Below are 72,089 nucleotides of genomic sequence, written 5' to 3' on the forward strand. Positions count from 1 at the left end.
CCAGTGGTTGGAGCCCGAGGTGTATCCCCGGGTATTTCCAGTGGTTCCACAAGACCCTGGGACCCCTGCGACTGGCTAGGAAGATGGAGAATCTTTCCGGAACGGAGCAGCAGGATGCTAGAGCTCTGTGTAGCTCTGGGCCTAGGAAACACAGCTGGTTTTTCACTCTGGGATAACAACAGGGGCACCCAGGACCTTGCCACTTCTCAGGGGCCTTTGTGCCAGGCTGGAAGATGAGGAAAGGCAATGGGCTCTGTAATCCACACTTTTGGGCCACAGACCATAGACCCGAGCCGGTGCATTTTAGTGGTTGAGGACAGAGGAAAGAGAACTGGTGTTAACTGACAACTTTAAAATTTGTCATGACTTTTGTTATTTGCCTCCAGTCTTTCAAATACAAATATCCTTCCCCCCACCCAAATACAAATACCCTGACTGTACCACTTTATATACATCTGGAATCTGGAATCTACAGACCTACCACACCCAACCCAGACCATTCTTTGTTTTGTAAATGAAATTTATCTCCTGTGCATTCCAGTTTAGTCTGGAAACTTCTTTGCTGGAGATGACCAGTTTAGCGCCGCCCCCCCCCCCCCCGCCCCCGCGGAGGCTTAAAAAACGGGTATCTCTGGCATACTCAGCCTCTCTTATGTTTCATGCTACATATATGTGAACCCAAGTCAAGGCTGATGTGAATTTCTGGATTTCGGGATAGATATTACAGAGGAACTGACTGACCGACTGACAGGCCCTGTAGAAGTGGAATGAGAACAGAACCAGGCTTTGCAGCACGCTTACCATGTGGATGAACTCTTCTTTCAGAACATACCTCTGGAAGGGAGGCCTCAGACTCTGCACCCCACTCCAGGCACAGAAAAGGGAGTGTACAACCCCCCCCTTTTGCAGGCACCTCCCAAAATAACTCTCAACAGGATATGGCTTGTTATAGTAGTTCTGTAATTTTATTTTCCAAATGATGCTTGTCTTTGAAGCTTGGCTGAGGGAGCTATAGTGAAGATTAAGTGGGGTTCAATGGTTTGTGACAATACTTCCTTAGATTAACACAGGACATTTAAGAAACACTGTTAAATTTTTTTTAAAGTCAATTAATTAGGGGCACCTGGGTGACTCAGTCAGTTAAGCATCTGCCTTTGGCTCAGGTCATGATCTCAGGGTCCTGGGATTGGCATCCTGAATTGGGCTCCCTGCCCAGTGGGGAGCCTTCTTCTCCCCCTGCCAAAATAAATAAAATCTTAAAAGAAAATTTAAAAAAGTAAAATCAATTAATTAGCATATAATGTATTATTAATTTCAGAGGTAGAGTTTAGTGATTCATCAGTTTTACGTAACTCCCAGTGCTCATTACATTATGTGTCCTCCTTAATGTCCATTCCCCCCAATCCCCTGTCCTCCAGCAACCCTCAGTTTGGTTCCTATGATTAAGAGTCTCTTATGGTTTGCCTCCCTCTCTGATTTTGTCTTGTTTTATTTTTCCCTCCCTTCCCCTATGTGTATCTGTTCTGTTTCTTAAATTTTGCATATGAGTGAAATCATATGATAATTGTCTTTCTCTGACTGACTTATTTTGCTTAGCGTAATACCCTCTAGTTCCATCCACGTTGTTACAAATGGCAAGATTTCATTCTTTTTGATGGCCAAGTAATATATAGAATATACACCACACCTCCTTAATCTATTCACCTATCGATGGACATTTGGACTCCTTCCACAGTTTGGCTATTGTGGACATTGCTGCTATAAATATGGGGGTACAGGTGCCCTTTCAAATCACTATGTTTGTATCCTTCGGGTAAATACCTAATAGTGCGATTGCTGGGTCATATGGTAGTTCTATTTTTAACTTTCTGAGGAACCTCCATACTGCTTTCCAGCGTGGCTGCATCAGTTTGCATTCCCACCAACAATGTAAGAGGGCTCCCCTTTCTCTGAATCCTCACCAACATCTGTTAAAACATGTATATTTTTTTGATCTCTTAAAGCCTGTGACACAAAATATTGGACATGTCCCATCCTGTCATTTGTTTTCTGCATTAATATAAGTATTGAGTACCTCTTATTTGTCAGGCCTTTCACTAGAGCTGGGAAAGACACAACAGTAAACAGAAACCAATGGCCCTGGGGCGCCTGGGTGGCTCAGTAGGTTAAGCCTCTGCCTTCTGCTTAGGTCATGATCCCAGGGTCCTAGGATTGAGCCCCGCATCAGGCTCTCTGCTCAGCAGGAAGCCTGCTTCCCCTTCTCTCTCTGCCTGCTTGTGATCTTTCTCTCTCTGTCAAATATATAAATAAAATCTTTAAAAAAAAAAAATTAAAAAAAAACAAAAAACAAAAACCAATGGCCCTGTGATCTCAAGGAGCTCAGAGAGTCATGGGGTGGGGGGAGGCAGACATTAATCCAAGGATTTTGCAAATGAATGTACCATGCAGCTGTGACATGTGCGAAGGAGGCCAGGCTTTGGTGCCAGGAGACTATACATTGGAGCAATTTGGTAAGGTCCAGGAGGTCAGAGGAGGAATGCTGAAGCTAAGAGGGGGAACAGCATGTGCAAATGCCCTGGACTATAGCCAGTGAAGCTGAGTAGAACCAAGAATGAGAGGGCACAGGCAGATGAGACTGTAGAAGCAACCAGACCATACTAAACCAGACCAACCAGACCAGACTAAAATTTAGTTCCCAGGCCCCACTCACAAAAATTCTGATTCAGTTGGAGGAGGAGGGACCAGATACAGATTTAAGTTCTCCAGGTAAAGCAGCCAGGGTTGAGAATCATTAGCCTCAGGTTATTTGATCCTTAATCTAAGGGCTATGGGGAGGACTAAATTGTTGGTAAGCAGGAGATGACGTGATTCAGATAGACACCTTGTGTTCCTAGGATGTCTGCACAAACATATACCCCAAGAAAAAAAAGAGAAGACTTAAAAAAAATGATTTTTAGATATCTTTCAACTTTAGAAAGAGGACTCTTTTTTTAAGATGAAAAAATAGAGGTGACAAGAGATGTGTATTTTTTTCCTTATGCTTAGGTATTCATTAGAATCTCTGGTATTAGAAATTTTAATTCACAAGGAGTGGCACCAGTTTAAACCCCTGGTCTTCAAAGAATTTTCCATTTGTCCTTGGGAATTTCTAAATTATGAAAGTTCTGTCCTCTAAAATGAAAAACCTATACTCACCTCGGCTCTTCATTTCTGAAATGTTTCCATAAAAGAATTACAGGTCATGGAAATTGTTCTAATTTGAGCACTTTAGTTGCACCAGGAAATCTGTGGTGTTAGAATTGCATGGTCTCATTACATATAAATTGTCTTCCAGATAAATCAGTTTGCTGATATTGAAAGTGTTTCCATAGTAATATCACAGTTGATTCTTACGATGATTGTGTGAGGAAAATGAGGAACAAAGACACCAATGAGTCCTTCAGGGTCAAAGAGAAGTTAGTAGAAAACCAGAGCTAAGCCTCTGTCCTCTGGGCCTCTAGCTTCATGGCCTACCCTCTGCATGCAAAAACGGGGAATGTGAGATCATAATCGGGACTTTTCAGAAGATTCTTGTGATGTGATTATGATCATTATAACATATGGCTTTCTTTTGTAAAGTCTTTGGACATTAACGCAAATGAGTCTCATATGCCACTTCAGGGTAAGAATTATTTCCATTTCATCTTTGTTCACACAGGTTCAGGTCTTCCAATTAGCCAGCCAGCTCCACAAGGGCACAGTCCATGCCTGTCTTATTCACTGATGCACCCCCACCCCCGGTGCTTAGCACAGGCAGGCAGTCAATGAAAATGTGTTGAATCAACAAATGAATACATGACTGAAGGACTAACTCAAACAGGAAATTCTTTGAGGACAAGAACTGCAACTGTGCTATTTAATTTGTTTTAATGTGTCTAATGTGCCCTTATGTAGCCTCTGGGACTTAGGAAATTCTTAACTAACTAGGTAGCCTGATGAATTAGTCCAAATTTAAAAAGATTAGGGATGTCACTATCTCTTCTATTGTTAGAATGATAACTATCCTGGTTTGCTCAGGAATATGCCAATTTAACACAGAAAAGTCCTGCATCCAAGGAAACCCTTCAATTCCAAGAAGACCAGGACAGCTGTTCACCCTAACTAGACACAGAACATAAGATTTTCGCCTGCAAGAATGTACCTTTCAGCCCAGTGTTTCTCTAAATGTGATCCCTGCACCAGCAGCAACACATCCTGTGAATCTATAGGAAACAGGCTGACTTTCAGGCGTCTCCCTTATCCTACTGAACCCAAAATTATGAGGGTGGGTCTAGCAATGCAGATTTTAACAAGATCTCCAGGTGACTCTAATGTATGACAAAATCAGAATCACTGTCACCCTGAGCACTGTTTGTTCAAACAGGAAGTAAACAAAGCCAAAAGGCAGACACTAAGATGATTCCAGTTCTGTTCCTCTCTAGCTTTAATTTTGGTTGCTTTAAATCCTCTAATTCTGGCTAACCTCTTACCCAATTGGAGTCGTAAAGAAGGCATTGGTGGCTGCTTCTTTTTTTTGTTTTGTTTTGTTTTTAAAGATTTTATTTATTTATTTGAGATAGATAGCATGAGTGGTGGGGAGGAGCAGAGGAAGAGGGAGAAGCAGACTCCCTGCTGAGCAAGGAGCTTGATGTGGGGCTCGATCCCAGGACCCTGAGATCATGACCTGAGCAGAAGGCAGACACTTAACCAACTGAGCCACCCAGGTGCACCGGTGGGTGCCTCTTAACACACCCGGAGACTCCACAATTTGAAAGATTTGGCTTACAATAGTTTCTCAGTAGGGCTGATTCCAGTGGCAGCCTCACTAGTTATATAATGTGTACAAGTAGAGCAAATGGAATATTTCAGTATAAGAGTGAGAATATCATGAATAGGTCCATGAATGAGAAGATAGCAGTAATACTTGATTCGAGTGTCTGTTAGGAAGGATATGCTCATGATTTTCTCTCTTTTTTTTAAATCTCCAGATTCCTGGAGGTATGAAAGACAGGGCCAGACCTAATGCCTACCCTCCGCATTATTCAGTTACTCAAATTTCCAAAACATGAGTCCCAAGTGAATGAATCAGGCATAGTTTGCTAGTCTCTGTAACACTGGACACTTTAAATAGGGTTCTTAGTTACCCAGCGACCATCGACTCCCTAGGGAGACGGGTAGTAACTATAGCACTGAATGTTCTCTTCTTTTCCAAGATAAGGAAACTGAGTGGTTAAGTGACTTCCTCAGATGACTTTTAGAAGGGGCATCTCGGCCAAGAGAGGAAGTCAGGGACTTGGGGCTTCTGCACACATCTGGGGCCATTTGGGCTGATAGGCATTCATCTTTAAAGACCTGAAAATGGTGAGCTTTTTTCAGTGACTTACCAGACAGATGGAGTGATGGCTTCCAGCCACAGAACTCACTCTGGATGGCTGTCAAGGTTAACAGTTCTATTTACAGCTCTCCTCCATCAGATCGCTCTTGTTTTTAAATTATTCCTAACATGGCTCCTAACTGACTTGGTTGGCCTGGATAAGGACATCGATTCACTGCTCTCTGGGGTGTTGACTGTGTAGGGGCAAAGTGTGGGCACCATGCCAGAACAAAAGCTTATGGATGGTGTCCGCCAAGACCAGTTTCTGACTCATCAAGGAATGATGGGCTAGGATCCCTTAAGACGTCAATATATTTTTTGAGGGCAATGAATTGACCAAATGACCTTGCAAATTACCTCCTTCCCATCTCCCATATCCGTTTTCTCATCATACTGTCACTCCTTTAACTAGGAATCAATGACGTATCCTCTCAAGTTGATCTCCAAATTTAAATAAACTTAAAATAATAGTATGCACACATGTAGTATTTACTATATCCTTCTTCAAAGTGACTTACATAGATTATGAATTCATTTAATCCTTACAATTTTCCTCTTAGGTAGGTACTGTTACTATCCCCATTTTACAGATGAGGAAACTAAGGCACAGAGAGGTTGGATTACCTCTACCATAGTATCTCTACCATTTATTTCTCTAGATAGATAGATAGGTAGATATCATGCATGCTTTGTGCAGATATTCTCAACCCACAGACTTTTGCCAGCTATTCCTATATGATCCTGTATAGCGGCCATAGCAGAGGCAGCCAGCTATTGTATCTGAATTCTCAGCTTGCTCCCCTCTGTTCTCTTTCCTCCCCTTTCTCACCCACTGGAACACATTTCCACATTACAGCTTGGCTTAGTCAGTGGTTTTGTTTTGTTTTCATTTAATTTAATTTTTAAAAAGATTTATTTATTTATTTTAGGGGGAATCGGCAGGGGAAGAGGGGGAGAGAGAATCTCAAACAGACTCTATGCTGAGGTGGCGGGGAGCCTGAGGCAGGGGTGGATCTCAAGACCCTGAGATCACAACCTAGCTGAAATCAAGAGTCAGACACTTAAACGACTGAGCCACACAGGCATGCCTAGTCAGTGTTTTGTTTTGTTTTGTTTTTTAATTTTATGTATTCACTTGAAAGAGAGAGAGAGAGAGAGACAGCGAGAGAGACCATGCACAGAGGCAGAGGGAGAGAGGAAGCAGACTCTGACACAGGACTCAACGCCAGGACCCTGGGAACGAGACTACCTAAGCACCACCCCAGTCAATGTTTCAAACAAATTATTAAAAATTTTAAAATGTCTCAGTCGTTAAGCATCTGCCTTCAACTCTGGTCATGATCCCAGGGTCCTGGGATTGAGCCCCACATCAGGCTCCCTGCTCAGAGGGGAGCCTGCTTCTCCCTCTCCTACTCCCCCTGTTGTGTTCCCTCTCTCACTGTGTCTCTCTCTGTCAAATAAATAAAAATCTTTAAAAAAAATTAAAAATGCTTTTCAGTGGTTCAAAACAGTGGTCAAATACTACTGTATTGTTGCACTCGAAAATTATATGAAATATAATGAACAGAAAACTTTCATAACATTAAGAAAGTGACACTTATTAATGTGATTTCACTTCAAACTTAGGTTACAAATAGAATTCAAGTATTCATGAAATTAATTTCACCGTTGAGACCCAAATTCAGCTTTTGCTGCGTAGGCACCAATTTTTAAATGGATTAACCCACTTGTGAATGGGCTAGTTTTTTTGTGCCTGGCGTATTACCACATGAAACACTAGCGATGTATTACCAGCCTCGTGTTTGTATTTCTGTCTGGGCTCATCAATTAAACAGTCTGCTCTTACTTAGGGCCCTGACTGAAAACTTAGTTCTTAGGTCTCTGACTCCAGAACTTGGAAGGAAATGACCTCAACCCTGTGAAGTTGTGGGAGCCAAGAATGTGAATCTGAGGAGGATGGTGGATGGGCTCCAGGATCAGACTTGCCGGCTCTAGGCTGACTGCCCACACCCCTGGAGATAACTATGCCACCATAGTGGGCACTTGGAGAGCCACTGGAAATGGGACTCAACCAATAACCTGGGAGAGAGAGAACCAGATAGACAGGTGAGCCTGGAACCTTTAAGACTTTAGTGGTGACCAGTGGAGACCAGATCTTCTTAACTAACAGGTTAAAGTTGTCCCTGGGCCACTTGAAACCCTCTTGGATTTGATCGTCAGACCTCATCCCAGCTGGGTCCGCCCTGCCAAGACCCTGCCTATAATTTCCCTCTGCTCATCATCCACGCACGGTCGGTGCTGCTCCCTGCCTTCCTGGTTTTTGCCAGCCTGCTTGATGACAGCCCCTGTTCTTGGTGCCCTGAGGCTGCCACTCCAAGTTCTCCAGTTCTTTGTGACTTCTGCTCCAATGTGTGTATCATCCCACTCTTATGTTTACATAGGATAATTTATGATAACAGCTAACATTTTTTAACATTTACTTTGTGTCAGTCACTTCTGTGAGCACAAAGTGATGTTTCTTTGGACCAGTGGGTCAGTCCAGACAGACTGGAAAGAAGATTGTACCACCCCAATTCCAGAGTTTCTGATTCAGTAGGTCTGGATTGGGGCCCAAGAATTTGCTTTGTTTTTTTTTTTTTTCCTTTTCTTTCTTTCTTTCTTTTTTTTTTTAAGATTTTATTTATTTGACAGAGAGAGATCACAAGTATGCAGAGAGGCAGGCAGAGAGAAGGGTTGAGGCAGGCTCCTGCGGAGTAGAGAGCTTGATGTGGGGCTCAATCCCAGGACCCTGAGACCATGACCCAAGTCGAAGGCAGAGGCTTTAACTCACTGAGCTACCCAGACACCCCAAGAATTTGCTTTTCTGGTCCAGCTGCTACAACTTAAGAACCTCAACTGTAGAGCATCAGATATCCCTCAGGTGGGCTTGTTACAAATGCTCTTGTACAAGGTCAGAAGGGTATTGTATAATTTTTCTTAACAAAGGCTGAAAGGCATTCTTCATCAGAGCTCTCTAGCAAGGTTTGGATATTGATGGATCATATCCCTCTAGAGTTAGAAAATCAGTTGGTTCTTATGGGCCTCAGCAGTTGGATTTCAGATGTAGGTGGAAAAAGCACCAGCACCAGAGTGCCTGCTATGTGCCAGGCACTGTACTGGGCACTCTACTTTCACGATAAGCTCATTTTGCAGATGAGGAAACCTTGTTTTAGAGCTCAGAGGGTCTGCAGCAGATCTTTCCAGCTGAAATGGATCATGTGCACTGAGTTCTCAGTCCCCTTAGCACCAGTGGTGCCAGGACTGGAGTATCCTGCCAGTTACCTCTTGAGGAGAACAGAGCCCCATCAGTTGACCCTAGAGTGCCTTGGCCACAGGATGGAACTGCTGTTAGTTCATATCCAGGGGCAGCCACTGATCCTCTGTCCTCTGACACCCACAGCTCTGGAGGGCAAGAGCTGGCTGGACAACAGGGACAACTTCATGAGCCTGATCATGGCCAAAGGCAGAGAGAGCCTGGAAAGAAACCATTCTCAGGATTAATGCTGAGATTGAAACACTAAACCAGTAAAATCCCCCCAGGTACCTTTAGGGAAAAGAGATTCCCTTTCTGGTAAGAAAACAAAAGGTCCCTGAGGATACCTGTGCACCCCAATCTTAGGATACAACTATGAGAAAGAGGAGGAGAAAAACAGGACCCAGTTCCATAGAGTTACCTTTTAGCAAGGCCAGAAGGTTGCTGGACGTTGTCCTTGGTGAACTGTAGCAGAACCAGAGATTTATGGCCCATATTTTAATGGTCTCTTGATTGGATGATTGGAGCTCCCTGTATTTTTGTCTGCTGGCTAAGTAGTTTGGTGTCTGCACAAGACCCAAAGTGCTACACTCAGACTCCTGGACAATCAGTCAATGGTTATATATATATTGGGGGAAATCTTAAGTAACTTGATTGACTTTTAGTTGTTGAGGGCATTGATTTTTTTTTTTAATTGCTTATGGTTTATAAAACCCAAAATAGCCCTGGACAACAGAGCACAGGTTGTACTGTTAGTTCTTTGGTGGGCAATTCTTGACATAATTTGTCCTCTAAAAGGGCCAGGTAATATATAAGTTAAAATAGTAGTAGTTCAAGCCAACGCTTCCACTGATAGGTCTATAGGACAATTCCCATTCATTCCCATGGGAAGGCAACTTTCAGAGTCACATGTCTCCACAAAGGTTTTGGGAGATCTTCTGTGTAAATAAGATATGTCTGTGGTTGTGCAGCCTCTCTTTTCTTCTGAATGTGATCTGCTGGCACTCGCTTTTCTTTCCCAAGGGACATTTATTCTCAGAACCTCCACTAGCTCGTGTTGTGGGGAAGGAAGTCACGTTTCAGGGACACTAATTATTCCTCAGGTTTGTGTAGTGCTATCTAGCTTTTAGCGTCACAGAGAACATTAAAAACATCCTAGGCTGAACTTGCTTTTATTTTTTTTTTAAGATTTTATTTATTTGACAGACAGAGATCACAAGTAGGCAGAGAGGCAGGTAGAGAGAGAGGGGAAAGCAGGCTCCCTGCTGAGCAGAGAGCCCGATGTGGGGCTCGATCCCAGGACCCTGAGATCATGACCTGAGCCGAAGGCAGAGGCTTAACCCACTGAGCCACCCAGGCGCCCCTGAACTTGCTTTTATAAATAAAAAATTGAGGTCTCAGAAGTTTAAGTGATTATCCAAAATGTCATAGCCAGCAAGAAGCAGGGCCAATGATTATAAACCCAGGATCCTTGCCAGACATCAGACTAATCTATTTACAGGTAGGGGATCCAGGCTCCATGAGGTCCATGGAGAGAAAGTCTTATTAAGTTTATCCAGGTATGTTCCTTTTCTGACATCTTCGTATATAGAATTGGGGTGGGGAGATAAGTACACATGGAAATTGAGAGAACGGGAGAGGAGCCACAGCCACTAAGTTTTCTCTTTAGGCAGGGGTTTTTTGTTTTGTTTTATTTTAAAGATTTTATTTATTTATTTATTTATTTATTTATTTATTTGACAGAGAGAGAGAGAGAGAGAGAGAGAGAGCAAGAGAGGAAATACAAGCACGGGGAGTGGGAGAGGGAGAAGCAGGCTTCTCGCTGAGCAGAGAGCCCGATGTGGGGCTCGATCCCAGGACCCTGGGATCATGACCTGAACAGAAAGCAGCAGCTTAAAAACTGAGCCACCCAGGTGCCCCTTTATGCAGGGTTTGGAAGGCTATAGAAAGATTTCCCCTCCCCTATTTTTCTTCCAGTTTAGTTACTAGATCAAGAAACTGAAGCTAATGGAATCAACATAAAATAGATTAGCTTTTTCATTGGCCCAAGTAGTCCAGGTTAAGAAATGTTTGGGAAAGATGATACTAGGGAGACCAAGGTACTTATGCAGTATAAATTTAAAGAATATAAACATCCATCTGAATGACCTCTTTGAGGTGACCCTTAGATGAAGGCAGCTATACCCCCCAGTCTGGCATGGGAAGGTTGTGAGGGCTGGAAGGCACATGTTTTGACATGTGTGTATATAAGCCATAGGACTGGCCCTGGTTACACAGATATGCCCTAGAGAAGAGGGGAGGGGATTTTGCAGCTTTGCATGAATTCCTTCTGGAAAGATTTATAGGGCATGTACTGTGTGCCAGGGAGGGATGTCCAGATATGAAGACTGCAGGGCCCCCTCTCACGAGTTCTTCATCTTGCAGAGAGATGAGAATGTGGGGGCTGGAGGAGGGGAAGCCCAGTGTTGGAGCAGCTACTGTCACCTCAGCTGGGGTTGAGGGTGATCAGGGCTGCCTCGCAGGAGGGCAGGGTGTGACTGTGATCTCATTAGATCTACAGCCAGCAAGGCTCAATGCTGACATGGTTTCAGAGGGATAACTCCATGTTAGCTAATGGGTCCCCTTATGGTTTCATTCTTCCCTCACAAGCGGCTTTCAGATTCCGAAGGAAATTAATTCAGTTCTGTTGCAAGAGTCAGTAGACCTTACCTTACACTCCCTCCCTGGCTCAGAACCCAGGACATTGCTCGGGGATCACATTTTCACAGCCAAAGGTCCGTACTCCTGCTCTAATATCTGAAGATGAATTTGCAATGGCAACATTTTCCCAACCTCAGAAATGTGGTTTTAGGTGTTATTGACTAAAAGGTGTTGTTTAAAGCAATCTCCACCCCAAATCTCTTTATTAAGAAAAGCATTTGACATTTATCAATTACATACTTTGTGACAGGTGCTGTATATGTATTAGCTCGTTGAATCCTCCTAACAACCCTATGGGTATGTCCTATTATTATCCCCAATTTATGGGTAACTGAAGCTGAGAGAGTCAATGATTAGTTCAAGATCACATCAAGGGGAAATGGTTTAGTGGAGATTTGTAACTCCTGAGCCCCTGCTTTGAGTCTAAGTAGCTTAATCACCACATTAAAGGAGTCTTTATCTGAAATAATGGAACACCCAAGGCAAATTTCTGTTTTAGAAGTTTTCAGAAGGGTGGGAGGGGCTTCTCAGCCTTAGAAAGGGGTATAGTTTGACAAATTTATGTTTATCATAATATTTACTACATAGTTTTATGTTTTAAAAAATGACGATGGTAAAGACTCTTTCATATGACCTTAATTAAGAGAGGGCAGTCATCTAGGACACCCAAGGAGGGAGAAGCCGGAGGCGAAATGTGTCTTCACGGTGCTGGCAGCAACGAAGTAGGGAAGAGTTACCCATCTATAAACTGCGCAGGATCACAGCACCTGCTCATTAGGGTGACTGTGAGTATTTGGTGAGGTAAGGCCTGTAACACTAATGCTGTGCTAAGTAACTATAACTGATTCTGTTAGGTTTTAGGGGAAAAGAGAAGTAGTGCGGCTAAGTAATATAAAGTACTTTTCAGTTAAAATAAATAGGCATGCATTTGCCCATTTGGATGGAACTAGAGGGTATTACGCTAAGCAAAGTAAGTCAGTCAGAGAAAGACATACCATATGATCTTACTCATACATGGAATTTAAGAGGCAAAACAGACGAACATGGGGAAGGGAGGGAAAATAAAACAAGATGAAAACTGAGAGGGAGACAAACCATAGAGACAGTGAACTCTAGAAAACAAACTGAAGGGTGTTGGAGGGGAGGTTGGTGGATTATTTACCCAATGGGGTAATTGGGTGGTGGGCAGTAAGGAAGGCACGGGATATAATGAGCCCTGGGTGTTACATAAGACTGATGAATCACTAAACTCTACCTCTGAAACTAATAATACACTATATGTTAATTAAATTGAATTTAAATAAATTTTTAAAAGGGGGGAAAACTGGGCAGGATGTGACTAGAATGAAAACTTTGCATGTATTTAAAAAGATAACACAGTAGTCTCTCCTTATTTAAGACCCCCAGTGGACCACTTGAAACCCGGGGCAGTCTGGAACCCTATATAGGTGATGTTTGTTCCTGTATGTACATAGCTATGATGAAGTTTAATTTATAAATCAGGCACAGTAAGAGGTTCACAGTGATAAAATAGGACAAGTGGAATAATATACTCTAATAAAAGTTATGTAAATATGGTCTCTCCCCCTGCGCCCCCCCCCCCCACATAGCTTACTGTGCTGTCCTCACCCTTCTTCTTGTGGTGATGGCAGATGATAAACTGCCTACGGGTGAGATGAAGTGAGAGGGATGGCGTGGGCACGTTGTGTAGCGCTGGCCTGTGTGTCAGAAGGAGAATCATCTGCTTCCTAACCACAGCTGACAGAAGTAACTGGAACCAACACCACAGATAAGGGGAGACGACTGAAGATCAAATTTCAAAGAAGTTTAGTATGGGACCTCTTCAGGATCTGCCTCAGACATGTACCTCTCTTCTGCTCTGGGGGCTATTTCAATGAAAATGTCAAAGTTGCCAGACCCTAAAACATCCTGTGTAAACATGAGATGTAAATGAAGCCTTTGAGATCTGGGCACCAAAAGTGGCGCATTGTGTTTGTTGTTTTCCAGAACTCCCTGGAGGCTGGGGCAGGGTCTGTGTTCCAGGTACTGGCTAGAAAGTGAGCTCAGTGGGGAGCAGGGATACTTTCTAAGAAGCACAGCAAGCCTGAGGAATCTTGGTTAACTTCCTCCTGTGAGCTTGCTTATCTCCTTTCCGCCTCCCTAACCTCGGTTGAGAGATTAGCAGTCAAACCTGTCTGACCACTCCTGTGAAGGAGACCGACCTCAAACCCTTATTTGCCTTTTGCAACTCTGACACCCGGGTAGGTTGTACTAGTCCTCACAATCACATCAAAAGGTAGATGACCAAGAGGCTCACGATTATGTCTTCCCATGTCTATTCTCAGTACACTTGCCACGCTAGACCACTTGGCATCTCAACAAGGGTCCTTTGAGGGATCAAGGTTAGGGGCTCTGTGTATGGAGTGAGACAGATCCGAGTTCGAATCCCAGCTCCACCTCTCACCGGTGGAACGTTTATTTCATGACGGTGTTAAAACTCAGACCCTGCCCCTGTAAATGTAGGGATGAAATGAGATGATCTCTTTAAAGGCTGAGCACAGGGCCTGGCAGAGAGTAATGCCTTAAAAGACCTTAGCTGTTTATGTTCTTTCTTTCTTTTAAGATTGTATCTATTTATCTGACAGAGACAGACACAGAGAGAGAGAACACAAGCAGGAGGAGTGGGAGAGGGAGAAGCAGGCTTTCTGCTGAGCAGGGGACTCGACCACAGACTGACAATGTGGGACTCAATCCCAGGATCTCAGGATCATGATCTGAGCTAAAGACAGACGCCTAACTGACCCACCCAGGCGCCCCTGTTTATATTCTTTCTTACAAGTAATTCAAAGAAGTGCATTTTAGGATTTTAGGGAGCAGAACCTGAATCATTTTTCAGGTCCACCTCTTGGCTTTCTTACCTCCTTCGGAAGCTGCGTGGGACTGCCCTTCTTCACATCTGTCCCTCTGCAAAATCTAAGTCTGTGCAGCGTATGAGGGTCTGGAGGTCAATACTTAGCAATGACACTTGGATGGAGAGGAGATGGGTCCTTGATGTACCTTTAAATCCAATGGAGGGGGGGGAAGCGTATTCACCAAGAAAAGAAAATTGGCTCTGTGACAGCTATGTGCCCCCACTGAGTGGGTGAAGGATGAATTAGTGGAGCCACATTCCACACACAAGTCCTTGCACCGAAGACCAACTTGTTTGTAGGGAACTGGCTTGTTTACTCCGTGGATCCAATGGGGCAGAACCTCACTCCTTGCTTACTCCCCCCAAGAAGGATGCCCAGCCCAGGGACCCAGGAGGAGCCTGTTAAAGAAAAAGCAAAAACACTCAGTGACACTTGTTTAAAGTGGTAAGGCAGACTTTATTCAGGATGACTGCCGTGGGGTTTTACGGTAGGGGGAATTGGGCTCAACTCAGAAACCAGTGTGGCCAAGTGGGAATTTGTAGCCAAGGAGGGGGTGGGGTCAGTGGGTGGAAAATTACCAAAAGGAAACATAGCGGATAAAGGGATATCTGGCTAACTCCGGGTCCCAAGATTCTTGCTGAAGGCAGGCCAGGGAGACAGACATCACTTGGGGGCAGTGGAGGATGAAGAATCTGAGGGAGGTGAACAGATATTGCAGGGGTGTGGGGGGGGGTGCGCTTCTGGTCAAACCAACTTAGCAGCGGTGTTACTAAAACAGGTTTTTATAAGGAAGTGGACAGATGAGTCTACAAGGCTCAGGAGGCTGACTGAAGTTTGGTCCAGCAAAGAGTCTCTGTCAAGGCAATAGGGCTGACGCTCCGCAGTGCCAGCCAGCGAAGGGGGGTTCCTGTGGGCCTCTAACCTTTGTCCCTGAAGGAGGTCACTGCTGCAGAAAGAATTCAGACAGGGTTACAAACACTCAGATCTGAGTGGGGGAGAAGAAGCATCCTGTGCAGTAAGGAGTCCTTGTCTTACTGAGAGAATTTGCAGTTCTGGAGAAAAGGAAACCCAGAGAAGAGAGCAATCATGTCTTGGTTAAAGGAAATAGGTATCTTGCATCTAAATGTAAGCAGCTAGGACCGTCAAATTGGATTTTCTTAACAAGGCTAAAGGCACTGTTACCTCCTTTGTTATACAACCATCTCGGGGAAGAGGTGGCACTTTTAATCACCCCCCCCACAGTCTTTCCAGAGATAGTGGTGTCTGCCCAGAGAGGCCAAATGCCCAGGCTCAGGTGTGCTGAAAAGACAGGTTCAGGGAGGCTGCCTTGCATCTCTGCTTGCTGGGGCTTGCCTCTTAACAGTGGGACAGAACCCCACCTGGCTCCTACTAATCACATTTTTATTATGGAAGAGATGAGTGGTAAACTCTAGTTATAAGTTGATTCGGGAGAGAATCCAGGATGGAGGGGTCCCAGCTTAACTCTTTCCTGACCAGCACAAGTTCAGCAGAACGGATGCCAAGATCCTAACCTGTCCTCCACTTCTCCTGTGCATTACTCAGAAGTCTACAAAACTGGATTATTTTTAGCCTTTGAGGCGAGGTGGATCCACCCCTCTACTCACCCATTCCTTTGAAATGGGGAGTTGTTATTGCTCCCGGCCTGGCTAGGGGGCCTGGCTCTCTCCCGCCCCGCGCCCTCTTGGTGGAAAGCAAGCTCAGAGCTGCCCCAGCAGCAGGGAGTCGCGCCGCAGGAGGGCAGGAGTGCAGAGGCGCAGGTAACCTGAGGACCGAGGGAAGGGTTTAGAGGAACTGAAGTCCCTCGGCTTTTAGCAGTCAGGATTTAAGTAGTGAGTCCCTTTGTTCATTCGCACGGATAGGCGGGATCCCGGAGAGCAGCCAGAGGGGAGACAGGCAGAGAGATGGGTGGGCAGCAGGGCGTTATTTCCAAGGAAGGATTGATTACTCGGGTAAGTACAGGAGCACGCTTTCTGTGATTAAAAAAAATGCGTAGCACCACAGTTTTCGTTACTTAGGAAGGAAGTGTGTGTGTGTGTGTGTGTGTGTTAAATTACCGAGAAATATTTAGACACAGGAAAGAATGCAGAGTACATTGTAATTCACAGGTATGAACTCCTAACACCCCAAATTAACATTTAGCCCTGTTGAATTTTATTTAATTTTAAGGAATAAAACTTTACAAATACCATTTGAAGCCATCGTGTGCTTGCTCCCCGTTTCTCTACCCCATTTGAGGGCCTGTGCATCTTTCATTCCATCATAAGAAGTTTCAAAGCAGAGAAACAAAAAGTGTAAATTCACTATGACCACTGAGACATTCCTTTAACTTCTCCCTCTTTTTCAGGTCAGCTGCATCATTATCAGTTCCAGCAAAATGTGTCTCTGCTACCAGAAATTTCAATACAACCTCCAAAGTCATAGATTATTGGTTCTGGAATGAGTCTGAAACGGCCTTAACCATTACCATTGAGAAAGCTAAGGCCCCAACAGGTGTGATGTCTGTGTGGTGACACTGTGGAGACTCAGGTGTGGAGGATGGGAAGGAGGAACCCCAGCACCCTCAACTTAGACCCTAACATAGGAGAGGGGCTCTGTAAACACTTGTTGCATGATTGCCTCTGTTAATGAACGGATGAGCCATTAAATCCTCCCCACAGTGCATGTATGGTTCATGCCCATACTTCCGCCTAATCAATGGAAATCTGTTAGGGATTTATCTTGTTACTTAATATAATGAACGAATGTTTCACAAAACTTCCTAACTATAGAAAAGTCTGCTTGGGATCTTTAAAGATTTATTTATTTATTTGACAGATCACAAGTAGGCAGAGAGAGAGGAAGCAGGCTCCCCGCTGAGCAGAGAGCCCGATGTGGGACTCGATCCCAGGACCCCGAGATTATGACCTGAGCTGAAGGCAAAGGTTTAACCCACAGAGCCACCCAGGTGTCCTGCTTGGGATCTTTGAAACACTTTAGTTGGACAGTAGGTTTTCATTAATATGTTTGAGAAAGTGTTAGCTAGGAGAATTATACGCACACATAGATGCGTGTGCATGTGCCTAAAGAAAGGAATTAGAACCTGCAATCCAACAGTGTTTAGCACAGTCCAATAAAATGCCAGAAGCTAGTTGCCCTGGGATGGTACATCCGATTTATTTATTGGCTGTCTACTATGAGCCAGGAAATGAAGAATGGGTACATCACAGCCCTACAGGAGCACGGGAGAGTGAACACACATCTTTCAGCTGGAGTGGCATTTTTGAGCTTACTGGCTTGGCTGCCAGGGCACCGTTGGTGGCTACAGGAGAGAGATTTAAAAACTCCTAGAGATACCAGTTTATTGGTTGGGACTCAAAACCAGACAGGGTTACAAACCCAAACTCTAACCCAGCTGAGATGGCTCCCCAGAATTCTCAAGGGATGGCATCAATTTCCCCCCAGGAATCCAGGCTGGGCAGAGGCCCAGGGTGGTGGAGTGCGGGGCAGGGAGCTATCAAGACCACCTGGGGAGGGGCCTGATACCATGATTCTTGGCTGGATATAGATCTTTATAATAAGATCTAATGCTGGATGGGTGTCAGGCGCTGCCTTACTTGTTGAATCCTTGTAACACTTTAACAGGCACTCTTAAATCCTCTTGTAGAGATGAGGTAACTGAGGCTCAGAAAGCTTAAGTAACTCCTCCAAGTTCTCACAAAAGGAAGTAGCAGAGCTGAAGCTCTTTCCCAGGCTGGGGACTCCATGGTTCTTATCTATTTTTTTAATTGAGGTATAATTTACCCAGAGTAAAATTTGCCCTTTCTAGAGGTGTACCATTCTATGAGCACTGACAAATGCATACAGCTGTAGGACCACCACCACATCAACATACATAGCCGTTCCATCCTCGAAAATTCCCTTGTGCCTCTTTGTAGTCCATCTCCTCCTTCCATTGACCAGCAGTCCTGGGCACCCAGGGATCTGTTTTCTGATTCGCCTTTCCCAGAATGACCTATAAATGGAATCATGTAGCTTTTGGAGACTGGCTCCTTTCACTTAGCAAAATGCATTTGAGATTTCTTCTTCTGTTGCTGCATCCATCCATCTTTTAACTGACAAGCCCTATTACATTGTATGCATGTACCACAGTTCGTTCCCATTTACTAATCCCAAGGGCATTTGGGTGGTGCCCAGTCTGCAGCAATTATGAATAAGTATGCATAAATCTTTGTGTACAGGTATTTGTGTGAACTAAAGTCTTCATTTCTCTTGGGTAAATATTGAGGAATGGGCATATACAGCTCATGCTCCTAACCAGACTACAAGGTGCTCAGCAGCTGGCCGTTCAGAGGTGCTCACAGGCCCTCCTTTGGGGGTGAGGCCATGAAGGGGAAAAAGTAAATAAATAAAAATAAAAAAATATATATAAAAAACATATATATATATTCAAGTCACAACTGTTCAGAAAACTCAGAATTGTTTCTGTTCTACTCTTCACATTTTTTAATATAGAAAAAAATGATGTTATAATCCTAACAGTTTTAAGCTTAAAACATAATTTTTTAAATGTGACAGGTGCTAAAAGTTAGACACTACTCTTTTTACAACCTATAATCTTATCATAATAAATAAAACTCAGCCTTTTCCCCTGAGGTTGTGGACATTACTAGGTGTTTTCTGTGGCACTTTGAAAGCAATTTCACTTAGATTGGCCCGCAAACAGGAGAAGGTGCAAGGGAGGTTTTTCCTTTCCTCCTCTTTAGAAGTTGGCTATTTTCTCTCAGGTTTATTTGAACTCTGATGCCATTCTCCTCCACTAACATCATCTGCTTTGGGAGAGGGAGATAGGTTCTCAAATGGATGCCTCCTTGCTATATTTGGTTAAAATCTCTCTATCAAGTTGAGGGTACTTAGACGGCAGCTCAGCCACGTTACCTCACCTTGTGTCCTAAGGCGTGCATGTGAGCAGTGTGTGAAACCTCCCACTTCCAATGAAACTGTTCTTCCCATTTTTACATGGTGAGTCACTGGCTCTCCCACAAGATGGGTTTTAGTGAATTGACAATATGAAATAGGACTTAGTGCAAAAAATTCACCTGCCATGTCTCTCTCATGTAGGAAGTAAAGATCATTTTTTCCTTCTCTTGGCTGGATGTACCTGAGAACCTCTCCCAGAGTTAAGGCTTGACTGGGTCCCAAAGTCAACATAAGCCTACTCAAAGATCAAGAAAACCCTCACTGCTGTCCTCTGTTGAGCTCATTTTCAGAAGCCGAGTATGGTATCTTTTAAAGTTTCTGAGTGCTTGAGCCTGTGTTCTGCTGAAAGCAGGGCCTGACAGGAATGCTTCTGTGAGAGTCATCTTATTTGAGAATGAAAGAGGCAAGGGGGAAGAGCCAATAAAAGGCTGTGTTACTGAACTGGTCACCTTCCGAGAAGCTTTATGAAATGCGTCTCAGGGACATTGGGAGGGGAGGAAGAGGAAATGGGGAAGCATCTATGCTTCTGCTCTCGCCCCTAGTGGGTGAGGGCAGCCCCATGGGCACCCATACCCTTGCATTGGCCTGGTCTGCGGCAGAGTGCGGACAAAGCCACGGATATGATCCTCACATGGGTCCATTGGCTACGCAGTGTCATTTCAGCAACTGCTGGTGTTCGCTGGGTGTCAGACTGTTGCTGAGTAAACGGCAAAGCTCTCTGGAAACTCCTAGGACCTGGATCTAGCCTTTGTGTTCCTATAGCTGTGGCTGTGAAACTCTAGTTGCCCCATGTGAGCTGGCAAGAACTCTGGCTCTAGAATTTCTATTTGGAAGAGGCCTGGGGCAGGGGGACGGGTGATGGTTGTAGGTCCCCTACCTAGGTGGTAGGTCTTGAAGCTGTGTTTGCAGAGTTAGTTTGGGGTTGGTTGAAGGATAGTGGGGGCTCTTAGCTCTGGACGTAGACTCTGGACCCTCACCAAGAGTGAGGTCCTTTTGAGCCAGTTCTGCCCATGGTAGCCTAGAGTCTTCAAGGCTCTCCATGCCTGACCTCTGCCAAATTGTGCAGAGTGTTCGGCTGGGCTCTTTCAGTTTCTCCTGTGTGCCAATCTGGCCTGCCCACTCCCTCACTGGGGAGAAGTTGAAGGTGATCAAAGCAGCAGTCCTCTCCCAGAACAGGAGCTGTAAATGAGGTCTCAGTTGCCAAGCCTTCAGGGAAAGATCTTCAATCCCCCAAATCTGTGACTCCTGGCCTCCAGGCGGTGTGATCCAAGCACAACAGAGAGCTGGCGGTTATGCAGTGTCCTCTGGTGCCAAGTTTTCAGAGCGGGAGCCATGGCGGTCACAGTTGCTCAGTCAGCTCTCAGACCGAAGGAAGGGTGACCCCTTTAGTATGTGATTTGTATTCTTTAATGCTATCTTAGCTTGAAAAGCAGCTGGAAATGACCATGTATCTGTAATCCTCAGCAGTTGTCTCTTAGACTTGGTTTTTCTCCTGGTAAACATTACCTTTTCCCTTCGACTGGGAGGAGGGGGCAAGGCAGAATGATGAAGCAAATTGTCTGGAATCCCCTTGCTTTGTGGCTTTGCTCACATGTCTTTGCCCTGTTATTCTCCCTCCTTGTCCTGGCTTCCAGCCATCTAGTACCTGTCCTTGAAGCCCCGCCTCCTCCCAACTGTCTGTCTGCTCCAGCCCCGAGAGCTCATCTTTGAAAACCTAGCCCATTTTTGTTCAGCTCCCTTGGCTATGCATCACTTCTGCCTGATGGCAGTTCTAGTCTTGTAATTTATCTTTTCAGCTACTTCTGTCTTACCTTTGTCTTCCTCACCCCCAGTAGATTGTAAGCTCCTTGAATTTGCTTTATTTATTTTTGATTTAATGAAGTTTTTTTTTCAAAACGTACCGTTGGTGGGGCCTGTGAATGCATCTGCACCAGCAGCTGGGGCCTCTCCATCCTCGGTGTTTCTGGTGTAAATGACTTGAGCTCTGTGCCTTGAGACTGGTTCAGTGAATCCTTTACTAAGGAGTTCCTGAAGGGCTCCCCTGGCCAGGGAACCCCGAATCTTTGTGTCTAAGAGACAACAGCTGGGATTATAAGCTTATAGTTGGGAACTTCCTTACAGAGTTTGGCATATGTCACTTTGTCAAACAAGACCAGGTCATTGAGCTTGTCCTGAACTTTGCCTTTGGACCACTTCTTCTTTTTGGCCTTGGCCCCAGATTTGTTCCCTAGGTCTTTGTCTTTCTTGGGCGACTTTCCAGGATCTTTTTTCTTGTTGTCCCTGCAGCATAGTGAAGCTCAGAGAGCAGCTGCTTTCGTTGCCAGCTCACTAAGATGTCGGACAAAAAAGCTCCTTGAATTTACTTTACATTTCTCTGTAGCCTGTACAGGACCTTATCCAGTATCTTGGGCACAGTAGGAATCGATAAATCCTTCTCAAATCAATAGAAAAAAGACTCATGAAGATCTATGTCCACTGGGTCTTAAATACATTCAAGAAATTAGGTGGTCTTGAGCCCTATCTCTAGCATCCAATTCGTTAGCACTTTGTACCAATTCTTATCAGCTTGCTTGCTAGCATCTTTGTTTCTTCTGCAAACATTTGTTGAATACCACTGCTAATGGCAGTCATTAATGGTGTAGGCTAAGGAGAGAGGCCACCTTAGTTCAAATCCCAGCTCTTCCTTCTAGGCTGCATGACCTTGGACAAGTGACTTAAGCTCTCTGAGCTTCACTTTCCTAGTTTTTAAAATGGGAATAATAATCTGTATTATTAATAATAGAGGTCATTAATAATAATGATCATTAATAATAATAATAGAGATCATTAATAATAATGATCTCTATTGCGATGAAGTAATGTATATAAAACATTTGGCAGGGACCAAATGGTGAGTGCTGAGGGGAATAAGATTTGGTACCTGTCTGTGGGGAAGCTCATTACCCAACAAAGAAATGCAGGCTAATGCAACTGTGTATCTTGAGTGCCCAGGAACCAACCTGGAGACACAGATTTGAGTCCAAGTAGTTTGTTTGGGAAGAGATGTCAGGAAGCCCAGGGATGGGAGTGGGGAAGGAAGACATAGTCCACAACCCTTTAGTGAGCAGGTTACCACTTTGGGCAACTGGGGCTCAGTCCTGCTGGAACCTCTGGGAGATAGCAGGAAGCAAAACTCAGTTATCCCCCTTCCTCCCACAGGCAAGAAATTTGGAGCACTTTTCACCATCATCTGGTACTCCTTGCTTGAGGGCTGCTTCCAAAGGTTGATTTCTCCTGCACTTCCACACAAAACTCTCAGGCCAAGAATGAAAGGTGCCTACAGAAGAAGACAGCCTGGGGACGGGGTCAGAGTTTCCATTGGACAACGTGTGGGGACTGTCGGTGGGGTACGGATCATGAAAACACTTGCTATGAGTGATATGAGCTGGTGGAGAAACACGGTCACCCTTAAATTGGTCTAAGGCGAGGATTTAGCTGTGGGGCAAATGCCTCTGAAGAGAACTCCCGCCTATACAAGAGGTGTGCTGTGATGGATGGCTCTCAAATCCCAGCCTGTGCCCTGCCCTTGCACACCTGAGGGAAGGCTCTGGAAATGCAGAGACTGCTGCCCAAGGTCTTGGCGAGAAAGACTCCTGGATAACTGTCTCACTAGGAGTCTGCAGCCCTGTGGTGTTAGCAGTACACAGAAGGGGCAGGACAGAGCAAGCTCCTGGATTCAAAGAGGCTAGTGCTGCTTCACACACCTCCTCCTACTTTTTAAACCTGACATAGCAGAGGAAAAGGGGACAGATGTATAAAAAGCACAGCAAATTCAGGGGAAAAGATGTTGCAGTTTTGCTTTATATGTTCTTCATTACATTCTCTCTCCTCTCTGCCACAATTGTCTCCAGAACTATGATCAGGAAAAAAAACAGCAAGGAAAAAAAAAACCCCAAACAAACACGCTTGCAAAACAGATCTGGAGAGAATTCAAGAAGTATTCCTTATTCCACAGGTAGTTGTAGAGGGTCCCTTGGGAGCTCACAGCAAGACTGGCTCAAATGCATAGCCCAGACTAGGAGGTACAAGACAGGGTGAGGTACCCCTAGCCACCCCATGTTCCCATATTTTAGTCCTCGTGGTCCTTTTAAAGCTGTAATAGTGGGGACATCTAGATGGCTCATTCAGTTAAGCATCTGCTTTCAGCTCAGGTCATGATCCCAGGGTCTTGGGATCAAGCCCCACTTTGGGTTCCCCACCCATCAGAGAGTCTGCTTCCTCTCCCTCTGGCCCGGTCCTGACCCCTGCTCTGCTCTCTCTCTCTCAAATAAATAAATAAATAAGTAAAATTCTTCTCCTGGCCCCCCAAAAAAGCTGTAGTAGTAATTTGATGCCAGCAGTTTTAATTTTTTATATTCATCGTTTTCTCTTTCAGAGCATAAGTGGGGTGAGTAGGGTGTCCCCCCCCCGCCAAATTCATGTCCAGCCAGGACCTCAGAATGTGACCATATTTGGAATTAGGGTCTTTGCAGTTGTAATTAGTTAAGATGAGGCCATAATGGAATTAGGGTAGGCCCTAAATCCAGTATGACTGGTGTCCGAAAAGAAGGGAATTTGGACAGAGACACAGATATGCAGGGAAGACGACCACGGGTAGACAGAGGCAAAAATCATAGAGGTGGCTGCAACCCCTGCTGACACCTTGATTTCTGACTGGTAGCCTCTGGAACTACGACACGATATACTTCTGTTGTTTTAAGCCACCTGGTTTGTGTCACTTGATATGGCAGCCCTAGGAAACTGAAGTAGATTATAGACTGTAAGCCACCTGAGGGCAGGGATAATGTCTTACCTATTTGAGCCTCCCTGCAGATTTAGTTCAAATCATGTTGGTTGGCTCAAGATGTTAAAGGGAGTTTCTTGAAGAGTATACATTACTAGAAGATATGGTTCCTTTCCATCCTGGCTGCTGTCACAGCTGTAGAAATGTCACAGCCGATCAGACGGGAAGAGAGGACCCAGGGGTTTGGGGGTGCTGGTCAGTTGCCTCTTGGGAGGACTGGACAGTACTAGGAAAGGAAACAGTGAAGAGGGAGTTGAAAGTGAGCCAAGACTTCTTTCATGTGCTTCTCAGTTTGGGCTAGAGCTGGCCTGGTTTCAGAGCCCTCACATCTAATTGTATGCATTCAGAAACGCTCAGACACTCTTTCTGGGAGTGGGGCAAATCCTCAGGAATCTGAGGTCCTGACCGTGGATTCCTCCAGCTGGACTCCAGAGGACTGGGTATCATCAGGGGTGGGGAAAAGGGGATGGTGGTTTGGAGTCGAAGTCAACTTTCGCAAATAGCCCATTGTTCTCTTTCATCCTTCTGTGAAAGAGGATCAGAAGTTCACTGCATGGCTCTAAGGAAGTTTCTGGCAGCTCTGTTTTTAATAGCAAGATTTTGGAAATGACCCAAGTGTCTGACAACGGATGATTGGTTACATAAAGTATGGTTTAGCCAGACACGGGAATTCTATTCAGCCATTAAAACTGATGTCATGGATGACGGTTTATTGACATGATAAGACGATATCATGTCTAGAAAACACACATATACATAGATAATACTTTACACATGTGACAAATGTATGACATAGGTATGCAGCATAGGAAAAGATTCATAAGGAAATAAGACCAAGGGTTTAACAGGAGCTTTCTCTTGCTGGTAAGATTGTAGATGATTTTCTTCTCAGCAATGGGCACGTATTTATAATATAAAACTGAAGTTGTTTTCCATTTTATTGTATATTTATTTAAATAGTTTATTTCAGAGAGAGCAAGTACAAGCATCAGTGGGGGAGAAGCAGAGGGAGAAGAAACCTCCCCACTGATCAGGGAGCCTGACACAAGACTTGAACCCAGGACCCTGGGATCGTGATCTGAGCTGAAGGCAGACTTTTAACTGACTGAGCCCCCCAGGCACACCTGTTTTTGGTTTTAAAAAATGTTCCTTTTTTTTTTTTTTAAGATTTTATTTATTTGAGAGAGAGAGAGCACACGCAATCTCAAGCAGGGAGAGAGGAAGAGGGAGACAGAAGGGGAAAAGCAGGCTCCCCAGTGAGCAGGAAACCGGATGTGGGGCTCAATCCCAGAACCTGAGATCATGACCTGGGCCGAAGGCAGATGCTTAACCAACTGAGCCACCCAGGTGTCCCTAAAAAATGTTCCTACAATGTTCTATAGCTTGAGCCATGAGCTTCCTCCTTCTTTCTCCTTCATCAGAACTTACTTTTCTGCATTTTTTTTTTTTTTTTTTTTGGGCACACTTTGGTTTCTCTCTCTCAATGAGTCAACAGAGTCATGAAAGCAGCACAGAGAAAAACTCATTACCAGGGCAGACGGGCAGTGTTGCTGCAGCTTCTGGCATCCCCTTGGGAATCACCTCTTTGGTACTGAGATCAGCTGAGATCACCTGTGACGGTCCTTCCACCATGTACCAGAGAGTATAGGCTTCCCTGACTTCACTCAACATAAGACCACTCAACATTGTGTCAACCTCACGTTCCCTCTGTTAAATCTTGTCCTGCTTGAAATCCCAAACCTCATCTCATGTCTCTAAATATTGATTTAAAAGAGTTATAATGTCCTATTCCAGTGTAACTCAGCCAGCATTTATTTTACTGCTGACTTGGAGCCAGGCCTGGTCACTGAGAAAAGGGCGTATGCTTGAGAAGGGACTGTGGCTGATAGGGGACCCAGTAGGTGTTTGACACCTTGCTGAAGACTTTACATATATCCTTTCAATGTGACTGATTTAATAGCCCTTTGGGTAAGTGGTACAGATGAAATCAAGGTTTGGCAAGTGCTCAGTAATTGTTTAAATAGCAAGACAGAAATTTAAATCCAGTTCTGTCTGATTCTTCTACTACTACTACTTTAACGACTACTACTACTTTACAATGACCTTATGACCACTGTTACTACTGCTGCTGCTGCTACTGCTACTTTACTTTACTCCACCACTACTTACTCTTACTACTACTACTACTACCACCATTACTACTACTTTATTCTTACTACTGCTGCTACTACAGCTCTGACTACTGTTACTACTTCTGTTACCACCACTGCCACCACCACCACCACTACTGTTACCACTACCACTCCTCCTCCTCTAGGTCCCTTACAGTGCAAAGTAGTTTCCATTACGCAGTGCTCCGTTAACAATATGTTATAGTTTACTTAACTATTCCTTATTTTGAACTAGGTACTTTGAAGTATTTCCACTATTATAATAAGACACTGTTATCAAATATACAGAGCTTGTGCTGACCTTTAAAACAGGTTTTACAGGGACACCTGGGTGGCTCAGTGGGTTGGGCCTCTGCCTTCCGCTCGGTTCATGATCTCAGGGTCCTGGGATTGAGACCTGCATCAGGCTCTCTGCTCAGCAGGGACCTGCTTCCTCCTCTCTCTCTCTCTCTAACTACTTGCGATCTCTCTCTGTCAAATAAATAAATAAAATCTTTTTTTAAAAAAAAAAGGTTTTACAAATTCATATACATTATGTGAGTGAGAAAAAAGACCAGAAGAAAATACAATAAACATTTGACAACAAATACATATAGGGAGTGGGTTTGAGCATGGGAAGCTGAGGGAAAATAACTTTTACTTTGAAAAAAGTAGACTTTAATTTTAGAGCAGTTTTAGATTAACAAGAAAACTGCAGGGAAGGTGCAGAGATTTCCCATATATCCCCAATCCCTCTTCCCTCCAGGCTCCTCTACTATCAACATCTCCCACCAGAGAGCTACATTTGTTATAGTCAATGAACTCACATTGGAAGGATATCTTGGTTGCTTCCAAGTTTTGGCAAGGACATCTTGGTTTGCTTCCAAGTTTTGAATAAAGCTGCTATAAACATCCATCTGCAGGTTTTTGTGTGGACATGTTTTCAACTCATTTGGGTAAATACCAAGGAGCACAATTGCTGGGTTGTATGGTAAGAGTATAGTTTTGTAGGGAGCTGCCAAACTGTCTTCCAAAGTTTTTGCATTTTGCATTCCTACCAACAACAAATGAGAGTTTCCATTGCTCCAGATCACTGTCAGCATTTGGTGCTGTTAGTATTTTGGATCTGACCATTCTAATAGGTGTGTAGTGGTATCTCATTCCTGTTTTGGTTTGCAATTCCCTAATGATATATGCTTATTTTCCACTGAGGTGTCTGTTCAGGTCTTTTTTCCCATTTTTAAGTCAGGTTGTTCATTTTCTTATTGTTGAATTGTAAGAGTTCTTTGCATATTTTGAACAGTCCTTTATTAGGTATGACTTTCACAAAATTTTTCTCCCACTCTGTGGTTTCTCATTTTCTTGAGCATTTTCACTTTACACATTTAAATTTTTTTTTTTTTTTGAGAGAGAGTATGCACACTCATATGCATGGGTTGGGGTAAAGTGCAGGGGGCAGCTGGAGAGGAAAAGGGAAAGGGAGAGGGAGAATCTCAAGCAGGCTTCATGGCCAGTTTAGAGCCCAACATGGGGCTCTCTATCTCATGACCCTGCGATCACAACCTAAGCTGGAATCCAGAGTAAGACACTTTACCAACTTGCCACCCAGGCACTTCTGTACATTTCATTTTGCTTAACTCTTACCCCCAAAGGGTGTGCAGTGTTTTCTGTGATGAAAAAATTTTTAAACATTGCCTTCCAATGCATTCAGAAGCAAACAAATAAGCTAGGATTTATCAGCAATACAACTGCTTTTAGAAGGATTCCTGGGGAAAGTAAAACATTTTCCCTAACCAGAGAGCCAGCATTCTGCCTTGGCCCTGTGAGGAGAAAGAAGCAAGCATGGTGACTATCTCCCACTGGAGGTAATGAGTTTTTTAACAGCTTGTGTGTGGTTATTACTGTGTCATGTATTTCAGAGTTTAATGACTATATTATGCATTTATATGTCTGATAGGGGATTGAATAAACAGGAGAGTCTCTGCCTCCCTGAAAAGAAATCCAAATGAATTGGATTCCCTTTGGCTAAAGGAAGAACCTGGAACCAGCAGCATCAGCTAAAGAGAGCATAGAAAGGTTTAGAAAGAGAGCATATTGGAGGCAGAAAAAGATTTTCAGCAGAGGTTAGACTTTTTTTTGGCTTATGAATTTCTGTGGTCCTTGTAGGAGGAGGCTCCATATTTATGGTCAAAGGCATTGGGTCTCAGTGCATCCCTCCTATAAACTGACTGTGGGACTTAAACAAAGTGCTAAGTTTTTGAGCCATAGTTTCCTTATTTTGAAAAATTCAGATGGTAACAACATTAATTATCTCACAGGGTTGTTACAGGAATGAAACGATGCTTCACTTTCAAAGTGCTTTGTAAAGAATGAGGTGCTTGTTCTAACGTGATCCAAGCATTCCTTGATTATTTAGACAGACTGTTTGAATGTCTACTATGTGCCAAGCCCTGGGCATGCAAGAGGCATTAATGCCTGGTGCTTACCCTCAAGAACCTGTCAGGCAACATGAAAGGTTAGATATGTGAAGAACCATCCCAATACTTTTGCACTGAAACTTACAACATATAACTTGCTCCTCAAAAATATAGGGGTCACCTGTGTTGTTCATTGTTGCAAGAATGTTCTTTCTCAAATTTCTTTGTAGACTGTGGACTCCTTGAGGGTAGGACCATGGCTTTTACCTCCACAGCAGCTTATATAGTGGGTGAATAACATCTAGACCATGTATGAAGGGCTTTCCTTGGACTAGGCTTTATGCTAATACCTTTGAGATATATATTTAGATATATCTAATGTATGTTTAAAACAATTCTAAGAGGTAAGTAATACTACAATTTCAACTTTACAATGAGGAAATGGAGGCAAGAGCAGTTAAATAACTTGCATGAGTTGTCTCAGCTGTTGGGTGGTAGAGTCAGAATTTGAACCTTGATTTATTGGACTTCACTGCCCATATTCTTAACTGCTTTGGTAGAAGCTCTGGAAATTTGTTGACTGGTTTCTAAAGTCACCTCAGGGCCTGAAATAAAGAACTTCATGTTGAGTTTAGTAGGAAGGATGGAGTAAGGGCTGCCGAGGTGTGTCAGTTGGTTAAGCATCTAGCTCTTGGTTTTGGCTCAGGTATGATCTCATGGGTCATGAGATGGAGCCCTGTGTTGGGCTCTGCACTCAGTGGGGAGTCTTCTGGGAGATTCTCACCTTCTGTCCCTCCCCTCCCCTCATATAAATTAAAAAATCTTAAAAAAAAAAAAAAAGGAGGAAGCATGAGGTGAAGTATAAGGAGCTCAGAGAGGTGAGAGATGGACTGTGGGCTCTTGTCATGACCCTGGGGGAACATTCCTATAGTTGGGGACCACACGCATATCATCCTGCTTTATGAGAATGGAGAATGTTTTCTGGCTCCCATTAAGTAGCAACCTATTAGAGATCTTGTGGGTTCCCCACACAAGGACAGCTCAGTAAGTCTGAAGACCCAGTGTGCTAATAAGGTAACATGCAGAGTAGAAACCAGGAGCCAGTGGATCAGAGTGGGGGTCATCTGGATGCTGCTTACATAGAGACAAAATGATAAAGAGGAGACGAAAGTAGAAGCCGGAAAGGGGCGATGCTGGGAGGAAAAGTGAGGCCAATTACGGACACATGGAGCCATGCATGGAAAAGTTTGGGTCTTCACGGTTCTTGCTCTTTTAAATGAATGTAATTAGCTAAACCAGTTAGAATCTGGGAAACAGCACCTGGTGAGGGATTGTCAGCAGCAAGGAGAAATACTACCCGCCTTGGGCCTGAAGCAGCAGAGGGACAATAGCAGATACGGGAACCCCTTGAGACCTTTAGCTGCAGGGCATACCCAGGACAGGAGCGGAGGCTTCCGTAGAGGAACAGTCTCTGCCAACCTGCAGCTTGGCAGGAAGGGAATGAGGGGAATAACTCTCCAGCTTCTCTCTTATAGTCTCTGATTTCCTGCCACTCACAGAGGCTTCACCCAACCAGATGCCAGAGAGCATGAGAGCCAGCTCATGCTCTTCATAGTGATCAGCAATCTAAACACAGAGCAGAGAAAGATGGACCTGGAGGAGCAAATGGAGAATATCCAGTGCATTTATCCACAGACGCACTTAGAAGCTACTCTAAAAACAACCAAGAGGCTGTCAATAGGGAAGTACCGAATTAACCGCGACACATCCACACTAGGGAACACTATATAGCAGTTGCAAAAATAGCATAGATCAATAAGTATTGATATGGATGGATCACTGAGACGTATTGTTGAATGGTGAAGCAAATTGCAGAAAGATGCCTAAAAAAATAACAGTAAAATAAATTAAAAAAAAAAAAAAAGAAAGAAAGCTGCCTAAGGAGGATGGCATGTTTGTGTCACACACACACACAAAACCATAAGTCTATTAAATACCCTAGCTCTATTGTCTAAGGTGGTGTGCTGTGTGTATGCGTATGTATATGCACCTAAAGTCTGGAATGATAATAGTGGTTAACATTGGGGAGGTGGGAGGACGTCAAACTATTCAAACTGGGGGTGGGCAAAGAGGACCTCAGTAGTGGTAGACACTGTTCGTTGCCTCACAGCTGTCATTTCCCACCACCCTACCTCCCAGTTCTTTCATGCTAATAATTCACATTTTGTTTCGGTATCAAAGGGCAGCATTTGCTCAGGAAAGGAAGGTCCCGACATTGAATCATGATCTAAGCCAAGTGTAGTTACACCACTTCTCTTTGCCCGTGATTTGCCTACAGATAGGTATGGGATTTTAGTCTGCTGGTGACTTACAGGAAGTATTTCTTGGCCCTAATAACAGAGTGCAGTGGACGAAGAGTTCTGCCTCTCCCCTTCCTGTTTGCCTTGGGTGATATTGTTTGATAACATGATGCTTGGAAGTATGACAATCATCTTACGACCACGAGAGAAAGGCCAGGAGAACTATAGCGACATCAGTCCAGCATCCTGACGTCGTCTTGCTGTTCCAAGGCAGACGGTATTCTACTTCAAGCATCTTGTTACCTGAGACATTAAAATGTCTTTACTACTTAAACTATTGTTAGCCAAGCATTCTGTTACAACTAAATACATCCAAGATAATATAGTAGCTTAATATGAAATAGTTTAAGGATTTTCTCAGGAGAATTTATTCCTGTGTTGCTTGTGTTAATTAAACCTTTTTTGGTAAAGCTACCTCAAGCACTTATCATTCATCTCCAGAATTGACCTGGTTTCCCCTTCTGCGGGCTACGAGAGGCTCTCTCTACCCTTCAGGATCCTTGTTTGCCTCTGACTCTGCACTGTGTGCTGAGCAGTTCTGACTGACAACTCAGGTGGACAAGACTTTGAGAATATATCCCTCCATCCCTCCTGGGGCTGCTCTAGCTCCTCCCTGCCTCAGGCTGGGGAATCTACTCTCTGGGGCTGCCCTTTCCACAGTATTCTCTGCAGGGGAGGGATGTGCTGCCCCTGGGCAACAGAAGAGGTCTGGGAAAACTGGAGAGATGCAGAGTTGGAGAGGCGGGGAGGTTTAGGCCTAACTGGATGGATTCCCGTGTTCTGCCCTAGGAATGGCCTCTGAGTATTATAAAGAAGCTCCTTCTAGGTTTATCCAGGGAAGTCATGCTGCTCCTGAGATTCCTGAGGATGCTTTTAAACCACCAGTACTCGTTGCTTCTAATAGAGGTCCTATAACCTGGATTTTACCCCCACAGCGATGGGGGCTTGTGAAAATATCTTAAAGAGGAGGCTCAGGTTTGCATTTGTGGAAGGCCACCCTGGAGCCCAAAGACTGTTGAAAGGCCCTTGTGATAGGCTGAGGGAGAGAAGCTAAGGTTTCATTTGGGACCCAGGATGGGGTGCAGGGGAGGGAACTGGTGTGAGTTCCCCCTTCCCTTCACAATGGATGATGCTCTACAAATGGCGGCAGGGCAAGCTTTCTGCATTCTGCAAAGCAAGGGCAGAGAGATCTTTGGGATGCTATTTCCAGGGGCATTTCAGGGAGCTCTCTCTAATAAGGGTTTCCTTTGTGGCAATGGGCAGTCAGTCCCACGTGAATCTAATCATTTTGCTGAAGCGGGGCCTAGTGGGGGTCCGGGGGGAGAAGAGGGCTTTAGTTCTTCCTTTGCCACTTGAACTCGGCAACCCCAGGAGCAGTGGTAGTTTCCTCCGCCCTCTCCACCTGCCCTCTTCCTGTTTGCTCTTTCTTTCCAAAGTTACAGAGTTTCTCACAGGTTTGCAGGACATACACCTATAGTTCAAGACTTTGAAAGGGAAGGAGAGGACAAGTAAAAGCCAAATTTTGCCTCAGATGCCAGCTGCTTTATTATGCATGCTTCCCTCTTTCTCACTGTTTTTTGGAAAGGCTGAAAATAAACCCTTTTGTAATACAGACTTGTAATTCACACTTCCCTGACAAGTTACTCAAACTGCAGCCACAGCTGCTTAAAGAGGGGTTTGACGCAAGCCTCATTCAACAGGGTCTTTCTAATCCAGAACGTTCCAATACAGCTCATCTTGCTACTTCCAGGCTAGTCAAGGGGCCTGGGAGGGAATCTGGGAATCCTGGGTCACAACTTAACCACTACTGTCTCCACCACAAATTCAGACTTTTGAAAACTCCTGAGTCCTCAGGGCAGTTGTTCAGCTCACTTTTTCAAGTCATGTCACAGAATTGTTGACGTTTCACCTGGAAGGGTTCATGGAAATTGGTTAACTCATGAACTTTATTCTACAGACCAGAAAAATGACTTCCTGGCTTAAAATGACCAGACTGGGGGCACCAGGGTGGCTCAGTGGGTTGAGACTCTGCTTTAGGTTCAGGTCATGATCTCAGGGTCCTGGGATCGAGTCCCATGTTGGGCTCTCTGCTTAGCAGGGAGCCTGCTTCCCCCCTCTCTCTGCCTGCCTCTCTGCCTACTTGTGATCTCTCTCTGTCAAATGAATAAATAAAATCTTAAAAAAAAAAGAAAAAGAAAGAAAGAAAAGACAAGACCAGACTGCGGGCGCCTGGGTGGCTCAGTTGGTTAAGTGCCTGCCTTTAGCGTGGAGTCCTAGGATCGAGGCCCGCATCTGGCTCCATACAGGGAGTCTGCTTCTCCCTCTGACCCTTCCCCCTTTTCTTCTCTCTCTCTCATTCTCTCTCTCAAATAAATAAAATCTTAAAAAAAAAAAAGAAAGACCAGACCGGTTAGCGGAGCTGCGGGGAATAGAACCCCAAACTCAGGACTCCCAGTCCATGTGCTTCCCATTAAGCCATACTTTATTAATTTCTTGGATTTTATTTCTTCCAATCAAGTTTTTGTTAGGGAAAATTTCAAACATACACAAAGTAGCCCAGTGCAGTAGTCCCCGTGACCAACCATGACTTTGCTTTAGCAATTTCAGTTACTGGGGTCAACTACAGTGGCAAGCAGAGACTTCTGATCAGACTTCTGATCGGAAGGTCCCTAGTAGTAGCTTAATGCTACCTCGGGCGCCTGTGTCATTCACCTCATGCTGTTAGGGTCCGTGATCAAAGGAACGAGACTGATACAAAGCGAAGGTCAAGCAAAACTTTATTTCGCGCCAAGCATCAGGAATCAAACGACCGGTCAGAGCTACCTCTTACGAAAAGGCGGTGACGATGATCCCAACAAGGTCACTTCCAAGAAGGCCACTCTGGACGAGGCCACTCTAGATGACGCTGCTGCTCCACAGATGAGGCCGCTCCATGATTGGAGCTGTTCCCAAGAAGAGGCCACTCCCAAGATAAGGCCACTGCTCACTGAAGTTGCTCCCCGGACAAGGCCGCTCCCAAGAAGAGGCCGTTCTAGACAAGACCACTTCCTGGATGAGGCCACTCCCAACGACGAAGAAGCAACAATGACAGCAACAATGACAAGGAGGACAACCCGGATGACACAGACTCTGCTCCCCACGATGCTACTCTGACCAGGCTTCCACCCGGAGGAAGCCACCACTGTAGACAAGGCCACTTGTGGTTTGGGGTGGCAAGGCATTTTGTGGCGAGGCTGCTGGTGTCTAGGAGCCGTTGGCATCTCAGGGCTGCTTGCGCCTCGGGACCGCTGGCGTCTAGGGGCTGCAGGTGTCAGGACCGCCGACCGCTGGCGTCCAGGGGATGTAGGCATCGGGACCGCTGACCGCTGGACCGCTGGGGTCTCGGCAGCTCGCGGGGCTGCAGGCTGTAGGCGGCGGTTCGGGGCCGCAGGCTGCTGGAGACTGCAGGCGGTGGCTGGGGGCCGCCGGAGGCTGGAGGCTGCGGGCCGCGGCTTGGGGCAGCCGGAGGCTGGACCGCCAAACGCGGTTATAGCTCTTACAAGAGCTGTTACAGCTCTTCTATTCACCGTTCACTCCCCTGCTCTCCGCCGACTTCCACCGCTCTCCACTGACTTCACCGCTCTTCGCACCGCTCTTCGCACCGCTCTCCGCGGACTCGGCTCCAAGGCTCTCCTGCAGCAGCCCCCCTGACAGCGGGGCAGAGCAACCTTTATGGGGGTGGCTGAGCCCCGCCCCCACACAGGCAGCCAATTGAATTCCAATTTCCCCAGTGGATATACATACGCCTCACTGATTGGATGTCTCCACTCAGTCTGCCCCACCCTTACATTCAGGGTCCACAAGCAAGTTCCTCTGGGAGGGGCAGACCCTTACAATGCGTCATCACTTCGAGCGTGTCTTTCACTTCACATCTCTTACCTCATCACGTCACGCACATCGTTCACGTTACATACGTCACTCACGTCATGATGACAGCGTGTCCAGCGTCAAACGTCTTTCACGTGGGGTCCCACCATCCCATCATGTGGTAACTTTATCATCTCAACATCATCAGAAGCCAAAGGGTGAGTATAGTATAGTGAGATATTTTGAGAAAGAAAGAGACCACACTCACATAACTTTTATTATAATATATTATTATAATTATTCTATTTTATTAGATTTTATTGTTAATTTCTTACTCTGCCTATTTTATAAATTAAGTCTTATAATAGGTGTGTATGACTACGGGTCAGTACTATCTGCAGTTTTAGGCATCCACTTGAAACATTTTCCGCTGTTTAAGGGGGTCTGCTATGCATGAATGCCCATCTGCCCCACTACTCGATTTCTATCATTGTCATTGTTCTGACATTATTTTTTTTTAAAGATTTTATTTATTTAAGAGAGAGAGAGTAGAGAGTGAGCAGGAGGGAAAGGCAAAGGGAGAGGGAGAAGCAGAACAGGGAGCCGGACTGGACTTGGGGCTTATCCCAGGACCCTGGCATCATGACCTGAGCCAAAGATAGATGTTTAACCCACTGGCCACCCAGGCGCCCCATTCTGATGTTCTTGCTTGATCTATTCCCAATCTACTCCCTTTGCAACCAGACAGACTTCATACCCCTTTATCTATTAATAGTATCTCCAATAGAAAGCTTTAAAAAATAATATAACCACAGTACTATTATCACACTCACAAAATTAGCAATATTTCTTGGTGTCATAATACCTAACATTTTAATTTCTCTAATTGCCTCAAAAATACATTTTTGTGGTTTAAATCAGGCGCCAAACAAGTCCACATGTTGCATTTGTTGATTTTTTAAAAAGGGGCTTTTAAACTGTATTAGTGCCTCTTTCAGTACACGCCACATGCTCTATTTTGTTAAGAAAGCTGGGTCATCTGTCCTTTAGAGTTTCCCACATTATGAATTTGGCTGATTGTGTCCTGGGGTATCTTTTAGCATATTTCTTCATCCCATTTCTTGTGAATTGGTACTTATCTGTGGAGCAGTGGTTCTGGACATGGGGGAGATCCCCACCCCCGTTCACCTCAAGGACATTTGGCAATATGTGGAGACTTTTTTGGTTGTCACAACTGGGTGATGCTCTTAGCATCAGGTGGGTAGAGGTCAGGGATATTGCTAAACATAGTATACACATGAGAAAGAACTATGTGTACCAAGATGTGAATTTTGAGAAACCCAGATGAGATACTTGATTATATTCAAGTTCTTTTCTGTTTTTATTTTTTGGCAAGGATATTTTATAGGCGGTACTGTGTATTTTCTATTGGACCACAGGAAGACACCATGTCTCATGCTAAGGCTATGTTAAGGTTGATCAGTGGGTTTAATATCCCACTCTTAAACATGAGCAGACAACTAAAATTAGAATTTTATCTGAGAACATGAAGGGATAGAAAAGTTGCTTGAACAGGGGGGTAGGGAGCATTATCAGAAGATGGCATACCTGGGTGGGGCTCAGTGGGTTAAAGCCTCTGCCTTTGGCTCAGATCATGATCCTGGGGTCCTGGGATCAAGTCCCACATTGGGCTCTCTGCTCAGTGGGGAGCCTGCTTCTCTGCCTACTTGTGACCTCTGTCAAATAAATCTTAAAAAAAGAAAGAAAATAGAGAAATTATCTTTTTTATGGAGAAGTCATTAGAAAATGCCAAAAACTTTTCAAGAGCTTTATTCATCTCTAACTGATTTTCTTTCACTCCCCTCTTCCCACAATTTTTACAAAAGTTACGTAGGCACATAATTAAAAGAATCACACAATTCTTAATTGCCACAGCAATTAGTTGTCTGCTCATGTTTAAGAGTGGGATATTAAAAAGCCAGTCAAAAGGTCTGATTTCACAGGTGGGGTTTGTTATGAGACTCATTGTAGAGTTATCTGGCTATATTGTTTTTTAGGGATTTTCCCTAAAAAATGTCAGAATGTTTGTTTTTCTTCTTGGGCCAATAAGATTACCTAGAGAAGAGTTTTCCAGTCTTTTGGCTGGAAGAGAAAGGCCTGGTTGCCAGGATTCCAGGAGCCAAGTGGGGCCAGAGGGCTGTAAGTCTCAACCTTCAGTATGTGGACTTTGCTGTTTGTTTCTCTTTATAATTCCCTTCCTGTCTTTTGGGCCTGCTGTTCTCCAGTCCCCAGACCCTCTGTTAACTCCTTCAGAGAGGAAACCTAAGTCTAATGGCAGGGTTATGGAAAACCAGTTGCCTTGGTGTATAGAGCTGCTAGGAACCTAAGGATCAAACTGTTTTATTAAGATATAATTGTCATAATATATATGGCACTTATTTATAATGTACAATTTTATAATTATGTATATACCCATGATATCATCATGACAGTCAAGATAATGAACATATTAACTACTCCTACTCTTTCCTCTTCATCCCCAGAAAACTACTGATGTGTTATGTGTTACTATAGATCACTAAGCATTTTCTATTCAAATTTTGTATAAATTGAATCATACATTTTGTGCGCCCGTGCTCTCTCTTTCTCTCTCTCTTTTTTTTTTTTTTGTGGAGAGAGGTTCTGGCTTTTTTCACTCAGTATAATTATTTTGAGATTCGTCCATGTTGTTGAGCATATCAGTAGTTCATTTCTTTTTATTGCCAAATGGTGTCTCATTGTGTTGACATGCCACAATTTGTTTATTCGTTCACTTGTTGATGAATATTTGGATTGTGTCCGATTTGGGGTTATTTCAAATAAAGCTGCTATGCATGTTCGTGTACAAGTTGTTGTGTCAACATAGTTTCTCTTTTTTTTTTTTTTTAAAGCTTTATTTCTTTTAGAGAGAATGAAACCATAAGAGGGAGGGGCAGAGGGAGAAGAAAAGAGAATTTCAAGCACATTCCTTACGGAGCACAGAGCCCCCACAGAGCTCCATCTCACTTTCCTGAGATCAGGACCTGATCCGAAACCAAAAGCCGGGCGCTTAAACAGATTGCAGCAACCAGGCACCCACAGAGTTTTTCATCTTTCTTCAGTTAACACCTTGGAGTGGAATGGCTGGGCCACATGGTAGGTATATGTTTGACTTTGAGTGAAACTGTCATACTGTTTTCCAAAGTGGTTGCACTGTTTTGCATTCCCACTGGCCACGAATGAGAACATTCTAATTATTCAACATCTTTGCCAACACATGATTTGGTCAGTCATTTAAAATTTAAACACTCTAGTAAGTGTATAACAGTATCTTATTGTGGTTTAATTTTCATTTTCTGATGGTTAATGATGGTGAGCATCTCTGCATGGCCATCTGTATCTTCTTTGGTGAATGGTCTGTTCAAATCCCCTGCCCACTTAAAAAATCTGATTACTTTGTTTTCTTATTGAGTTTTAAGATTTCTTTTCATATTTGAGATACAAATCCTTTATCAAATGTGTGACTTACATGTATTTACTCCCAGTCTGTGGCTTGTCTTTTTTATTCTCTTAACAATGTATTTCAAAGAGCAGATGTTCTTAATTTTGATGAAGTCCAGTTTATCAAATTCTTTTTCTTTTATTGATTTTGTTTTGGTATTGCACCTAAGAAATCTTTGTTCAACCCAGGGTCACAAAGATTTTCTCCTAAAAGTTTATACTTTTAGGTTTTATTTAGATTTAGGTCTGTGACCCATTTTGAGTTAATTTTTTCAATGTAGTATGAAGTGTGGGTCAAAGTTCTGTTTTCTGTATATGGATATCCAGCTGTTCCAGGGCCATTTGTCAAAATGACCTTGATTTCCCCATTAAATTGCCTTTGTACTTTTGCAAGTATTTTTTTTCTTCTTTTCTATTTTGTTGTTCTACTTGTCTATCTTGAATTTAATACCACATAGTCTTGGTTATTATAACCATATACTAAATTTTGAAGTTAGGTAGTATAAATCCTCCACATTTCAAAGTCAAATTGGCTGTCATATTGCCTTTTGCATTTCTAAATGAGTTATAGAATCAACTTGTCAACTAAAAAAATTTATATTGTTAATATAAAAGTTAATAATATAAAATGTAAAGGTATAATGTATATGTGTATATGTATAATATAATGTATAATGTAAAAAACCTGCTGGTTTTTTGACTGGGGATTGTGTTGTATCCAAAGATCATGGAGGAAAAATGTACATCTTAGCAATATTGAATATTCCAATGCAAGAAAACAGTATATCTCTATTTAAGTATCCTTTCATTTCTCCCCATGATGTTTTGTAGTTTTCATTGCACATCTTTTGTTTTATTTATCTGTAAGAGTTTCACATTTTTAGATGGTATTGTATTATATTTTAAATTCTATTTCTCACTATTGTTGCTGGTATGTAGTAACATAATTGGATTTTTTACATTGCTCTTATGCATGGAAACTTTGCTAAACTCATTATTAATTCTAGTAGCTATTCTTGTAGATTACATAGGATTTTCTACATCGACAGTTGTGTCATCTGTGAATAAAGATGGTTTTATTTCTTTCTTTCCAATCTGGAAACCATTTTTTTCTTTTTCCTGCCTATTGTACTGGCTAGAACCTCCAGTTCAATGTTGAGAATATGGGCATAAGTGATGAAAGCAGACATCCTTTCCTTGTTCTGATGTTAGGGGGAAGGTAATCAGTCTTTCACCATTAAGCATGATGTTGGCTGTTGGTCTTTTTTGTTTTTTATTTTATTTTTTTAAAAAAGATTTTATTTATTTATTTGACAGAGATTACAAGTAGGCAGAGAGGCAGGGAGAGAGAGAGAGAGAGGAGGAAGCAGGCTGCCTGCCGAGCAGAGAGCCCGATGCGGAGCTCGATCCAAGGACCCTGAGATCATGACCTGAGCTGAAGGCAGCGGCTTAACCCACTGAGCCACCCAGGTGCCCATTTTTTTTTTTTTTAATTTTAAGACTTTATTTATTCCTTTGACAGAGAGATAGAGAGAAAGAGAGCACAAGCAGGGGGACTGGCAGGCAGAGAGAGAGGGAGAACCAGGCTCCCTGCTGAGCAAGGAGCCCAATGCGGGACTCAATCCCAGCATCCTGGGATCATGACCTGAGCTGAACGCAGACACTTAACTGACTGAGCCACTGAGGCATCCCATGGATATTGGTTTTTCATAGGTTTTTTTTTTTTTTTTTAAATCAGGTTGCAGAAGTCCCCATCTATTCCTACTTTGAAATGAAATGAAAGTTAGATTTTGTTAAATGCTTTTCTTGCCTCTGTTGAGATGGTCACATGGTTTTCCTTTTGTAGCGTGTTAATATTGTGAGTTAAATATATTGATCTACAAATGTTAAATCAACCTTGCAATCCTAGGATAAGGTGTACTTGGTCATAATATATTATTCTTTCTATATATTATTGGAATCAATTTGCTAAAATTTTAAGAAATTCGCATCCATGTTCATGCAGAACACTGGTGTGTAGTTTTCTTTTCTTACAGCGCCTTTGGCTTGATATTACAGAGTGCTGGTTTCCTATGTTTCCTTCCCTTCTCTTTAACTTTTTGGAAGAGTGTGTAGAATTAGTATTACTTTTTTAAACTTTTGATATTATGACTTCCCTTCTTCTGCTTACTTTGGGTTTCATTTGCTCTTTGTTTTCTGGTTTCTTAAGTTGGAAGGCAACTGAAGTTGTTGATTTGAGATTTTCTTCTGTTTATTTTCCCTAATTTAGGCATTTGATGCTATAGATTTCCCTCTAAGTTCTGCTTCAGTTGTATTCCACAAATTCTGATATATTGTGTTTTCATTTTCCTTCAGTTCAAAGTATTTCCCAATGTCTCTTTTTATTTCTTCTTTGACACGTAGGTTAAGAATTGTACCATTTGGTTTGGGATTTTTAAGGTATGTTTTCCTAAAGATTTCTATCTTAATTTCATTTTGGTCATAGAACATACTTTGTTTGACTTAAGTCCTTTTAAATTCATTGAAATTGTTTTATGGCCCAGAATATGGACTCTTCTAGTAAATGATCATTTTGCATTAAAGAGAATGTGTATTCTACCAATCTTGGGTGAAAACAGAAATGGTCTCAAGATGGTAAGTTGGGATAGTCACGGAGCACATCTTCATTTCCTTTTCTCAGTGATGGCTGCACTTTGTTGCCTAATATCCAGTGTCTTGAGAACGATTGTTTTATCTATTTTGTCTCTTTTATGAATTGTGTCCGGTAGGAGGCTAAATCTGGTCTCTATTCTTCCATCTCTGCCTAAGTAGAAGTCTCTGTGAGCTGCTTTTAATCTGGTTTTCAATCAATATTCCTCTGAGTCCTATCTTAACCTTCTACTTCAGAAGTACCTGGTTCTGACAATTTTTGAGGCATTTGGAGTGGGGGAGGATTCTGAGATGTCCTTGTGCCATTTCTTGGCTTTCCTCACTACTGGCTCTGAAATTTCATAAATATCCAAGGAGAGTCATTGAAGCAGAGGTGGGGCTACACAGGAAATACTGAAATTGGACAGTTGTGGCTGAGCTGGTCATTTTCTCATGAGACTGCGTTGCCTGGAACAGAGGCTCACACTCGCATACCAACTAGAGCTCAGCAAGGAGGGGAAATGAAGGAGACAAATGCACAGCACTGGTGCAAGACAGGGGGGTGGAAAGGTGCTGACATAACTCACCAGATTAAAACCAGCTCACAGAGACTTCCACTTAGGCTGAGATGGAACAACAGAGACCTTTAAACATCTCTGCTCTGGTCTCTTGTGGCTATGCAATAGGAAGGCCTTGTGTCGTCAGCTCTTCCACTAATTCAGAGAAGCTGGAAATTTAGAATTTTATGCAGAACTTCCTCTTTTGAAAATCTCTCTTTTTAAACTTTATTTATTTATTGGACAGAGAGAGAGATCACAAGTAGGCAGAGAGGCAGGCAGAGAGAGAGAGGAGGAAGCAGGCTCACCGCTGAGCAGAGAGCCCGATGTGGGGCTCGATCCCAGGACCCTGGGATCATGACCTGAGCCAAAGGCAGAGGCTTTGAGCCTCTGAGCCATCCAGGTACCCCTGAAAATCTCTTTTTAAAATTTAATTTAATTTAATTTTTTTTCAGTGTTCCAAAATTCATTCTTTATGCACCACACCCCATGCTCCATGTAACCTCTTCTGAAAATCTTGACAACTAACCCAAATTATTTAAAATGTTGTGAGAAAAATATGAAAATGAAAATCTAACTAAAGACTAGTTCTGCCTTGTCATACTGCCATTTTGGTACCTTTGGATTTTCATGTCTGCTCTTCTTTCCAGTTTCCTGCTTCATTATGCAGGCCACTGTCTCTGCTTCCTCATGTGCCTCTGCTCCCCAAATATTGACTCACACATGATCCTGGTTTGCCATGCCATCTACTCTGACCTCTATTCCACATGACCTTAACTCAGTGTTAAAATCTTCCAATTTCAGATTTTCAGAAGGGAGAATCTGATTGTCCAGCCTTGGTCTTATTAACTACGGTTGAAGGCAAGGCAATTAGGATCATATTTACTGGCCTCTGGGTCCAAGGGTGAGATAGGTTTCTATGGAGAGTGAGAAAATGACTGACTTTCTGTGGAAACCAACTGAATCATACAAACGGAGAGCTGGAAATGGGCCGAGAAAAATGTGGTCAAACTTCATCATATTGCATGTGAAGAAACTGAAGCTTATGAGAAGTGAAGTGGCTTCTCCAAGTTCAAAGACATTACTAGTTAACAGTGAGGCTGAGTCTGGGATTTAATCATCTAGCCAAATTTTCTTTCTTCTGTGTTCCATGAGAGCAGGAAACATGTCAGTATCTTTCATGCATCCTTGAAACATAGAAGGTATTCAGTGAATATTTGTTGAATAAAAAAGGTATACTGAATTGCTTTCTATAATGTTGGCATACTTAATTTATAAATTAAGGTAAGAGTTAGCTATGTATAACAGAAAACCCTTGAACCAATGGCTCATGCACAATACAGGTTGTTGTTGTTGAACTCTCATGTGAAAGCGGTCTAGAGCTGGAATAGACCTGTAGGATATCAACAACGTCTCCATGTCCCGATTTCTGTTTTGTCATCTTTGTGCGTAGCTTCTATCTTGAAATTTATCTTTTGATTGGTGTTCTGGCTCTGTACTTGAATTCCAGGATGGAAGAATGTAGAATGGGTCCATGGGAACAAGGTATCCTGCGAGTTTCTTCCAGTATCTGCCTAAATTCTCATAGTTTGAAACTGAGACGTGTGGTCACCCTTGGTTCCAAGAGAGGCTAGGAAAAGGAAGTTGGGTAGATTGTCTTCTTGACTAAATCTGGGTTGTTTTTAAAGACATAGGAAGGAATGGGTATTTGGTTGGCAACTAGAAGTGTCTGTTGGAATTAAGAGTTTGTAACTGATTGAAATGTGTGTCCTGTAGTTTTTGTTTTTGTTTTTGTTTTTGTTTTTTGACAGAGAGAGAGAGAGAGAGAGAGAGAGTGATCACAAGTAGGCAGAGAGGCAGGCAGAGGGGAAGGGGGAAGCAGGCTCCTTTTCTGAGCAGAGAGCCCAATGCGGGGCTCGATCCCAGGACCCTGAGATCATGACCTGAGCCGAAGGCGGAGGCTTAACCCACCGAGCCACACAGGTGCCCCTGTCCTGTAGTTTTGATATGCACAGTAACCAGGACAAAAGTATGAAGGCCTTTAAAGAAACTTACCAGAGGGATTACAAACAGACAAAATACTGGTTTGGTTCAGATAATATTCTAGTGTTCTGGTTTAACTGTTTTAGAAAACCTTGGTTCAGTTATAGTTCATATTAGTTTAACTAGATTTTATTGGTTTTCATAGAAATCTTTTTGGGTGAGTTCACAATTTAGAAAAAAAAATTGTGTTTTGTTTCAGTTCAGTCCTGGGTTTCACAAATTAGTGTGATCCCTTCCGATTTGGGGTTCATAGCTTGGGTCATCTCCAGTTCCTGGCTGTAATATATTCACACTAGGAATTTTGCAGTTATGGTGTAGAATAGCAGACAGAGGCCAAAGATCTGATTTCTATTTAGGCAGGCGTTTATCAATTGCCTGCCTAAATAGATCAATGTAGGAACTAATAATCCTAATGGTTTTGAATGATTCTAAATTTATCTCTGAGATTTGGCATGGCTAAAGGCCTCAGTTGTGGTAGATGTGCCAAAATTTTACCACATTAGCCTGTTTTATTCTCGTCTATAATATACACGCACCCAATTTGAAACTTCCCTATTTTTTTTAAGATTTTATTTATTTATTTGACAGACAGAGATCACAAGTAGGCAGAGAGGCAGGCAGAGAGAGAGGAGGAAGCAGGCTCCCTGCCGAGCAGAGAGCCCAATGCGGGGCTCGATCCCGGGGCTTGATCCCAGGACCCTGGGATCATGACCCGAGCCGAAGGCAGAGGCTTAAGGCAGAGGCTTAACCCACTGAGCCACCCAGGTGCCCCGAAACTTCCCTATTCTTAATTCAGAAGTTCTGCATTTCTGTAGTTAATAAGACCAAGGCTGGACAATCAAATTGTCGCTTCTGCATTTTGGGTGCATTTTGAAATTTTTTTACCATGTTAGTTCTAGAACACTATTCTGGATTCTGTTTTGTATAGTGTCTCAGACAATATACTTCAAGTTAGAGATTGCTAGTTCCATTTTTTAAAAAATGAGTATTAGGGAAATATAAATTTTAGAAGCAGAACATGCGTTGAGAGTGATGGAAATTTTGCTAAAGGAAATCCGGCTGTTCAGGGCCTTGAGAGAACTGTGGCTCAACATTGCCACATAGTTTAATATTATAATGAGGAAGAGATCTGACTTCATATGAAATATCCCAATTTTTGTGTGTCAACCACTAATTTGAAAAATTAAAATCAGTGAATGGGCCAGTACAGTGCAGTCCAAATAAAACACATGACTGTCTGCCTGTCTGCCTGCCTATCTATCTATCTATCTATCTATTTATCTATCCATATCAGATTCTTGGGCTGCTGGTTTTCAGGGTCTGATTTATTTTAATTACTTATTTATTTATTTTAAAAAGGTTTTATTTATTTATTTATTTATTTATTTGACAGAGGAAGAGAGAGAGGAACACAAGCAGGGGGAACGGGAGAGGGAAAGGCAGGTCTCCCGCCAAGCGGGGACCCCGATGCGGGGCTCGATCCCAGGACTCTGGGATCATGACCCATGCAGAGGGCAGATGCTCAACTGACTGAGCCACCCAGGCATCCCCAGGGTCTGATTTAAATGCTCCATATTGGGGCGCCTGGGTGGATCAGTGGGTTGAGCCGCTGCCTTTGGCTCAGGTCATGATCTCAGGATCCTGGGATTGAGTCCCGCATCAGGCTCTCTGCTCAGCAGGGAGCCTGCTTCCTCCTCTCTCTCTCTGCCTGCCTCTCTGCCTACTCGTAATCTCTCTCTGTCAAATAAATAAATAAAATCTTAAAAAAAAAATGCTCCATATTTCTCCATGTCTTTCTTGTTCTCTTCTAAGTTTTACTTGATGACTCTGTCCTTACTCTTTTGAAAAAAATGTTGATAAATTATTTGAAAGTGGCTCCCTACTTTCATTGTTATGGTAACAATGTCTGAGATTTAAAAGTATATTGCCTAATTCAAACTATATGTTCTTCTCATTCTATAGGAAAGAATGATTCAATGGGAAGATAATGTTAACGAGGCCAGGAATTCAGTTTTCTGGGTATGACCTTTTGCTTCTTATACCCATTGGCGTCCCTCTTAAATTTATCTGGTAAATTTGAACATAGGATCATTGGTCATCAAGTAGAAACAACACAAGGATATAAATGGTTTATTACAATCCATCCCACAAAATCAGTCAAGTAGCAGATCTCTGTGTTTTGTGCTATTTCTTTATTTTTCAAAATGCGTTCAGTGAGGGCCAACTAGGTACTAGGCCTGTGGTAGGATGGAAAGTGGAAAGTAGAGTGGGTGCGTGTTGTTCTCTGGTTCTACTTATTCATTTTTAAGGGAATTAAGAATTAAAGGGAAGGAGGCCTTTGCTCTTTAGTCATAAACTGTGGGTGCAAGCCTTAAAGTCACCAGCAGACATAGATTCTTCATCAGGAGAAGCTGGTCTGAGAGAATAAAGCCAACATGCTGAGAGGGGCATTATCTCTCACCTAGATACTGAAGAGCTGTTTGAACTTTTCCCCTCAATGCTTCTACCTGTGCTCACTGAAGGTCTACTTTGCATTCAGGAACTGGAGTGATCTTTAAAAACAAATGTCAAATGTCACCTCTCTGCCCCAAACCCTGCTTTGGGTCCCTGTCTCACACAGAGTAAAAAAATGAGCAAATATGTCTCCCACATGACCTGGCCTCTTTGCCTCTCTGCCCCCTCATCTCCCACAAACATCCACCTCACTTACTCTAATCCAGTGGTTCCTTCAAAATGCCTGGCAGGACCTTTGCACTGACTGGTTCCTGTTCCCAGGAAACTTCCTGTAGGTATTTGCAAGACTAATGTTCTCCATTCCTCCAAATTTTGCTCAAATCTTCTCACTGAGGTTAGGTTTAACTGGTTAGTCAAATATGATGCCTAACTTCACCCAGAGCTCTTAATCTTATCCATATAGACATAATCAGGGTCTTGATAAAAGTTTGTCTTTTATTAAGATATATCCTAAATACATCAACGGCAGACCTCACTTAACTGGTGATTTAAGTCTAGCAATAAAGACAATATGGCTAAATGGTCCTTACATTGGGCTGGATAAAATTTAAGACTCCTTCCTTCTGTGAGCATTAATCAGGAGAATATTTTCTTCCCCTCCCTCCCCCCTTTCTCTATTTTAAAAGTAATCTCTATACCCAACATGGAGCTTGAACTCACAGCCCTGAGATCAAGAGTTGCGTGTTCCTCCGACTGAGCCAGCCAGATGCCCCAACCAGGACAATTCTTAATTTCTCTCAAATTCGTTGCCATATTCCCCAAACCCTATAAATCTATGAGATTAAAAAAATAATAATAGTAGTAATAGTCATTACTATATAATAGCAAATAGCTGGTAATCATTATAATAGTAAAATAGTATATTCTCAATGTGCCAGGTACTGTTGTGAATGCTTTATGTGTAGTCACTCATTTTATCCTCACAATAACCTTTGCTGTTGATGCTATTGATATCCCATTTATTAGTAAGGAAACTGAGGCACAGAGATAATAAGCAAACTTCCCAAGTTCCTGCAGGTAATGAGTCACAGAACCACAATTTAAACTCAGACATTAGGATTCAGAGTCGATGATATTTTTGTTTTTTAAAAATTAATTAGGTTGAAAGAAAAGAAAGAGAGCACACAGGGAAGGAGAGGAACAGAGGGAGAGGGACAAGCAGACTCCATGCTGAGTGCAGAGCCAGGTGCAGGGGTTGATCTCAGGACCCCAAGATCACGACTCAAGCTGAAATTAAGAGTTGGACACTCAATTAACTAAGCAACCCAGGCACTCTAATGGTATTTTGGTTTTTAGGTGATAGAAAACCCACTTCAAACTGGTTAGAGCCAAACATGGAATTTATTCTCTCCAGTCCCCGGGTGGGCCTTGCTTTAGGCCCAGCTCCTCTCAAATGCTTAAGCATCAGGATTTGGTGCTTTCTTTCTTGCCTCAGCTCATTCTCAGGCAGCCTGTTTCCACATGGTGACCGAGCACTGCTAGACCCACATCGTTATCAGCTTCAAGTTCATAAGGGAAAAAGAATATACATCCAGTAGTTCCAATATAAGTCTCAGAACTGAGTCCCAGTGGGTAATGAACTCTTAACTGAACAGTTCACTGTGATACCAGGATAGAATATGCTGATTGGCCAGATCTTGGCCTTGTGACATTTGGTTCCATGGCTTTATGAGAACCATGCAGCCCAAGAGGAGTAAGGAGCTGTTCCACTAAAGATTAATGGGTGCTGCTACTGGCAGGGGGAGAGGTAGCAAGCAAGGACATGCATTGAGTGCCCAACTATAGTAGGTATGGTGCTTTTCTTATTTTTTGTTTTCATTTTTTAAAAAGATTTTTTTATTTGTTAGAGAGAGAGAGAGCACACAGAGAGAAGGGGCAGAGGGAGAGGGAGAGAGAGAATCCTTAAGCAGACTCCTTGCTAGTGCAGAGCCTGACACAAGGCTCAATCCCAGGATCCTGTGATCATGACCTGAGCCAGAATCAAGATTTGGCCACTTATCCAAGTGAGCCACCCAGGTGCCCCTGTTTTCATTTTTTACACATGAGGGACCTGAGGTTAATAGAAGCTAAGTTATTCGCCTAAGACCATAGATCTAGAGAGTGGTAAGACACAACTTGAATTCCAAAGCCTGTGCCATGCTGCCATAAAAAGTTCAACTAGAAGTGATCAGAAATGTAGGAGGCAGGGTGGTACTTGGGATTGGAGGTCTGATTTCATGTTTAGTCACACCGTCACTTCTTGCCTTTGAGTTTGGCCCCCAGTGGCTCTGACTCCATGACCCCTAGGACTGGTCATATAGAAAAACGGACTTGGAGGGTGACTGGGATGGGTGGGGGAGTAGAGCTTCCTTGAAATGGCAAACTCAGTGACCTAGAGGAGACTTGCTTCTGCAGACTAATCTGACTAAATTTAGGCTGTTAATTAGCTTCTGGCAATTATTTTTCACTCCAGAAATTCCCCAGTTTTATTTACACAGAGTGACTTAGCTTTTTCACAGACCACATCATCTCCTTATTTTGGATATTTAAAAAAACCCACCAGCCCCAAAAGCTCCTCAAAAAAGCTACACCAGAAGCTGAGGCATAGCCCAAGGCTGAGTATCTATACCTTCAAAGACAAGGAACGTCTGGAGGTCAGAGGCTTCCTTCCTTCCCTCCTTTTATCTTTCTCTCCTCTTCTCTTCTTTCCTTTCTTCCTGCCTGCCTGCTTAAAAACCCTTCATTCTTAATTTGCTTGGCTTATAGTCATTATCAGTTACTAAGCATCTATTAGAAGTAAAACATTTTATGAAGAGTTAAAAGAAGAAGAGGATATGTTTTTGGAATGATGTCTATAATTTGCTTCCAAAAAGTTCAGCACAGACAGAGAATCTTAAGTTTATGCTATTTGTATTAAGTTCCAACTCCAAGGGTAGCAGCTCTTGCCAGGAACACCCAGTCCAGGGCATGGCCAATTTCTTTCTAATCAGGAAGTTCAGGCAGCAGCTACAAATGCTAACGAGATCCATACCTTGCTGAGTACTTTCTGCTTCACTAATTAGCATTGTGAATGTCACAAAGGGTTTCCCTGGTGAAAGTAAGAGCTAGTAGCCTGCGTAATAAAAGTGAGCCTCAGTTTGATGAATTGAATATATTTGAGATGTGTGTAGGTGGGCTAAAATGTTTCAGAGCCACTTGCATAAACCAGGTAGAAGAGTCTAGCACAGTCTACCACCTATACCCTTAGGGCAGGCAACAGGCACTTGATCCTAAATGGTCTTCTATCCAGTCATTGGTTTAGGGGAGTGTCTGGTTACCTAATGCCACCTGTGCAGGTAACAGACTCTTGTTTCTGGAATGTTGTCTGGTCTTTCTCAGATAAATTTTTCATATGAGGTGTTGGTCGAAGCGTTTTCAAGGATAGAGAGCTTAGACTTTTCAGGGCTGATAGAACAGGCTTTATAAGTGGTTTTCTGCTTACTTGTTAGTAAGTTGTTTTTTAGTAAATGTGTGTATATGTGGCAGAATTTGGTTTGAGGTTTTCCATCAATGTAATGGGATGGGGAGGGTGTGAGGAGGCTGCAAATCCTCCAACTTCTTCTGTGGCTGCTGTTTCTACCAAGAAGAAGCAATGTTGTGTGTAACCAAATTGGCTTAGGTCATTTTTCAATAACTCCCTTCTGTCAGAGAATTGGCATTTTAGCAAGAAAGAGTCATAATTGGAATAGCAATTGGAAAAAAACACAACTCAAAGAGGATTCCTCATACCGCGTGCATTACATAAGCAAGTACAGGAGGACTTCAGAAAGGGCAGGAAAAGGTGAGCAGAGGTTTTTTGTTTGTTTGTTTGTTTTTCTTTGTTTTTGTCAGCTTTATTGATGTGTAATTTACATAACATAAAATTGGCCCCCTCAGGTGTACTATTTGATGAGTTTTGACAAATGTATACACACCTGCATAATTGCCATCAAAACCAAGGTATAGAACATGTCCATCACCCCCTAAAATTCCTTCTTTCCCATTTGTAGTTAAGCCCCTTCCCTCACCTCTTGGCCCCTGACCACCACTATCACCATAGTTTTGCCTTTTAAAAAGAATCTCATATAAAAGAAATGCAATTTGTAGCCTTTTGAAACTGGCTTCTTTCATTAGGCACAATGCATTTGAAGATTTGTTTATGTTTTGGTGTGTATCTGTAGTTCATTCCTTTCTGTTGCTGGGTAATGTTCCAATGTATGGGCATACCACAGTTTATCACCTTACCAGATGATGCACATTTGACTCTCTCCAGTTATGATTATTATGAGTCTAGCTCTATGCATATTCACATGTATGCTTTTGTATGGACATAGGCTTTCATTTCTCTTGGGGGGAGATTGTGAAGCCACATGATAGATGTATATTTAAGTTTACATGAAATAGCCTTATTGTTTTACATTTTTAAAATTTATTTTTTAATTTATATTTTTAGTTGAAGTAGAGTTGACATACAGTATTATATAATTTTTCGGTGTTTAAGCATGATTTGACATTTGTACACATTATGAAATGCTCGCCATAGCAAGTGTCGCTACCATCTATCATCACACAAAATTATGGCAGTATTATTGACTGTATTCCCTACACTGTACTTTTCATCCTTGTGACTTTTTTTTAATAACTGGAAGTTTGGACACTATATTATTTTTGAAAGTATCTGTGCTCCCACCAGCAAAGCATGAGAGTTTCAGTTATTCCACATCCTCATCAATATTTGGGTTTTTAATTTTAGCCATTTTGATGGATGTGTACTGGGATCTTCTCGTGGCTTTAATTTGACTCTCCCTGATGACTAATGATGGTTAGCATCTTTGTATGTGTTTATTTTTCATTTGTACTGCTACTCCCCAGTGTTCACCTTTAACTAGGGGATTCATATCTGTTGACACCCAGTTTACTGAAATATTTTTGAATATGAATCCTTCAGTGATCCCTTCTATAGTAGTCAACTAATATTGTGATTACTTATTATTTTGAATGACCTCAAACCTCTATTTTTCAGGCTGCTGTAACCTCATCTATCTCCCTTCTACTGCCAATACATACATGGTTCCCTCAGAAGGAACCGTGTTCTTCTGTGGCCCTATAACTGTCTCAGGGGGTGGTTGTTGGTTTGGGCCAAAGATCTGTTTCTTAGGATTTTTAGACTAGAATGGAGATAGGTTAATCTTTCTTCAGCGGTTGAAGCTATACGCTATATAATTTGTGGCCTTTTTTTCCCCTGCCTTGTGGGTTATAATGGATACCTGCCATGTGTGGCTGCCCAAATCTTGTGAGTATTTCCACATTTTGATATACCCTATTTTATGAATCTTTGTCACCTCAAGGGAGGTTCCAAAAACCATAATCAAACAAATCAAATTAAATTTCCCAGCTTCCTCTGCAGAAAAGGTGTACAGTGGGGGCCTAGATCACCCCAACCAGAGAATCCTGTGTAGGACTTTGGGAATTACATCAGCGAGCAGTGTGGCTGAGCGGGCTCCATCCCAGTGGCACTGAGGGATGGGAGACGCAAAGTGGCTCTGGAGTTGGTGGCAGTTCCTACATCAGGTCAGGTCTTTCTCTGGGAAGCTCAGTCTAAAGCCTGTTTCTCTACACTCACAACGACTTTGTGAGCTCATCAGGATGATTTTTCAGGATACCCAGGAAGTGGCACAGCCAGGTACGGACTCCCCCAATCAGAAGGGCGGTGGCTGTGAGCAGCCAGTAAGGCCATGTAGGTACCGGCCAGCTGAATGTCTGAGGATACCCAAGTGCTCTTCCCCACCTTTGGCTATTTTGTGAGATTCCCCTGCATTCTTCCGAAACCCCCCTCTCTGACTTAAATTGATTAAACTGCTTCTGACTCTTGCTAAGTTAGACATTCTAAAATAAACAGCAGACAGCGTGGTGTGTTCTTGGTAGATGCCCCTTGGTAGACACAAACAACAGAAACGTAGTTAGAGCTTGCCAGTTCCAAAGAGGAATGAAGAACGCTGAGTCCATATGACCTTCATGAAAAGTCATTTGTTCCCTTATCATTCTAAAATAATATTTTTTTACTTATTTGTCCCTTTCCTGTTGTGGAAAGGGCACTCCAGTGGCCTATCTCACCCCATTCCCATCCTTCTCCCCCTTCTAGGCCTCTGTCACCAGGGAGCAGAACACTAGGAAATAGGTGTCAGTGGAAAGAGAAGAGATTTTGTGTGCCCATGATGGCAAACTTCACAACGTGGTGGCTCAGAGCAACAAGGCCATGTAATTCAGTGCACTGGACTCAAAAAACTCACCAGGCATAAGAGACACTCCCACCCTTCTTTCTTTCTTTCTTTCTTATTTATTTATTTAATTTTAAAAGATTTATTTATTTATTTATTTGACAGAGAGAGAGAGAGAGATATCACAAGTAGGCAGAGAGGCAGGCAGAGCGCGGGAAGCAGGCTCCCTGAGGAGCAGAGAGTCCGATGAGGGGCTCGATCCCAGGACCTGGGGATCATGACCTGAGCCAAAGGCAGAGACTTAATCCACTGAACCACCCAGGCACCCCCCCACATTTCTTTCTTTAAAATTAATAAATTAAATCAGAAAAATGAAACAGCCAAGGCTCAGTAACTGCTGTTGAATGATGACTGATTTCATAAAGAAGTGTGCATCAGGCAGGCTCTTTGAAATGGCATGGCATGGTGTGTGTGTGGGGGGGTATCCCTGGAGCAAGGATTTGAGTGCAAGTACATTATTTAGGTAGGAGATGATTCTAGGATATGACTGTGGAGAATGAGGAAGTAAGACCAGAGAGGAAGGCAGCCAACAAAGGGCGCTTTACCAAGCAAGTTATTGGAATGTGGACCCTTACGTAGAGGGAGCTAGCTCTCATTCAGGAAACACACCCTCTACATGTGCTTCCCAGGACGTGAGAGTATCTGGATACGACCTCTGGCCGTCACGGATTGAGGGCCGCTGCTGGTGGCAGTGGTGGGTGTTAATGATCTGGTAGAGCACGCTCCAGCAGGCAGAGAAAGCCTGTAGGCAGAGATGGAGATTGGACAGCTGCCCTGAAATCAAAGGAGGAGGAAAGTGGGTGCGGCATTGCAGCTTGCCTGAGCACACTCAGTACACACCTTGGCTGCCTGCAGGTGGCGAGAAGCGCCACTTCAGTGAGAGAGGTAGCCCTCGGCTGTGACGTGTTGTATGAAGATAGATTCAAATTGGTTTGGGATTTGAGATCAGTCGCAGAAGAAACTGAATTCTTTGTCCTGCAATTGCTCAAAGCCTGTCTCTTCTGTTTGGCTGTAAGCTCTATGTGGGCAGATCCCTGTGTTATCCTCAGACTCTAGCTTGGTACCTCGCCCATAGCAGCAACTCAATACATTTTTATTGAATGACTGTTGCATAACTAGAAACGATGTGAGGTATTGCCAGATGTGTAAAGTTTAAGAAAATATGAATGTATACAACATAAACTTAGAGTTTACAGCTTTAAAATGTCATTGTTTAAGACTATATTACTAGGGGCACCTGGGTGGCTCAGTGGATTGGGCCTCTGCCTTCAGCTCAGGTCATGATCTCGGGGTCCTGCGATCGAACCCCACATCGGGCTCTCTGCTCAGCAGGGAGCCTGCTTCCCCCACCTCCCCGCCTGCCTCTCTGCCTATTTGTGATCTCCGTCTGTCAAATAAATAAATAAATAAAATCTTAAAAAAAAGAGACTTTATTACTGTAGGACAAGCAAGTTGATTTGCTCATAAAACTATTAATTGGTATGTTTAGAGATCTAAAGACCTTGCAAAACATTGGAGGATTTTTTTTGTGACTCAAAAAAGCCAAAAGAAGGGCAAAGAAGAAGCTGATTTTTCGGCTGTTTGTTTTCTTTTCCCTCCCAACCTCTGAGGTTTCTATGTGTTGTTAAGCAGGGGCCAAGAATTTCTGGCTTGGATTCCATCTTTCCTTGGGGTAGAAGTACCCCCTTTTGGCCGCCAGGGCCTTTCCAGTCTGCAGATTCTTCAAATGTGGGCTGACCAACCCAGAAATGATCGATTTTGTTGACCAATTCCAAGCACATGGGTTGTTTGTGGAGGAGTAGTTTTTGAAAGAAAAGCTGCACAGTTAGTATTTGAAAGGGAGGTGGATATTTTCAGAAGGTACTATGGGAGGGAGGCTGACCTTTGCATTCACGTGTAGAGCCTTCAAGCTTCGTGTTTGTGGAGAATCTCTCATCTATTCCTCCCTCCCTCCCTCGCTTCCCCTGTCTTTCTCTCTTTTCTTTTTTGCTAGAGCTTGTTTTCTCTGTTCTTTGGTTAACCATTTGTATTAGATGGATTTTTACAATGGGAGGGATAATTTTTTTGTTGTTGGAAGAACACCTGTGGCTAATGGAACCCATTTGGGCCCAGAGAATAAAATCTGGGAATTCAATTTCCTCAAACTGCACAGACACTTTACTACTCTTGTTTCATGTACTTTGAAATGTGGCATGTTTATATACGAAGCCCCAGAGAGAGATGAGCTAATTATTAAGTGAGGTGTTCTGGGCAAGAAAAATGAGCTGGAACTAATAGGAAAGTGGCTGGGTCTAAATGCCCCCTCTTCCCCAACAGAAGGCAATGATATGTTCATTAAACACCTCCCTTCTATCTGGATGCTGCACACACACGTGTGCATGCACGTGCACACACACACATGCACGCACCCCTCCGGTCCATTGGGAACAATAGTTTGAATGATTATACAGTCAATAGAGGTAGGGAGAAGTGTTTTAAATTTAAAAAAAAATGTTTCATGTGGTGGATCAGAAGCTGACCCATAAAATATTGCAACATTTATACCAACCAAGCCTGTGGTTATGGTTGCAACCATACATAATTACATCTCATTTTCATTTCATTTATTTTTCAAGAGCTCAGAGATTGCTTTTTCAGCTAAAAACAGGACAGGACATTTCACTGATAATAAGGGGAGAGTGGAGGAAGTATGATGATGGAGTTGATTTATAGTCAGCAATCAAGTTAGAGACTTTGGTCCATGATAGCTGAGCATAGAGCTGATCCTCATTCAGGAACAAATATGACCTGAAGATTTTGTCTATGAAAGCCCAATGTTATATAACTTCAGTTACTTATAGAGAACATAATTAAGCTCTATAAACCTGAACATGCTCACCAAACTGAAATCCAGCATGAAGAGAAAAACAAGTCTCTTTGGTCTGCCCATGTAGGACCCTCCCCAGTGGAACCCCAAACTCCTTTTTCTGCTTATGACTCTTCCTTCACATGAAGCCATCTCTCAAGCAAACATGCCCACCATACCCAGGTATTAATTGAATAACACCCCTAGTCTTGAACTTTAGAATGATACTCTTTAGACATTGAATTTTGATTTCTTAAAATCATTTCTGAAGCCATGTGACATCTTTGCTTTCCATAAGTAACATATTTGTAATTTAGTTTTATACAGTAGGCTATACTAATTCTTATTAAGGAGTTGTGGGACTTTCAAAGGCAAGTAGAGTTGCAGAAAGGAGAAATGATAGTAGCTGGGCAGAGATAATTCTCCCAGTTTTACATAGATATACAGAGTTTGCAGCTGGGCACCAGGCTCACCAGCTAAAGAATACTACAAGACAAGCAGCTAGAATGTAGACTAAGTTCTGGCAATAGTGTGAGCAGAAGTGATGTGTGTGACTCCCAGGTCATGCCTTTAAAGGGAGGAAGCTGGGGTTCCTGGGTGGCTCAGTCAGTTGCCCGTCTAACTCTTGATTTCAGTTCAGGTCATGATCTCAGGGTCATGGGATGGAGCCCCAGGTGGAGCTCTGCTCTTGGGGGGGTCTGCTTGAGATTCTCTCTCTCCTTCTCCCTGGGCCCCTCCCCTCAGAATAAGTGAATGAATCTTTGAATGAATGAATGAATGGAGGAAGGTAACTTTTTAACTTCTGCCATCCACTGTCCTGTCCCGTGACAGAAGCACGGGCATTACCAGGAGACATCCTAGGTCATGGAGATAAAGACTGTACTATGGTTGGCAGAGCAACAAAATAAAAAGCACTTGTTCCAGATGGCGCCCTGGCGTCAGTCCTAGATTGTATACATTCAGATTGTTAGGTCAGAAGAAGTTATATTCTATCTTGTTTAAACCATGATTGTTTGGGGTCTTTTCTGAAGTAGCCAAACCTATATCTTAATTAATGAAGCACTGAAGAATTTCATTAAAGAAACTTCCTAGCCAAAGTGATAAACTATAGAAACTTTGCTTTGATAATTTGGACAGATCAGGTCCCAAATGCATTTTTCAAAAGTGGCTTCAGATTCTTCTTCTATGTGAGAATACTCGTCAGTACCTGGGGGCCAACATGAACCCTGAATGAGAGTGGAATAAATAAGCTACTACAGAGAGACAAGAGGGCGCCAGGCCTCTAGGTCTTGACGGTAATGTGAACAAATGACCCAAGCTTGCATCTGGGGAAAGAGTAGTCTTAGAAGCAGGATTGGCCAGCCGTAATGGAATAGAATCGCCAGTCATGTGGCCCTTGCTTTGCACAGGGGAGAGGAATTTCACTAAACTCTCTTAGACTATTTCTGGCCTCAGTAGAGCTGCAGGAATGAGAGGGAAAGGGGTTGGCGGTCTCCTTGGCAAAACATCTCTGAGTGATCAACCTGCACCAGGCTCTTCCCAGGGTGAGGCCATTAAACTTTTGATTCATCCAATCACCTTTGCTCCGATGCCCTGTTCACCAGGCCATCTTCTGCTGCAGTTTGGTTTCACACCTGTCTCCTACAATGAAAGTGCTGATCAAAGAGATTTTGAGCGTTTCTGGTCTTTGTGACGTGGATGGCTCATGGCAAATAAAAAAGTCGCCGCAGGTTAGGGTTTGGTTTCCCAAGTAGCTGGAGCAGAGAGTGAAAAGTGCAGATCATGCCAACACAGGAGATGGGGGCCCACGTGGGGTTGAGTTTCTCTTCGCAACTGAATATACTTGCATTCTGGTGTCTGCCTTGGGCTTGGGTGCTTTTCAGTAAAATGAGACCATCTTTCAGCCCTGCTAAGCCCACAGTGATTCTCTGGCACTACTTAGTAAGTGAAAAATCCACGGGGTCCTGCCCTTATTCCCTAGGAATCTCTTGGACGAATGACTGGTAGCTTTTTTGGTGAGTGAGACACCTGATGGATGAGTCCCCCCTGTTTACATGCCCTGAATTATATCCAACTGCAGAACTCTTGCCCTTCCCCTGTGCCTTTTTCTCCCCACCCCCACCCCAGAACAGCACATTGGAGCTGAAGAATGCTTTCCATACGGAGGAAATCTTGACTTGTAATGGACAGTTTGTAATGAGAGGCTTTGTGAGGCTCTCCAAGTCCTTTTTGCTATGCTTTGCTGATATAGCCACAGCCTGTTGTGGGAAGACTGTCATTATAAACCTCAGAGGACTTGATGCCGGAGAGCCAGGCTACTGCAGGATTTGGGGAAGAGTACTGTTTTGACTCTTCCTGAGTATGTGGAAGTGCTCAGTTTTCTGTCCATGGGGGTCCAATTCCCAGTGAGGTTAAAGTCAGCATTTGCCCTTGTCTTTTTCACCTTGATTTGCAATTTTAGTATTATCTGTGATGAAATTTTTGAGGTTTTCATTATCCAGCCTTGAGTAACTGTGGTCAATTTTGTTTTGGAGAATTGAAAGCTGTGTGTTTTCATCTTGAAATAATTTAGCAATGAGTTAGGTGTTTGGTTTAATGAAAAGAGCAGAGTTTCAGAGGCGGCATTTTAGCTGGGTTCTCAATGAAGTGCCTTGTCTTTCCAATCCTTAATTTCCCCATCTGTTAAAAAAGGGATCTTTGCATGCTTGCTGGGAAGATTAAATACTGTTTGTAAAGCACTGGCCAGGGCCTGGGACAGCTGGCATCAACAGGGGATGCCCTTCCTCACCACTCTGTCTGCTCAGGTGCCCCAGGGCAGCATGGGGCTCAGCTAAAGATGCCTCAGGTTGGACTTGATCCCCAGTGAGCCTGGGGAGTCTCTAGGCTGGGCTTTGAGAATTGCTGGTGGCAATAGCAAGAATGAGGGTGGGGGAGCAAATTTCACATTTGTGTGTGTGTGTGTGTGTGTGTTGTGTGTGTGTGTCTGCCCAATTTTAGGAAATTTGAGGGAAGACACAGAATTCTGTTCTGTTTTTAGCTTGTTCTTGTACAGCCTCCTTGTGATATCTGAGACTTGAGTTTTGTGATGATAAATCAGCATAATCCTTGGTGCTTTTAAAAGAGATGGAGTGGGATCAATTGACAAGTAGTCATAGCTGGGTTGAGGGAAGGCAGGGGAGTGATCACTGGTGCCAGTAGTGGGAGAGGCTCTGGGAAGTTCCCCTTGTCCCTAAATGTCCCTAAATGCTTCTTCTCTCATATATGAATGTGAATGCTTGAATCACCAAAAGTACTTTTTGGATTTTTTTTCCTCTCTGGGATCCTTCCTCCTTCCATTCCTCCTTTTTCCTCCCTGCCCTCTCCTCTTCCTCCCCTTTCCCTCTCTCTGTCCTTTTCTCCCTCTTTCCACTTTCCCTGTAATGACACATTCAGGTAGTTGACCTAAGTCAGCTTGCTTGTAACCTTGTAGGAGTCACTTTACTCCTCTGCGCCTCTTAGAATTCAGTATTATCTCATTTACCTCCTTTGGTGTCAATGAGCAGCACTCTTCTGAATGTAGAAAACTCTCCCCCTGGGCGTCAGCTCCTGGATGGGCATCTGCAGCCTCTTTGTGGATGGGAGGAGGGTTGTATGGTTGCTGAGGACAAAATGGAGTCATTCCTCAGGCAGTCCCCATGCTCACTGTGACATGCCTTTATGAGAATGGTGTCAAGAAGGATCCCCACAGTTTGATAAAATGTCTTGTTGATTTTAGACCTGAGCTGATTAAAGCAAAGCCATAGGCCTGGGATTGTCCTGTGAGTCCTAACAATCTGTATGACCCAAGGGTATTAGAAAATTAAGTGATCAAAACAATTTTTATGTGTTTTTCATTTCAGGAAGTGTGAGAATTGGGGTCAGGAGTTCTGGTTTTAAGGCCCAGGCTAACCATTGATGGGCTGGGTAAATCTGACATCTCTATGCTTTCCTTTCTTCCTCACTTAAGCTGGGTGAAATGTATCTGTCTCACGATAGTTGAGGAGAGACCTTGCGCACCTGCTCACTTGCCCACTCATTTGTTCATTGTTCAGATGTCTTCGGGCGCTGCTTATTATGTGCTAGGCATCATTCTCAGAAGTGAAGCTATGGTAGTAAGCAAAACAGACAAGGCTCTCATGTCCTTATAATCCAGTGGGAAAGACTGATAGAAAACTAACGAAATAAATGAGATAATTTTGGATTGAGATAAACATCTTGAAGGCACTGTGTGCAAATAGTTTGTGAAAGCATTTTGCAATCAGTGAATATTTGTGGCGCTCCCACCCATGGCTGCTTCTGATTTCTATCCTTGCCATGATGGTTGCTTTGGAAGTGTCTTCTTCACTCTTGGACTGATAGGCTGGAACAGCATACAGGATGCCATGGAGATGGCATTTCTTCATTTCTGGGTAATTCATTTCTCTTTGTGGCCCCATCACTGAGCTTCATTTGTCTTTTTCTTCCTGTCAGGGTGCATGTCTCTCCAGCACTCTTGGCTTGGGGAGGTGGAACTTGTATTCTGGGGTCTTCTTTGGCATGATGGGCTGTTGTCATAGCAATTGTTTCCTAGACTTACCAGTCAGTTCCCGTGGAGGTTTTTCTTTGGCTTTCTAGGCTGTGGTCATTTCTTTCTTTTCAAATACCAGAGTTGATCTAACTTCCCTACTTCTAATCTTCAAGCTGGAGAAGCCCTTGGCTTTCAAGGAAGTCTAACCCACACAGAGTTCAGGACTGTTTTTTTAAGATTTATCTATTTATTTTGAGAGAGAGGGTGCACATGAGTGGGGGAGGCGAGAGGCAGAGGGAGAGAGAGAATCTCAAGCAGACTCCCCGTTGAGCTTAGAGCCCGTTGTAGGGCTCAATCCCAGAACCCTGAGATCATGACCTGAGCTGAAATCAAGAGTCAGCCATTCAACTGACTGAGCTACTAGAGAGCCCCAGGTTTCAAGTCTTTATAAGAAAACAAAAGCAAGAGCAAACACAAAAGGGGTCTCCTTGTTGGGTTAATGGAAGGTGCTACTAAGGGCCTGTGTGAGAAGCTCTTCTTTACTCTTGCTCGTCACTGATCTTTCCAACCTCTTGAGGGTCTCTGCCAGCAGCCCTGGTAGCTAGTTAGTTCCCCCTCTGCATGTGGTTTTACTAGTTTCCAGGTTTCACTGCTCTTTGGGTCCTGACGCTAGATACAAAGGCCAGGTTTATAAGGTCAAGAGAATCAAAGACGGCCAGTGACTCACACACTTTCATGCGTCTCAGCCCTTGCCTGTTGGTCGTTTCTGGACCAACTTGTAACTACTTTCCTGGAGCCAGTGCAGGTAAAGGAAAGGAGCTTAGCAAATAGGGAAGGGGTGGGCGGCCTGCCTGAACCTGAACCCAAGCCGGAGCCTGTGATGTGGTCAGGCCACCGTGCGCCAGCTCGGCAGGCCCCTCCAACCCTGAGAAGACAGGCCAGGGCACACACCACTGGCGCCTGGGAGAGCTCCTGGGTCCCCTGCACAGCAAGGAAGGGGGGGAGGTAGCCGAGGAGTAAAAAACAGTCATGTGTTGGTGAAACTCCTGTAAGCATGCACTTGGAATCTTCCTTTTTTACGCTTCAAATTATGGGTCATGACCCATACAAGTGGATCATGAAATCGATTTAGAAAAGAAAAATATATTTCTGAATTAATGTTAGTGTTAATTTTGTGGGTGTAATATGGCTTCATTCTTAGGAGATGCATGTTGAACTGATCTCTGTCAGATGAATAAATAAAATCCTTAAAAAAATTTTTTTTTAAAGTTAGAAAAAAGAAGTAGACTAAATATGAATAAGGAATGCTTTCATCAATATATTTTATTTATGATTTTTATGTATGCACAAAAGTTATATATGATTTTAAAATGTCTACCTAAGAGTTTTTTAAGTAAGCATAAAAAATCCTAAGTGATTAAAAAGTTTATAAGATAATTAGTGGCACATCATTTCTTTTTATTGGCATAAAATAATAGCGAGTGTCTTGCAATCCAACATGTCTTCAAGTCACTGCACTCTAGGAGTTTGCCAGGCAGGACATGCGGGGAGGAGTGGTCTCAGGAGTCTTGCATGTGCTGAGACGGGGACCTGGAAGAGAACGTGACTTACCCAGGAGATTGCAAGGTTGGTGCCCATGCAAAATGCTGGGAAGGGGGAGATGAGAGTAGGAATACAGGAGAGAACTAGATTTTAAGAGAAAGTGGATCCCACCCCATGAAATGAGGGTCTTATTCAGTAACAAGAGGGGAATTGGGAATTTATGACTGAAAGAGTGGTGAGTTAAGATATCGCACAGCAACGAAGGGATGTTTTTTAAAAACCACTCAGACGTCTATATGGGTGATGAATGGAGGTGGCTCAAATCTGTATGCCAACGATGGCATTGGCTTAGGACTGGACTTTGGATGAAAGGTGATGGGGACTGAAGTCGAGGCAGTGACAATTACAGTACAGGAAGAACAACTCATTAAAATTGCCAGGAAGAAGTGAGCATTAAAAGTGGGAAGTGCGGGGCACCTGGGTGGCTCAGTGGGTTGAGCCTCTGCCTTTGGCTCAGGTCATGATCTCAGGGTTCTGGGATCAAGCCCCACATCAGGCTCTCTGCTCAGCGGGGAGCCCGCTTCCTCCTCTCTCTTTGCCTGCCTCTCTGCCTACTTGTGATCTCTCTCTCTGTCCAATAAATAAATAAAATCTTAAAAAAAAAAAAAAAGAATCCTCTACTGTCTTCTCTGGGATTTTCTCCTAAGCTACAGACACCTCTTCTACAGGACTTGATGCCAACACTCTCCTGATTGTGTGTGATGATGTCAGACAATGACGACTGTATCATGGTTACCCATCTACCTGGCTGCCAGCGGTGGTATGACACAAACCGGTTTGGAGGTCTTACAATGTGAAAAAGTGTGTCTTAGAAATGATGAGCTCAGTATCTTCCCAGCTTCGACCCCAACGTGGCTGCCTCTCTCATGACATACTCCCTTGCTTGCTTCTCTGGGTGGCATCATTTGCACCGTCTTGAACTCCATGCTTTGGACAAAACTGCATTTTGTCCTATGGTTATCTGTCTTATCTATGCCCATGGACATATTGTCTCCCTTCCTGGGCCAGGAACCCCTACTAATGAAATGAATGTTTTATTGGTATTTGGATCTACTGTACCTATGGTCATGTAAGAAATAAAAATAAATGTTCCATAAATATTTTTTGAGTGAACAGTGATAATAAGAGCCCATAAATTATAACTGAGAGGAGGGGCATGCTTACACCAACCTTCCTGGATATTACTCTCCTTCCAGTATATTTTATCAGAGAAGTTAAAGAGCACTTAATTAGGAGTCATCTAGCTCAAGATGTAACCAAAGAAAGGTAACTGGGGACGTTGGGAACCCATGACATGCTCTGAAAACATGGGGATGGGGAAATAAAGAAGAATTGGGTTGTTAATGGCAATGAAAACAGAAGGTTTGTGGTTGTGATTAGGGATGGGAGAGACAGGAAAGGTTAGCATTTCCTAGGTGGCCAACCACGACCCAGGGACTCATTCCTGGCTTAGGTGACAGTTCTGAGGGCTTGGCAGGTCTAGGGACAACCTCGGCCAGGACAACACAGATCCCTAGGACTTGGTCCATCAAGCAACCTCTGCATCTGAGCTCAACTTCCTCCGCCAATAACAGGATGTGCTGAAGGCTTGCCTGCCACAATTGACAATGACATTTCTCATTTTATGTAGTCATCTGGAGATGGGATTGCAGGATTCAACTCAGCGCTACCTGATGGCTTTATCATCAGTGCTTGGCGGTCATAGCTCCACCAGCCAGCAGCAATCATTACTTGCGGTGGGCTCCATCGAGGCCAGCCTGGAATCCAGGGGCCCCCAGGGTAGCGGTGTGTTAACTCCTTCACCACTAACGTGTCCATATGGATATTGTCTTCTGTGTCTGTGCTGAGTGTCCCAAGGGCTGTGGGTGCCTGTTCCCATGTGCAGCTCGTCTGCTGGCCAGCCCTATGCTTGAGTCCCTATTTTTCGGTTCACTTCTGGTTCCCTTTCCTCTGGGACCTGCATTTAGCATCTCTCTCAAAAACTCTGAGGGCCTCCCTGAGCTCTGAGTTATGCATCCACCTAACCCAAAGAGCCTTGGTTTTTCTAGACCAGGAGGCATGTATCCCTATATCCCTACCAAACTGAAGCTTGGGGTAGCACTTCTGGGCTACATCTTCCACAGTTTACTCTGCGCATTGAGCTTTGGTCACTTGAAATGCTGGACTCTCTTTTGACTGGAAGAGGAGGAAAGAATTGTTTTATCTGTTCTGGCTGATTTCCTCAGCTCTTGCCCCAATTTTTACCCTATTTTTTCTTTTTACGTAGAAGCCATTGACGTGCTTCCTGGTCAGAGCAATCTAGTTATGCCAGAAAGACTGATAAAATTCAGTTTCTGGATTGTAAAGCTGAGGACATAATCCTGGTCTGTGGAGGACTGTGCAGGTGGAGTTCCCTGTGAGACTCATCTTGACATAGGCTTCTCTTCTTACCCTGCATAACTAAGTGAGTCAAGGAGCCATGGCCACATTACCTAGTCTCTCGGGGAGGCACGTAACTTCCCCAGTTCCTCAGGGCTCAGTCGTTAGCTCTGCCTCGAACGGCCTATAATCTGGTTGTTTCGACCCATGGAATTGACATCCCCTGGGAACTTGTTAGTAATACGCAGAGTCTCAGGCCTTACCCCCAAAACTCCTGAATCAAAATCTGCATTTTCATACAAAGCCCAAGTGATTCATATTCACATAGGACTTCGAGGAACACTTGTCTGAAGCACTCATGAGGGGCTCCTGGGTGGCTCAGTTGTTAAGCGTCTGCCTTCAGCTCAGGTCAGGATCGCAGGGTCCTAGGATGGAGCCCCACATCTGGCTCCCTGCTTAGTGGGAAGCCTGCTTCTCCCTCTCCAGCTCCCCTGCTTGTGTTCCCTCTCTTGCTGTGTCTCTCTGTCAAATAAATAAATATAATGTTTAAAAAACAACAACAACAAAGCACTCATGATTGTGGCACTAGCAATTGCTGCTGTAGAATTTGTCCTGTGCAAACGCTAGGGAGACTTCTATCTGTTGAGCATCCACTGTGGGCCAACACCTTTTTCACTACCAGGCCTCAGTACACGGGGGTAGGATCTTTACTTTGCTTAGAGCTCACTCATTTATTCAACTCTAACTAGTGATCTGTGTTTGCCAGGCAGTGTGCCAAGTGCTCAAATACAAAGGTGAACAAGATGTGGGCCCTGATCACAATTACCACGAGGCTGCCTTAGCAGTGCGGGGCCCTGTGCACAGCACAGGCTCCATGAGTGGTCGTACCAAGGGGGTTGCTTTCAGAAGGCTGGTGTGGGCCCTCATGTAGGCTGTCTGTGAGCAGTGGGGAGGGTGGCACTGGTGATTGCGGAGCCCAGGCTGAAGGCGAATAACACAGTGTGTAAAAGAACATCATCATTACCGATATTAAAAAGGAAGAAATACTACGTGGCAACCCAGAAACATGGACATTTGAACTGCAGCTGATGTCACCCTGAAAAAGGCATCAAATAAGCTGTGTTCTTTGGCCAATATAGTCAGTAAGTTGGATTTTGGTTAGTTTGTTTGTTCACCGAAGTCCCATGAAAGACCCATGAAAAGCATGGGTCATGGGCCAAGCATGCCTGGCTGCTTGTTTTTGTAAATAAAGCTTTATTGGAAAATTGCCATGCTCATTCGTTTACATATTATTCATAACTGCTTTCACAGTACAATGGCAGAACTGAGTAGAGGCAACAGAGACTATCCATAAACCTGAGACTATTTACTATCCTAATCTTGACAGAAGAAGAATCTTGACCCCCGACCTAGTCTACTTTATCTAAAATAAAAACATCTTCAATTACTTAAAAAAAATATTTTTTTGAAAGAGTCTATTTATTTATTTGACAGAGAGAGATCACAAGCAGGCAGAGAGAGGGGGGAAACAGGCTTCCTGCTGAGCTGGGAGCCTGATACAGGGCTCGATCCCAGGGCTCTGAGATCATGACCAGAGCCGAAGGCAGACGCTTAACTGTCTGAGCCACCCAGGCGCCCCCATCTTCAATTACTTTTTTAAAAAGTTTACATGTACGTAGATAGAAAAGGTTTACAATAATATAGCAAACTTATATGTGATTCCCTGTGGGGGAACTTGATTTGGAAGAATTTGGAAAATGGGATACTTAATTTTTCCTTAATATGTTTTAATACTTTTTGAATTTTTAATGACCAGATTCTATTACTTTTTATATTTAAAGAGAGTATTTTGTTATATTAAACTATTTTAATATATTTATTATTATATTTAATTGTTTTTAATTACAAAAGCTATACATGTTTATTATAATTTTTTTAATTAAAAAAATTTTTTTTTAATTTTAAAAAAATACAGAGAAGCAAAAAGTATATTAAAACCACTCATAGTTAAACCAACCATATATATATTTAACCATATATTTGGCTGAATATATAAGTACATGTACACATATGCACTGAATGTACTTATTATCTTTTGTAAACTATTTTTTTGAAACTTCAATAATACATTGTGAACATTTTTCTGGGTTGTCAGTCAATTACCCAACATTTTAAATGGTTGCATAGTATTCTCTTCTATAGTGATGTAGGATGATTCCCTATTGTTGGAAATTTATATTGTTTCCAGTTTTTTACTCTTTTTTTTTCTTTTTCTTTTTAAGATTTTATTTATTTATTTGACAGAGAGAGATCACAAGCAGGCAGAGAGGCAGGCAGAGAGAGAGGAGGAAGCAGGCTCCCCGCTGAGCAGAAAGCCCGATGCGGGTCTCGATCCCAGGACCCTAGGATCATGACCTGAGCTGAAGGCAGCGGCTTAACCCACTGAGCCACCCAGGCGCCCCAGTTTTTTACTCTTATAAACAAAAGTATTTTACTCTTATAAACAAAGCTAGATAAATCTTTGCTGATATCCATTATGACTTTCATAGGGTAAATTTGTGCAAGTTGAACCACTGGACTAAAGTGTGTGGACTCACTGTGATTCTATTCCAGGTCCTCTTTGGATGTGTGGGATTTCCCTTGACACCACACACCATTCTTTGACGCCTGCTCTTTGTGCTCCAATTCAACTCACTTCTGACACCTTCTACCTGGAGATTGCATCATCAGATCCCACAGGTTAAGGCCTCAGTCCTACAACTGTGCACCTCCCAAACCTTAACAGCAGATGCCAGTAGCAAGTCCAGATTTTCCCCTGTGCTTCTGACCAACCAGCTGTAAATCAGAGGTTTCCATGACTGCCTCCTTGGGCTTGATTCATTTGCCAGAGGGACTCACGGAGCCCAGAGAAACATTTTACTTGCTATATTACCAGTTTATCATAAAAGGATGTAACTCAGGAATAGCCAGATGGAAGAGGTGCACAGGGAAGGTGAAGGAGCTTCCATGTTTTCCCAGCACCTCCACCAACCAGGAAGCTCCTCGAACACTTCCTTTTGGGTTTTTTTAAGAGGCTTCAGTACATCTCTACGATTGATTAAATCATTGGCCATTAGTGAGTAACTCCATCTCCTGCCAGCCTCCTGTCCCTGGAGGGTGCGACTGAAAGTTCCAATCCTCTAATCACAAGGTGGTTTTTCCTGGCAACCAGCCTTCATCCTTAGGTGACCTAGGGACTTTCCAAAAGTCATTTCATTTACATAACAAAAGAACCCTTTCCTCATCACTTAGGAAATCCCAAGGGTTTTGGCAGATCCATGCCAGGAAAGGACGAAGACCAAATATATATTTCTTCCTATTGTATCTTTTAAGTTTGTTTGTTTGGTTACTTATTGATAAAGTTGTGCCAATTTAAATCCTCACCGGTGGTGTCTGAGATCTCATGCCTACTTCCCCAGAATGTCATCTTGGTATCATCAAAACCAACCATAGAGCCTTTGCTGCTTTCATTTTTGGTTTTGTGTTTTCTTAGAGACACTCCTCCTTTTTTTAATACTTAATTATTTTTATTAACATATAACATATTATTTGCCTCAGGGATACAGGTCTGTATCGTGTGAATCGTCAGGCTTACACACTTCACAGCACTCCCCATAGCACATACCCTCCCCAATGTCCATAACCCCACCTCCCTCTCTAAGAGTCTCTTATGATTTGTCTCCCTCCCGATCCCATCTTCTTTCATTTTTTCTCTCCCTGCCCCCAACCCCCCCACTCTGCTTCTCAAATTCCTCATATCAGAGAGATCATATGATAGTTGTCTTTCTCTGATTGACTTATTTTGCTCAGCATAATACTTTCTAGTTCCATCCACGTCGTTGCCAATGGCAAGATTTCATTTCTTTTGATGGCTGCTTAGTATTCCGTTGTATATATGTACCACATCTTCTTTATCCATTCAAAGTACTCCTTCTCTTCCTATTGCCCACTGAAGCCTCAGCTCCTCCCTCTAATGCTGAGTAATCATTTTCACCCCACATTTCAGGACCACTGAAGTCCTTAACTAGTAATATCTGGCAATGCTAGCACTTGGTCTCAACATCAGCCAGGGTGGACATCAGCCTCTGTGGGTACCTGCCCCATTCTGCAGCTTCATCCAAACAGGAGTGGTGAGTGGTGAGTCTGGTGGGGCCATGTGATCAGGCACGTACTAAATCAACACTGCAGAAAATCACCTGCTCTACGGAGAGGGTGGGTGGCCTCTCTCTTTCCCTTCTTCGCTAGTATTCTCTAAAGAGTAGCATAAATGTTCTACCTCACTCCCAATCCCAGGAGATTCTGCTGAATTAAAAAAATAAGACAAGAATGCCTAGCTGCCTGACCTAAGGACTTATGTCTGGGTCTTCTTGCTGGAGCTTTTGACATTTGCTCCTTTTGGGTTGATGTCTTGTCCACACCCTGCATTTAGTTCTTCATCCTCAGTTTCCTCTGTTTGCTCGTCTTTCCTTGAACTCCCCATAAATATTCATGTCTCTGAGGTTCCATCCTTTAGTTCCTGTCTCTTTCCTTCTTGCTTTATGCTTCCAGCCCTCTGACACTATCATCGGCAGGCAATTTACTTACTGTCCTTTGGCTGCTTCAAAACCAACCTATCCAAAACACAACTCATCATCTCTGACTCCTTATCCCCCAAACCAATTCTTTGTCCTGTTTCCTTCCTCTCTGAAGAGTCTTGGTCTTCCGACTGCTCCAAGTTAGAAACCGCAGAGGCACTTGGTTTTTATCTTTCTGCCTTGCTTCGACATCCAACACGTCTTCAGACCCTGCTGGTTTTCTATATGAGGGCTTCTTTGTGAGGGCCTTCTAGAACTGAAATGCTAGCCTCCTCATTGTTGACCAAAACTGGTGCAGCAATTTTCTGTCTTATTGCCTGCTTCCTGATTCCCCCAGGTGGATTCTACCTTTCCTGCTGCTGTCACAGCCATCTTCCTGCAGTGCAAATGTGATTGAATCCTTTTTCCATGAAAAGAATCTCTTAGTGACTTCTCATCGATGACAAAGGCCTTCATAATCTGGCTACCACCTTCCTTTTCTGGCTCACATCCTGTGTGTCTGCTTGCCTAGCCGCCAGTTCCTCATTCCCACCATGTCACCCGGTGGGTCTCAGCGCACCCCATGCCCTTTGCCCACAGTCCCCTGACCCAACCCCTCTTGAGCCCCCTGAGACTTGGCCTCTCCTTTCCTCAGCATTACTCACTTCCTGCTCTCTGTCCCTTGGCACTTTGGTCATATCACTGGTAAAGCAGTTACCATATTGTTATTCCAGTTAATCATATGCCTTCCCGTCCTTCCTGCCAGATGATGAGTTCATTGTGGACCCAGCTTGCCTTATTCACCTCCTTCTCTCCATGGCTCTACACAGTGCCAGGCACAGGAGAGTCACTCTCTGAGTGCTTGCTCCTCTAATGATCTCACTAAGTTTGTTCAGTAACTGACGTTAAGACACAGACGTTAAACTGCTGGTTTTCTCAGTTTTATGTGATCACAGTCAAGATAGCATCCTATCAGTGGTCAAGTTCCATATTGATCTAAGTTTTGGTTGTTACTCATCACACGTAGATCTTAGCTGCATCAGAAGATAGAGTTAGTGTATTCTAGAAGTTAGTGTATTCTTAAAGTTAGTGTATTCCTAAAGTTAGTGTATTCTAGAATTCCATTGTAGATTCAGGTGGACGGGGCCTCCAGAAACTTACGTGCTTGTTTTCTACTCCAGACAGGAAGTCAAAAGGCCAATGAACACAAAGGCCATCCTAGTTAGCAAACAAAGTGAACCCGTATTTCTAACAATTCTCTCAGCAAATGCTTTGGGATTATAGTCTCTTCCTACTAGTTTAGAGAAATGCATTTGCTCCATTCAGCCATGCTTGGAGCAATTGATGGGACTTAGGCAGCTGGTGTGCCTTGCTAAGAAGTGTATGTTACCTCTCTGCGCCTACTGGGGGCCTTGCCTGGATGAGCCCCTCATATTCAGCTGCTGAGGGGTCCTGCCCATTATAGGCACCCAGAAATTGCCTGCTACATGTGGCCTTAACATTTGGCCAGTCTAGATAATATTGCTGCTTTACCTCCACTGAAGACATCGTTTGGTTGTAGTTACCTGGAGTAGGGCAGGTATGCAGTGGTTCGTTGGGAGCAGGGAATGCTCTTGCACTTTAAATTTCCATAACCAGGAAAGAGGATTTTTGTGGTTTGGGGGTGGGTTTTTCGGGGTCCTCTGAACCCCCTGAAGCTGTATGGTCGATTATGTGTGGAAGTGCAGTTTTCTGCGGGGAGAAGCATTGGCTTTTATCAGCTTATCAAAGGGGTCTATGACCTTAAAAATGTTAAGCACCATGGGCCTGGAGTCCTACAGATTGGAGACCAAATGTGTATTGCTGTTAACATCCTAGGGTGTGATGGAGACAGCGCCAAGAGCAGGAGTCAGTCCTAGCATGGGTCCTCTGTCAGCCCTGGACAGCCTGGGACATCTAGGTGGGGAAATGAGAGAGCTTCACTTAAGGCTGACAGGTGCAATGATGGGCTTTGTCATGGCAGGAGCCCCTGTTACAGCCCTCTTCTGTCAGACACTGTCAGTCCTCACACTCAGATGGGAGCTGCAAACGCTGCCTGGAGGAGGCTATGTTAGGCTCTGGAATGAAGCATCATGTGTGTGTGTGTGTGTGTGTGTGTGTGTGTCTCCTCCTGGATTCTGGGTGGCAGATTTTGGCACCAGCTGCTGGGTGGTGGGAGGTGCAGTCTGTAATCCTGGAACCTTATCAAAGAGATACCCAGTGATCCTTGTGTAAATGGAAGATGAGCCTTAGTCTTACTGGGTCAGGGCTCTCACCAACTCCCGTCAGAGCTCGCGGGTAGCTACAGGAGGTGCACTGGCTCTCACAACAGACGTGGAGAGAACACAGACAAAGGGCCTAGAGGAACATCTTCCAGGCATGATTTTGGGCTTGTAGGTGGCCGTGCTACGGAAGGCGGCTTTTCCTCCCATCATGGTCCGGGAGAAGGGCCTGCAGAGTCTCCGTTGCTGGCCTCTCAGGGGCTTTCAGAATGCAGCAACATCCCAGCCCCAAGTCCTCCTCAGAGACTGGAGGAGAATATGGACTGGAAATTGGGTGTGTTCAGATCGTAGGACTCCATGTTTCATTTCAATGCCCAAGGCTTAGTGGGTGGGACATTGCCTGGGGGCACTCCGTGGCTCAGCAAGGTTCCTGATGGAAATGTGCTTATTCAGAAGCACAGAGACGCTTCCTTTGACAGAACCTCACTGCTGCTTGTACTTAGAGACAGTTCTACTCTAAATTCCTCAGCTTTCCCCACAAGCAAGTGGAGGTCCTTTGTGTTCCTTGTTGAAGGAGGAAAAGATTATGCTGGGAGATTTCAGCTCGAACTGGTCTTCATGCATATTACATTCAGGTTTTTACAATGAGTGTTTGATTTGCTGTGGAGGAATATTTATTTCTAAATCCACCAAATGCTTCTCAAGGCAGCCTCCACACAGATTTTAATTGCTAAACCCACTTATTCTGACTCAGTGTCTGTTTGGTAAAATGTCTAGAGATACAAAAAGCAGGGAGACAAGTGAGCTGGGCCCAGATGCTTCTCTATGACTAACAGAATGTCCACCCAAAGTTGGGAGATGAGCAGCCTACTGGCGTGTCAGAGGTGGGTGGGTTTCTCATAATCTTATTTAAAGCTGTGCCCTATTGTACTAAAATTATAATTTGTGAATAAGCATTAAATTAGACCACTGGGCTGAGCTGACTCACCGCTGGGAACTGGGACAGGGTCTGAGAGATGTCTCTGTGTCACAGTATACTCAGGCTAGTGGAGAACAACAGAGGACACCTGATGGGGAGCTTGTGTGTGGCTTCTACAGCTGACCGGGGTTACTGGGCCATGGTGCTTTCTCTCCATTCATTCTCTCCATCCATGTAGAAGAAGAATGGGCTTATGCTGCAGTGATCCTCCCACAGTCAGCCAGTGGATCTCAATGAAAGATGTTTGAAAATCAGAGTTTGGGGCTTTGGGTCATGTACCCACATCTCTAGGATCCCTAGGATCTCTAGGATGGTCCTTACAGCAGAAGGTGGGCACGGGACACACAGAGATTTGGAAAGTGGTTTCTGGGCTAGATTTGGATGTAACCTAAAGCCCTCACCATTTCAAGTCATGGCTTTGGGGTCTTGGGTGGAGTAGGTGGTCTTCCCAAGGTGGCATGTACCACTCTGCTGAGCTGTGTCTCTCTGGCAGGTGGGAGCAAGCTCATTGCCTTGAGCTTCAGTTCAGCTGCTCAGTGACTAG

Source organism: Neovison vison, chromosome 8 (genome assembly GCF_020171115.1).
Source record: "Neovison vison isolate M4711 chromosome 8, ASM_NN_V1, whole genome shotgun sequence".
Taxonomy (NCBI): domain Eukaryota; kingdom Metazoa; phylum Chordata; class Mammalia; order Carnivora; family Mustelidae; genus Neogale; species Neogale vison.